The sequence below is a fragment of the Sorex araneus genome, chromosome 1 (genome assembly GCF_027595985.1).
Source record: "Sorex araneus isolate mSorAra2 chromosome 1, mSorAra2.pri, whole genome shotgun sequence".
In the NCBI taxonomy this organism is placed as follows: Eukaryota; Metazoa; Chordata; class Mammalia; order Eulipotyphla; family Soricidae; genus Sorex; species Sorex araneus.
The window spans coordinates 9,823,125-9,895,213 of NC_073302.1; the positions used below are offsets into that span (position 1 = coordinate 9,823,125).

The window sequence follows — 72,089 nt, forward strand, 5'->3', positions numbered from 1 at the left end:
TGTTGTTGCCTATAGGCTGCCTGGAGCTGATCTTCAAGCTCACTGATTCTGTCCTCTGCTGCAGTCATTGTATTGTTGAAGGACACCCACTGAGTTTTTTAATTCATCTACAGAATCCTTTACTTGTGGCATTTCCTTCTGTAGGTTTTTTCTTTCTGTTCTCATTTCTTCCTGTAATTTCTCAGCTGTCTGTTGTATCGTTTCTGTGAGGTCCTCCTTTAATGTGACGAATAGCTTGTCAAACTTTCGATTGAGTTGATTGAACATCTTGAGGATTTCACCTGTGAATTCTTTATAGGAGAGCTCCAGTTAGTAGGTAAGGTCTACTGATGCGTCAAGACTCTTTTCTTCGTCCTCCCCTTGTGGCGGGGATTTGTGCTGTTTCTTCATATTGCTGTGGTAGTATGGAAAAGGGGCCTTGAAGTTCTCCTCTGCTTGTGAAAAGTATTCTGAATGGGCTTGGTCAGTGGTGATCAATTTCTTCTGTACTCCCTCTAGAACATGTCCCTCTCTGAACTTCCTCTATTATTTATGTGAAAGTTCAAGCAATACTTTTTGAGAGTGAGGTCCGTTAGCTTTGGCTTGAATTGCTGCTTCTATTCATTGGAAGTTTTCAAAATTTGGAATTAGCTAGGAACTTATTTAGGAAGTATTTTAAGGCCCTCTAAGATGCTAATCAGGGATATAGGTGATGAATATTGAGAAGTACCAAATAATTGCTCGGTATTTGAAAAAAAATAACTGCTGGTCCGGAGAAGGCCACACCCACTTTGTTGAAGGCAAGCCCACTTTGTTGAGGCCACGCCCACTAACACAATGTGGCTGGGTGACGGGGGGTGGGGGGGGGCGGGAGGTGCAGGCACAGATGGGATGGCGCCCGTTCACTCCACTTACCTGAAAAAGGGAGCAGATCAGTGGGCCGGCCCTAGAATGTGATGAGGGTCTAGGTGGGCATTGCTCAGAAAGGGTGGAGCCAGGGTCAGAGGAAAACGGCCCAAGGGTGGGAGGTGCAGGCACAGATGGGATGGCGCCCGTTCACTCCACTAATCTGAAAAAGGGGAGCCAACATTACAACTTTAGTATGAACAACTTTGTAAACCATGGTGTTTACATAAAGCATCTTTTAAAAAATACTGAAAGCTGCATCCAACAACAGAACAAAACCAAAAGAAAAGATAAAATCATGCGGTTTGCTGAAACCTGGATGGAATTGGTGGGTATCATATTAAGCAAAGTAAATCTGGGGGAGAAGGGCAAATGCCAGATGAATTCAATCATTTTTGGCATCTAGAAAGAAAGATAAGGCTAGAGAAATAGTACAGTGGCAGGGCATTTGCCTTGCACACGACCAACCTGGGTTTAGTTCCTCCATCCCTCTCAGAGTGCCCAGCAAGCTACCGAGAGTATCCCGTCTGCATGGGAGAGCCTGGCAATCTCCCCGTGGCATATTCGATATGCCAAAAACAGTCACAAGTCTCACGATGGAGACATTACTGGTGCCCACTCGAGCAAATGGATGAGCAGTGGGATGACAGTGATACAGTGACAGAAATATAAAAAGGAAATTGATAGCATTGAACAATGACTGACTTTCAGTCTTAAAGGTGAACCTTGAGTACCCAGCCGAAATTGATAGCATTGAACAATGACTGACTTTCAATCTTGAAGGTGAACCTTGAGTACCCAGCCGTGAGGAGGAGAGATGCAGACTAAGATCAGTCCAAGTCCACGCTTACCTTCCACTCTTTGGTGGTAGTGAAAGCATAGTGTCATGTACATCAAAATTATAAACTTAGTTATAGTGATGTTACTTTATAACAAAAAATGAAACACCAACCAGAAAAGATCTGTTAGATAGAAATAATAGATTAGTAGAGACTGGATAGGGGAAAAGCTAGGAATCTGTGAAATGGGCCAAGAAGTTCCAGCGTCTGGTGATGAATGGGAACTACTCAGAGGAGTGATCATGACCATAAGGTAGTTCATACAACTGTAGCTTCACAATATTGCACACCAGACTTGAGTCTATTATACAATAATATTACCTCAAGAAAAAAAGTAATGTTTTTACTTTTTAAAAAATTTTTTTACTCAGCTGAGACACCAACACAGGAGAACTGCTCACACACAGTACACTTCATCAGATTCCCATCTGAAGGCTATTCTTTGTCCTTGCCCCAAGACAAGACATCAGAGGTCTTCCCCAGTAGGGCTAGATCCTTCTTACACGTGTACTCAAATGCACCTACCTCCCTAGTTCCCTCACTCTGATCCTGTCACACTTGGCTCCCAGTTCTCTAAGCTGTGTCTGTAGCTGGTGGTGTCGCCCTCCAGATCTGAGTGGACAGGATGAGATTCCCATAGGCCACCAGCATCTTTTGGTCTTTGCTTAGGGCTGATAGTAATCCTTTACAGTACTTATCAGTCTAGGTGCTGAAGAAAAGAACATGACCTTTGGGAATGATGGATGGACCACAGTATCAAAGTTTTGGCCTCTGTTTCCACATCACTCTCCAATAGCTTACCCCTGTACTTGTGGGCTCCAGTGCTATGTCTTGGCCACAGAGAGATCAGAACCATGCTTCAGCTCCCATTCTCGCTGTTCTGAAAGTTGTAGGACTAGTCACTGATGGTGACTAGTTGTAGGACTAGTCACCCATTCAAATAGATCCACCTTGAAAGGCCTAAAAAACATTCCCTTGTTCAGAAAGGCTGGCAGATTTCCCTGCCAATATTTCTGCGTGCCTATCCTACGGCAATGTCAACTCTAAGGAGAACACAGAACCGGAAGTTCTGTTCACTCCTCTGTGCTCATGTACAGCATGTGCCCAGGAATATCTGATAAAGGAGGAGCAATCTGTTTCCCTGTCCACGTTTACAAGGACTTAATCAAACTATGGGAATTCATTCCCCTAACAAAAACCCCCAAGGATGGGAGAGACCCCTGTTAGACAAGATCCTTTAGCTATTAGAATGCAAATAGGTTACAAAATACACCCAGGAAAGAATAATGTAAGAATAAAGAATAGAATAAAGGAAAATCCACATGAAATGTACCAGGAAAGTATAGAATAAGACTATTTAGTGTCCTTGAGATGGAGTGACATCATGGACAAAAATGGAATAGGAAGCTGCTAGGACTTCATATTGTAAGGATGCCTTCTATCGCTAAGTAAAATACCCCGGCCTCTGATCTTCATGTACTTGTACTTATTGATAATGATATGCATAGCAAGTGTCATTTTTTGTCTCTTTCAACAACAGCTTTGCCCAGGGGATGGAAAAGTGAGAGATATTATACTGAATAAAGGAAATGAGAGCACTCTGGGCTGCCCAGGAGACCTAAGGCATGGACAGTCCCTGTGTGTTTGTCTGTCTCATTCCCTGCAAATGACCCCACTGGACAGGGATTGAGTGTGTCACATTGATTTGCTTCAGACATGAAACCATGAAAGATGAAACATAAAACCTTAAGGAAAAACCCTTAAGGAGTGTTTCCACCACATATGATGCTAAAGACACAGGCCTCTCAGAGAGAATAGATCAATGATAATAGCTCTCACACCCTGTTTTAATAGAAACTGCATTGCTGAAGCAGTAAATGGGCTAAATGTTTTGTATGCAGGAATAACTAAAATGTTTCTTAGCTCTCTACTTTCCTTTTTTTTAATTCACTTTTTTTTGTTTGATCACCATGAGGTACAGTTACAAAGATTTCATGTTCGAGTTTCAGTCATACAATGATTGCACACCCATCCCTGCACAGTGCACATCTTCCACCACAAATGTCCCCAGTATATCCCCATCTCGACTGTCTCCCTGCCTCTATGGAAGACATTTTCCCCCAGACTCTCTCTCTACTTTGTGGCATTATGGTTTGCAACACAGATTCTGAGAGCTCTGTACTTTTTTTCTGTTTGCCGCTTTTCTTCAAAAGAACCCCCACACCTAAGACCTGTTAAATATGATATCTGTCTTAAGAAGAAATAGAAAAAATGAATAATGATCAACAGGTAGATAGCTAGGTGATGTAATGGCCTTAAGGTTCCCAGCTTGTTTATCCCAGATCCACCTTCCATGGTTCTTTAGGAAATAGGCAAGACAGAAATTTTCAGTTCTTCCTTCTGCCCATATACATGATACCTAGATTGAGCATTGTTCCTACTTCCTTGCACTCTGGGGTGCAATAAAGTCTTTCACTTAAGAAACAAAGTCAAAAGAACTAAAGAGTAGAGCTAGATGGGAAGTGTTAGGGTTCTGGATCAGAGAGACCACACAAAACAATAAGCTTTGCGGTATAAAGTTTATTCGTCACACGTCGAAGAAGCATTGAGTTCAGAAGCAGAAACAGCTGAGAAGGCTGAGAAAGCTGACCCATGTGGGCCACGCCCTCCAGTAGGAGGGACACCCTTCCCCTGTTTCCAGGGTCCTTTTATGCTCTAAGAAGACAGGGGCGTTTCCAGATCATCTCATACAACATCCTGGTGACACTTTTCCTTACTCAGTTCTGTAGTTATCTCCACTGACTTCATGCAGGGTAATTCTGCCTTTTCAGCTGATTCCCATAAAGAGTGTCTGGTCCAACTGATGGTTTGGCAGAGTGAGGCAGGTTCATCTGAGCGCCGGTTAGAGCTGCTTCTTTCCAAAATGGCTGTGCTGATGCTAGGAAAAGCTAAGTATTGCAAGAGGGGAGTGTGTCTCCACGGGAAGCAATAGGAATCAGCAAAGGGCCAAGGGTCCTCTCTTCAATGAAAATGGTATAACCAAATGTCTGTATCATATACCTACAACTCTGAAAATAAGAGATCCAAACTACAACTAAATTCTCGAGAATGTGTCTGTCTAGGTGGCAGGATTGAGGTGGGGGAAGGAAATGGAGGGAAACCTGGGGAAGGGAATAGACACTGGTGATAGGGTTAGGTCTGGAACATAACATGTCTAAAACTCAACTACAAATAATTATAAGTCATGGTGCTTTAACAAAAAAAAATAAGAAATAAAATGTTTTTTCCATTAGTGCCCTGGACAGCAAGCCCACATTTGTCTTCTTTAGTGGTATCTCAATTGCAGGAGTTGATGGGAAAGTATTTTACTATTTGTGCCTCCAAATAACATCCTCCAAATAACATCCTCAAGTTCTTCGAGTCACTCACTTTGCTTGGAAAGTCTACTCTGTTTCTTAGTTATCTGGGCGTCAAAGGAGCCCAAAGGACCCAGCTCAGCAGCTCACGGCTGCTCTTCACACGCTCAGGTGGAGCCTCACCCATGATTGAATCTACTCCTGGACCTCTCAACTTTACACCACTAATATTCCAAAAATAGCACACCACATTTTATGAAGCTTAAAGTAATTACTTTTTCATTCCAGCCAGTTATCATCTTTAATTCTTTCCCATTCCTAAACTCAACAAGCTGAAATACAGCACCATGAGCTCTATATTGTATGAAAAAAACCCAGTCAGTGAAATATAACAGAGAAATGAAATCTGTCTGAGGAATGTCAGAAGAATGTGAACTGAGAATTCCAACCACTCTGTTATGTGGTTGAAGACAGTTTCATCACGCAGAATGCCAGAGCTGAGAAAATAGCTTCCATTTTCATCTGACTCTATATTTGAAAATGAATTCATATGAAGTTATTGGAGCTACAAGACTTCATTCTGTTAGCAAATAATTTTAGGGCCTGTTTTATATCTCTGTTTCTCAGGCTGTAGATAAAAGGGTTCAGCATGGGGGTGACTATCATGTACATCACAGAAGCAGCTATGTATTTATTACTGGATATGGATGGCGAGGAGAAAAAATATACTTCTGCAATGGATCCATAGAATAAAGACACAACGAGGAGATGGGAACCACAGGTAGAAAGGACTTTGAAGAATCTCTTAGCAGAAGGATCCTTCAGCACAGTGGCCCATATACGAATATAAGAGCCCACAATAGTGAAAAATGGCAGGAAAACAGCTATTCCAACCTCAATGAAGAGAACCCATTCATTGAGTGAGACGTCTGAACAGCTCATCTTCAAGAGAACTGGGAGTTCACAGAAGAAGTGTGGGATGGTAATGTCCTCACAAAAGGACACTCGAACCAAGAGGAGGGTGTGCAACAGAGAACGGAGAGAACAGTAGATCCAGGATGCAGAAACTAATGAGACACATTTTTCTTGCCTCATGATAGTGACATAGTGGAGTGGGTGACAGATGGCCACATACCTGTCATAGGCCATCAATGCAAGAAGAAAGTTGTCAACACAACCAAACCAGATGAAAAAATATATCTGTGACATGCACCCTGCATAGGGGATGGACTTGTGAATGCTCTGCATGTCCATCAACATTTTGGGCACAGTGACAGATGAGAAGGACACGTCAGTGAGAGCCAAGTGGCTGAGGAAGAAGTACATTGGGGTGTGGAGACGAGAGTCCATCCGGATGAGCAGGATGATGAGCAGGTTCCCCACCACCGTGGCCAGGTACATGACCAGGAATAGGGTGAAAAACAAACCCTGATGTTCTGGAGGTATTGGGAGTCCCATAAGCAGAAATTCAGACACAGCGGTCTTATTATCCCTTTGTACGCTGTTCATGTTTCTGCTCGGAGTGAAATAAAAAGAGAAAAGTCTGGAACTTTTATAGCCATAGTGTTATAATAATGCCACTTTTTATATGAAAGTCTTACATTTAAACAAGTCTCCTGCCTATATCTCAAACCAGATGACGCATAAACCAGAGTTTGTACCATTAAGATGCCAATGATATATCACTTCACTATGACTAACAGACTTCCTTCTTGAACAGGAGGATAATTTTCATTTTCTCAGAAAAAAAAAGGATCAAAAATATATTTTGTCCCAGGTACTACCAAAAGCTCTCTGAGCACAACACAGTCTCAGTGTTTTATGAGCTATACCTTGTGTCATGCCTGGTCAGTCTTAATAATTTACTATGATAACATAAAGATGGGTTGGAGCGATAGCACAGTGGGTAGGGCATTTGCGTTGCACGCGGCCGACCTAGGTTAGATTCCTCCATTCCCCTTGGAGAGCCCGACAAGCTACTGAGAGTAACTCGCCTGCACATATTTGATATTCCAAAAACAGTAACAACATTTCTCACAACGGAGTAGTTACTGGTGCCTGCTCGAGCATATCCATGACATGACAGTGACAACATAAAGAAATGGACATCCACAGAGGTAGCACGTGTGTCATGCTGATGTTCAATCCCCAGGCCCTCAGATGGCTCTCTGAATACTGCCCGAAGTAAGCCCGGGCACAGCCGGACGTGCCAAAAAACAAAACAAAGCAAAATACCTGAACAACAATAGATAACTTTCATCATTTACGTTTAAAATGTGAAACTACATGGGGATAGAATAACTACCATGAAAATTGTTGGATCCTCACTGGTCAGAGATATCTAGGTAGCATTTTCTTTACCAAAAGTGACTATCAACATTAATAATAGTGTCAGACATTGATCCTTTTTAGACACTATGCACACATCATTCCAAGAGATTTATATCACTGTGTCGCTGTCATCCCATTGCTCACTGATTTGCTTGAGCGGGCACCAGAAATGTCTCTATTGTGAGACTTGTTGTTACTGTTTTGTGCATATTTTATGTACAATTTTATTTATAAAGCCTCAGCAGAGCACAAAGAAGCAGCATTTAATCCATTTTAATAACTGAGGACAATAGATATGTTATCTAAATGTGCAAAGTTACATCATTCATAAGTAAAATAGGTGAAAATATATCTTTTAGAGATAATCCATCTCCTAACCACTGTAGATAATTCTCATAATTCTTTCTGTTATAATAACCAGATATGCTTTGTAATATCACTTCACATCAAAACTAATCATATTAATAGATCATATATCCCCAGTGTTTTGAATATTTTAATTTCAAATAAATATGTATTTGGTGCTGTATAATATATATGGCAACTTAAATGGTATATATTGCAGTATCACTTCAAAGATATGAACAACCTGATAATTTAGACATAAATAAAAAAACCTTTGACCCACAGGTCTCCGATGGTAGGCTCTAAACTTAATATTCTCTTAGAAGCTCTAAGTTAGAAATTAGAATTGACAAACACATAGTGCCAAGAATTAACCATACAGACCTTTTGTATTCCTGTTTAGGAGAAGATGGATAAGTCCACTAGGAACCATTATGTTACTTAGGGAAACTGGATATCTTGGTTCATGTCCACCTGGGATGACAATGACTTGAGCCTTCCACCAAGGCCAGGATGCTCATGGACATGTTCTGTGAATGTCCTCCCTGGAAGAAACTAGAAGAAAATTAGCAGACCGTTGTGGGAGATTTGATGTAGGCAACACCTCAGAAGACAGCTCAGCATAAGCTGGAAATGTCAGGCCATGTCCAAAATTGTGAGAAGGGCCTGTATAGGAGTTTTCTTAAATTCCTTAGATTTTTAACCTACGTTTACTCAGACATTGGAGAAATAAGAATCTTGATGACAATAACACTTCAACAATTGGGGAGAGATAAAGGTTATACTTCATCTTCTTTGAGAACTTATTGTATGTCAGGCATGATACTAAATAATTTCTGTACATTTTTCATCTGTAGTTTTGATATTGTATTGTGATCAAATATTTACCCTATATAAGTGGAAACTATTTCAGATACAGATATGTAAGAATCAGTCTTCAGATAATATCCTAATATTACCTATTGAGGCACTAATACATTAGGTATTATGTGATACCTTCCTAGAGGTGGAAACCAACATGATCATATTTAATCAGAGCAGTAATGCAGATCTGCATTGGTATGATCGGTGCTTCCTAGTCATTTACTTTCACCACCACTACTTTTTCAAAAACATGAGCAAATACAAACAGTATAATAAAGCATGAAAACTCAATAAGTCAATATTCAAAATATCACATCACTAAGTATTTGAGCCTATTTTCCCCATGCTGGTTATTGGCAAAATTAGAAAACTGCCCTCTGTAGTTGGACACAAATTTGTCTGATCAGACACTTCAGTCTCATATTTAAATATTAGATCTGCAATACCTAATGTTGGAGAATATGTAAGTCAGTGAAGATGAACAGAGCAGATTTTGACCACACATCCCAAATCACTCAGTACTGCTCTTCGTGTACTTAATAGAAATTTATTTGGCTCCCTGTTTTCTGACCAATGACAGGAAAGAATCCAATCATGTATATCATGCATCTTCCACAGTCCCAACATCCATATCTCTTCTTATCTCCTTCTGTTTTTCTCTATTTTCCTTTCTATATAAGGAGATATATCACACACATCCAACACAATTTTTGAAGAAATATACAAATATTCACATCACACCAACAGGAATCAGCACACAGACTCACATGAAAATCACACATTTTTCTAAACACACAGAGACACATCTTGCTCTCCTAGAATTCACACTTCACTCCTCACTCTGGCCTCAGCACTCATGGGTAGCTCAGGCACCTTCCCATCTAGTTTCTGAGTCACCACATTCTATCATAGACATCAGAATAAAAAGAGTAGAAAGAAGCACCCATGCGCCCAGCACCTACTGAACTTTCTGTTCTGATACCCTGAACAATTAAGAAGAGCATCAGTCTGTAGATCTTATACAGAAGAGCAAGCAAATTTCCCTAAGCTCCTGGTTAAGAAAAGAAACTAGAGTAATTGCCTCCAGTCCAATCAGACCTTGGGGAATAGCCCGTGCAGGGACTGGAGGGACTTAGCTGCTTGGGCCACCTGAGAGAAAGTCCCAGGTATCAGGGAAATCTGGCTGTTCCCTGCCTGTTTAATTCTTGCTGAAGCAGAAATGGCTGAGCTGCTCCAACACCAGCCAATGTTCAGGTCAGCCAGGGCTGGATGCAGGATCCAACACTCATTCACTGTTAATGCTACATAAGTAAAGTAAATTCCCTCAACCTTTGTTCCAGCATTTATAAAATTCAAAGTGTAAAAAGTAAATCATCATTGAGCTTTCATTAAGTATCAATGAGGTCAATCATGCTTAGGGACTCAGATGCATAACACATGTTCACAGTTGCTATCACTTTGTATATTCCAAAAAAAGAATAATGCATATAGAATCCTTGATATTGCTACACATTTGGAGTGACTTAATCGCTCAGACAACTGGTTACTCTCGCCCTCAGTTACAAACTCCTAATTCCTTAATAAAGATCTAAGTGTCTGTACAAATACACATAGTTATGTGATACAAATATTCAGAAAATCAGCCATCTGTATCCAACAGAGTTCATCTATATCTAACATATAGTGACACATACCCCACATGTTGGAAATGGGATATTCCAACTTTCAGACTTGCTACAGAGAGAACATTTGCATATGATTCTTGGACCCTCTCCCTCCAAAAAAAAAGCATTTCCCAGTAGCACAAGGATATACAACTTATTCTTTCCTCTCATACCCCTATCAGAGCTTAGTACAGTCCTAAAAAGTCAGTAGAGTTCAGATGAAGTTAGGTTCTTTTAGTCTATACAAGCTTCTTTTTGTGTATACAAGCATCCTTGTCCTCTCAATATTGATACCTGTCAAAGGTGTCACTTCTTTCACCATCTTTTAACTTTTTGTCCTGGAAAAGAGAGAACCTATAACTACTAAGGCTTTTTCTTAGTTCAGGCCTTTGACCTCATTTTTTTTATGTAGACACAGGCTGATTTGTTAAAGATGGCTTATTCAAATAACCCAGTCTAGAAATGATAATCTAAAAATGATTTTAAAAGACAAGTGAAAAAGAAATAGGAAAATTGGAACTCAAAAATAATTGTTCAATGGGGCTGGAGAGATTGCACAGCGGGTATGGTATTTGCCTTGGACGAGGCCGACCCGGGTTCGATTCCCAGCATCCCATATGGTCCCCTGAGCACCACCAGGGGTAATTCCTGAGTGCAGAGACAGGAATGACCCCTGTGCATCACCAGGTGTGACCCAAAAAAGAAAAGAAACAAAACAAAATGAAAACTTATTCAAGAAATTTCTAGTCAGGGTTAATTTGTACTATTTCTTCCTTTAGGATTATGAAAAAATTCATCCATGAAACCATCTGTGTCTAAAATCCTCTTTATAAAAAATTAATTAAAGTTATTTTATTGGTTTAGGATTATTCCAGTCTACTATCTCATCCCTTTCCTCTTTCTAGCTTTATCTGACATAGTTGACACAATAGGCTGCAGATATTTAAAATGTTCAGTTCAAACTGGGCATCGAAGAAACTTTCCTCAGTATAGTCAAAGTCATCTATCACAAGCCCATGGCAAGTATCATTCTCAATGGGTAAAAACTAAAAACCTTCCCTCTAAGATCGGGCACAAGACAAGGCCCACTTTCGCCACTCCTATTCAATATAGTACTGGAAGTCCTGGCCATAGCAGTTAGAAAAGAAAAAGATATCAAGGGCATACAGATAGGAACGGAAGAGGTCAAATTATCACTATTTTCAGATGATACGATAATATATTTAGAAAACCTTAAAGACCCTACAGAAAAACTCCTAGAAACAATAAGTTGATATAGTAAAGTGGTAGGCTACAAAATCAACACCCATAAATTTTGGCTTTCTTATATACAAATAATGAAAGAGAAGAGACAGTTTAAAGAGATTGTCAAGTGGCCCAAAATACCAGTTTTGTAAGTGCTCCCGGGGTATCAACACAAAGAACATATAAACATTAAATGGTTGCACAACATCCTGTGAGGCATCATGATAAACCAATCCATGGAAGTTCTCCTTATTAAATGAATGAGAAGATTTTCCATTATCTCAACTCTAAAGAAATCAGAATTGTGGACATTTGAGCTAAGAAACATTTCTATTACATCAGGAGAGGGGAGAATCAGAGATCATAAAGTGCAAGTAGTCAGCAATCTGATGAGCTGATACTGGACAGAAACCTGTGACCAAAGGCATAATGGAATTGAGCTAAAAGGACTTAGAGGACATCAATTTTCATACTGCCAGTGGCTAATCTACTATTATTTATTTTAGGGGATAGATGCACATTAGTGATACCTAGAAAATACTCCTGGGTCAATAGTTGGGATTCACTCCAGTAAGTTCCTGGAGGATTGTGCAGTGCTAGAAAGTTTACAGAAACCTTCTGCGTAGGAAATGTGTGCTCCAGACCCTCAAGTCATCTCCTAGACAACTTTTGGATGGAGGTGCTCTTCTTTCTTGACTATTGCTAAAGACTTGTCAATGTACTTGTCATTTCAAAGAACCATCTCTTAATAAACTTCCTGTATTGAGTTGTTAAAAAATCTTTGTTTCATAATGTTGATTTTTGCTTTTATTTAAGGAAGTTTTTAAAGTAAAAAGCTAGATCATTTATTTAAGCTTTTAATTTTCTTCTGAGGATGGACCTCATACTTTCACATTTACTCCATCCCAAAATTTTAGGAATGTCATTATGTTCAATTTCCTTTGCCTCCAGGTTTTTCTCATTTCTGCGTTTTTTTTTAATGATCCAGTTATTATTCAGAACCATGTTGCTTAATCTCCACATATTTCTGATTTCGTTAAGCATTTTTCTGATTAATTTTTAGTTTTCTACAATTTTTCTTAAATATTGATATGATTTTACTTTTCTTAAAATTATTCAAATTTTTTCCTGTCTCAACATAAAATTTTTTCTTCAAAATTTTTCATGTTTACTCGAGAAGAATGTGTATTCTGTTGCTTTAAAAACTTATTAATGTGGATGTCTGCATTGTCCAGCTCTGGGAACTTTTCAGCAATGATTTTTTTGACTGTGGCTTTTTCATTGGGCTTGGTTCCCTGTCCTTCTGGTAGTCCAATGATTCTAATGTTGTTCCTCTTGAATTCATCCCCTAGGACTCTAATTCTCCCTAGAGCTATTTTGAGGTCTCTCCTCATTGATTGCTGTTGCCTGTAGGCTGCCTGGAGCTGATCTTCAAGCTCACTGATTCTGTCCTCTGCTGAAGTCATTCTATTGTTGAGGGCACCCACTGAGTTTTTTAATTCATCTACCAAATCCTTTATTTGTGACATTTCCTTCTGTAGGTTTTTTCCTTCTGTTCTCATTTCTTCCCGTAATTTCTCAGCTGTCTGTTGTATCGTTTCTGTGAGGTCCTCCTTTAATGTGACGAATAGCTTGTCAAACTTTTGATTGAGTTAATTGAACATCTTGAGGATTTCACCTGTGAATTCTTTATAGGAGAGCTCCAGTTAGTAGGTAAGGTCTACTGATGCATCAAGACTCTTTTCTTCGTCCTCCCCTTGTGGCGGGGATTTGCGCTGTTTCTTCATATTGCTGTGGTAGTATGGATAAGGGGCCTTGAAGTTCACTTCTGGTTGTGAAAAAGGATTTTGAAATAAACTTAGGCAACACTATTTCAGAAGAGTATACATGTTTCCCTTTTCATTTATATTTCCGTTTCTTGTGGTATACATAATAAAGGAATGGTTTATATTGTTTTTCTGTAAGATATGCATCCTATTATAAGTAGTACTGTCATTGTCACTGACACTGTCATCCTATTGCTCATCAGTTTATGAGAGCGGGCACCAGTAGCCTCTCCACTGTGATATTGGATGTTACTAATTTTGGCATATCGACAATGCCATGGGTAGCTTGCCAGGCTCTGCAATGCGGGCGAGATATTCTCTGTAGCTTGCCAGGCTCTCCAAGAGGGGCAGAGGAATCAAACCCTGTCCTGCCCCGTGCAAGGCAAACACCCTATCATCTGTGCTGTCTCTCCAACCTATTACTAGTACTGAGAATCCAAAATATTTACTAAGTATTCAAAATTATTTTTAAAAGGTAGAAACTAATATTCCCAATGAACATAGATGAAAAATTCTATTAAATAAAAATATTGTCATTCACAAAAATTGAATAAATCAGAATCTTTATAAATTATGAAGCTAATGTTAATTCCCCTATTGACAAAATCATACAATGATACTACTAAGATAGATAATTATAGACCAACATCTCCAAAGACCATATGTGAAAAATTCCTCAACAAAATCTTAACAAACAGAATAGAGCAGTGAAATTCATATGAAACTATCATTTTTAAGGGACCATTCCCAGATGTACTTTGAGGCCTGGGCATTTCCAAAATTCTTGATTTTTGATAGGTTAAGTCCTGGATCTACCAATACGCGTTCCACCAGACTATCATGACCACATACATGTAAGGAAATGAAGCTAGTAATAATTGAAATATAGTAGCAGGAATGCCATAATTTTTAAAATGGGAAATCTGGTTAACATGTCCAATTTTAAACTATAAAACTCATTTTAGCTGTCTCATTCCTTTAAGGAGAGGAATCTGAAAAAATAATGGAGGTCTACAGAGACTGTACATTGGGTAGGGTACTGGCCTTGCATGTGGCCAATCCAAGTTCAATCCCTGGTACCTGATATGGTCCCCTGAACACTGCCAGGAGTAAGCCATGACCATAATCAGATGTGGCCTAAAAATCAATGAACCAAAGCAGAAAATATATAAAATTAAATAAAAAGGAATGGATTTACTTAGAGCTATTGGGAATGAAGGAGCTGATGTCAGTTTTATAGTACCATGAAGACACAATTATTCATTAACAGGCAACAGTAATGTTTCCCTTAAAATGATATGAAACTCTCTACCAAGAACTAGAGGAACAGTAAAACTACGTGCATCCTAACTGATCAGAGATATTTAATATTCTCCGTCACCAAAGTGTCCATCAATAATAATGATGATGTAAAGTACTTATCATTAACATTAACTGTTCTAGGCATATTCCAATATTTTGTAGATAAGTTTATTTAAATCATCATGGCAGAACAACAAAATTAGTATTATATCCATTATAATTATGTATCACTTGTATCACTTGTTGTCCCGTTGAGCTTCGATTTGCTCCAGCGAGTGCCAGTAACATCTCCATTTTTCCTTGTCCTGTGCCAGTACAGCTCAATGATATCTGCTTGCTCCAGGAACAGGACGAGCCTCAAATCGTTTATTCAGGGATTGGACGAAGAAATCTGACCATCTAGTTAGTGGGCGGCCATGAGGTCTTCTGACGTCCCGTGGAATCCAGTCGGTAACAGCTCTAGTCCAGCTGTCATCTCTGATTCGCACTACATGACTGACCCATCTGATTTTTGATGCCTTGGCAAACGAGAAAGCGTCCCTGATTTTTGACCATCAACGGAGGTCAGAACACCGGATTCCTTCTCTCACTTGAGTGAGATGTGACACTCCTAGAATAGCTCTTTCAATTCCTCTTTGGGATACACTAATAGAGTTCTCATCTTGTTTGTGTAGGGCCCAGGTCTCTGGGGCATATGTTAGTGCAGGAAGAATGGTGGAATCGAAAAAATGTGCCCGGAGTTGGAGGTTCTTCATTCTCTTAACCACTTCTTCGACACTCTTGAAGACATTCCACGCTGCTCTTCCTCCTGTGTAGTTCTGGAACCAAGTCATTCCTCATGTTAATTTCTCAACCCAGGTACACATATCTGCTGCATTCAGAGATGTTCATTACATTGAGAGCAAATGGAGATTCAGGGACTAGTTCATTTTCCATGAGCATCTTCTTGTTGAGATTCAGCTGCAATCCGACCTTTCCACACTCGTGGTCGAAGTCGGACAGCATTTGTGCCACTTGGCTAATGTTTGGTGTTATGAGAACGATGTCATCAGCGAAGCGGAGGTGGTGTAATTTTCAACCGTCTAACTTCACTCCCATTCCTTCCCATTCTAGTCATTGCATGATGTTCTCCAGGGTGGCACTGAAGAGTTTCGGTGAAATGGTATCACCCTGCCCCACCCCTCTTTTTACATCATTGATCACTTCCTTGTAGAATGGTGAGATCCTGGTGGTGAATCCACAAGCCAGCTCGAGGAGGATTTTGGTATACCGAGTTTAAACGCCCTGTTTGACTAGGGCTTCGATGACCGCTTCAGTCTCAACAGAATCGAAGGCCTTCTTTAAGTCAATGAATGTTAGACAGTGGTATCTTGAACTCTGGCGAAACTTCAATGTGTTTGGTCACTGTGTGGATATGTTCTATCCTGATTCCCCTTTGGAACCCGGCCTGCTCACATGGTTTTCCTTCATCTAGTGTTCTGCCTAATCTATTCAGGATGACACGAGTGAACAACTTGTAGATGACAGACAGCAGGCAGATTGGGCGATAGTTGCCGATGTCATGGATGTCTCCCTTCTTGTACAACAGAACGGTCCTACTGGTTTTCCACTGAGATGGAACCTTGCATTCAGACAGGTAGCATGTGAAGAGTCAAGCCAGTGTATTGATGAGTACTGGCAGCAAATTCTTCAGGTATTCAGGTCTGACCTTGTCTGGACCTGGTGCTGTATGCATCTTTACCAGTGAAATGGCATGTCGGATTTCAGAAGGGAGGACGTTGGGAACCATATATCCATCCTGCAGAATTTGCTATGTGGGCAGGTGAACATGGCTGTCAAAGAGATCCGAGTAGAAGTCATGAATAATCCTCTCCATTGCCTTTCTGGAAGATGTGATAGATCCATCTATCCACTACCATCTAACCACTACTAAGTCATCACCAGGGTCCAGGCCGCTGTCCGGACACTTGGGCCGAACCTCATGCACTAGTGAAGCCCCACAAAATCAGGTAAGCAGAACTTTGCGACCTTCAACTCTAGGTTCAACGAGACCTGGAAACAAGATCCTCTGTCTGCCTCCTCCAAATTCCGGCATCTGAGGGAGGGGTCAAACCAGACACCCCACCAGACTCAATTATAATTATGAGGAGCAATAAGCACAATATTCATATAAGCAAAATATCACTCATTCATAAATTTAAAAAGTGGAAGGACAATATATACCTGACAAGAATCAGTCACCTAAACACCATGTGTAGCTTTCATACTCCTCACTAGCTAACATGACCAGACATGCAATAAAATATTGCTTCACACCTCCAAGAGTGACCAGATTTAATACCACAGAATTTACTATGTGTTTTCAACCATTTTTAATTTCAAGTAAATAAATACGGCAGAGCCTGGCAAGTTACCTATGTGTTTTCAATATGCCAAAAACAGTAACAAGTCTCTCAATGAAGATGTTACTAGTGCCAGCTCATGCAAATCAATGAACAATAATTCATTGTGCTGTGACACTGTGACAGTGCTTCAGTGCTAAATATCTGACACCACGTGGTTACATCTCAACTTACATGTCTCTCTTCTTAGTTGTGAAAAAACTTAGGCCTAAGAATATAATGACAGACCGCCGAGATGTGATCCCGGGGGCCGCACGCATGTGCGGCCTCTCCGCAGCTGCACAAGCGTGAATCCAGACCCAGAAAAACCTCTTTCGGCATGGGCAACTCCTCGCAAAATGTCTCCAGCCTGAGAACTAAGCCTTGGCCCCGTGCCCACCCAGGAGGGGAAAGGTATTTCTCTCTCTCTCTCGCCTCTTTCTCTCCGGGGATGAAGGGCGCGCTGTCCGCCATATTAAGACGACCACAGATGGGGTTTTCAAGCCTGCAATGATCCAATATCTAGAAGAAATCTCCCTGGACTTAGTGTTAAAGTACAGAAATTCAAAACCGCGCGGCCTCTACTGCGGCCGCGCGACCTTATTTGTCTTCACAGTAGGTCTGAATCTAGTGGGGTACTCCTAACAACAATAGTGAGGTTTTTGTTGAAATATTGAATGTAACCAAAATAAACAGAATGTAAAATGAAAATCAGTCACAAGGTAGGGGGTGGGGGGGCGGGATGGGAGGTGTACTGTGTGGGTTGTTTTTTTTTTTTTGGTGGTGGTATATGGGCACTGGTGAAGGGATGGTTGTTTCAGCATTTTATAACTGAGACCTAAGCCTGAAAGCATTGTAATCTTCTGCACGGTGATTTAATAAAATAAAATTTTTATTTAAAAAAAAAGAATATAATGACAGAACTGAGATCCAGCGCGGTGCTAGGTCGACTCTAGAGTCAATATTTCTTTGGAAGTTAGATTAGAGGTTAGGATTCTTAACATACTGGTGAGGAGGCAATCTTGATCAACATTCACATTCAAAACCAAAAGTACAGCAAGTCCTCCTCAGGGACCATGAACTTGAAGCATGAACTTGCTCAGGGGTACTGATTCTCTCAATTCATGACTGAAAAGGAGAACAGTGACCTGACCCACCTCTGAAGGCCTTGTTACTCACTGACATATGCTGACTTTTCATTTAGTGTGAAACCAAAATGAAAGAAACAGGTGATGACCAACCTAAGAACCTTGATTCAAACAGGAACTTGTGTGCGAGACAGCGAGGCGTGAACTTTGGAAAAGAGATAAGGCGGTGTCCACAAAGTGTGGGAAGGCCAGTGCAGACAGATCCTTTTAGGCCTCTACCTGTAATACTCCAGACAGTGAATAAATAACAATCTCCAGTAAAAAAATATAAATACCCTTTCCTGGGAAAAGATAATAATGCTTCCTGTTTACTTGCCGGGACCCAATGCCTGGGAACCACCAGGAATCAATGCATGGGAACCAATATGTCAGTACAAACTGCCCTGTAACTAAGGAACAACTGCTTCTTGGAAAAATATCAAATTACCTTTTGAAGAGTTTGATTCTCAGTATCCCATATAGTCTCCTGAGCACTGCCAGGAGTAATTCCTGAGCACAGAGCCAGGAGAGTATCCCCTGTGTATGGCCACACATGACTTAAAGAGCAAAAAAATAAAAAAGAAAGAAAAAGAAGAACAAGAATTCCACTTTATACATCTCAGAGTCTATCAAAGAAAAAAAAAGTCCCTAAGTTCCTGGTTAAGGAAAGTAATAAAGGTAATTTTTTCTAGTCTAATCAGACCCTGGAGAACAGGGGCTGAAAGCACTGAGATGCTGCAGCCACCCGAGAAGTGTCCCATGTATCGGTGCCACCGTGGAATACTCTACATGCTGAGTTCAGCTGGAAGTAGGAATGGCTGAGTTATGCTCCAATATCTAATGTACCAATGCATTAGTTAGACGGGACTTGATGTAAGGCTTTTCCCAATGCTTTTGTTAATTGTTGACCCTAAAAATGTAAACTGACTTTTCTTAGTAGTTATAAAATGCCATTAATAGGAGTGGGAGTAATAGTACAGTGTTTGCCTCACACACAGTTGACCTGTGTTTAATCGCTCGAAGTTTGTATAGTCCCTTGAGCTTTACAGGAGCAATCCATAAGCACATAACCAGAAGTAAATCCTGGGCATCTCCAGCTGTGACCCAAAACCAAAATATTGCAATGAATGATGGCATTGAGAAAAAGGAATTTTTTTTTCAGGAGAGACTAAATGAGAATTTATCAGGAAGATCAAAACCTTGTACTGCATTGATGATATAATACTTTACTTGGAAAACCCTAAAGACTCTACAAAAGAGCTCATAGAAACAATAAGTCGATATAGTAGAGTGGCAGGCTACAAAATCAACGCCCAAAAGTCCATGGCTTTCTTCATGTCACTGTCATCCCGTTGCTCATCGATTTGTTCGAGCGGGCACCAGTAACGTCTCTCATTGAGAGACTTATTGTTACTGTTTTTGGCATATCCAATATGCACGGGTAGCTTGCCAGGCTCTGCTGTGGGGGCTCCATACTCTCAGTAGCTTGCCAGGCTCTCTGAGCGGAGCGAAGGAATCGAACACGAGTCGGCCACCTGAAAGGCGAAAGCCCAACCGCTGTGCTATCGCTCCAGCCCATGGCTTTCTTATATACAAATAATGAGAGAGAAGAAAGAGACATTAAAAAAAAAAACAATCCCGTTCACAATAGTGTTTCAGAAAATCAAGTACCTTGGAATCAGCTTAACCAAAGACGTGAAGGACCTATACAAGGAAAATTATAAAACACTACAATTACAATTACAAAACACTACAAGGAAAATTACAAAAAACACTATAAAAATTTAATGCAGTCCCTATCAGGATACCCATGACATTTTTCAAAGAAATAGACAAAACACTCCTGAAGTTTATATAGAACAATAAATCCCCACGAAGAGCTAAAGTAATCCTTGGAAAAAAAGAAGATGGGTAGCGTCACCTTCCCCAACTTCAAACTCTACTACAAAGCAGTAGTAATTAAAACAGCATGGTATTGGGATAAAAACAGACCTGCAGACCAATGGAACAGAGCTGAATATCCTGTCACAGACCTCCAACTATATGGCCACTTAATCTTTGACAAAGGAGCAAGAAATGTGGATTGGAACAAGGAAAGCCTCTTCAACAAGTGGTGCTGGGAAAACTGGATAGCTACCTGCAAAAAAATGAACTCTGATCTCTGTCTAATGCCAGGCACAAAAGTCAGATCAAAGTGGATTAAAGACCTCAATATCAGACATGAATCTATAAGGTTCATAGAAGAAAATGTAGGCAGAACTCTCTATGACATTGAAGCTAAAAGCATCTTTAGGACGAAACAGCACTGACCGTGCAAGTGGAAGCAAACATAAACAAATGGGACTATACCAAACTAAGAAGCTTCTGCACTTCAAAAGAAACAGTGACCAAAATACAGAAAGAGCCCACAGAATTGAAAAGAATATTTACCCAATACCCATCCAATAAGGGATTAATATCCAGGATATACAAGACACTAGTATAATTGTATAAGAAAAAAACCACCAACCCCATCAAAAATGGGGAGAAGAAATAAACAGAAGTTTCCTCAAAAAAGAAATACAAATGGCCAAAAGGCACATAAAAAGATGCTCCACATTGCTAGTCATCAGGGAGATGCAAATCAAAACAACACTGAGATATCATCTCACACCACAGAGACTGGCACACATTCAAAAGAACAAAAGCAATCAGTGCTGGTGTGGATGTGGGGAAAAAGGGACGCTCCTTCACTATTGGTGGGAATGACTTCAAAAACTAGAAATTGAGCTTCCATATGACCCCGAAATACCAATTCTGGGAATATATCCCGATGATGCAAAAGAGCACAGTAGAAATGACATCTGTACCAAAATAGTCATTGCAGCACTGTTCACAATAGCCAAAATATGGAAACAACCCGAGTGCCCTAAAACAGATGACTGGTTAATGAAACTTTGGCACATCTACACAATGGATTACTATGCAGCTTTTAGGAGAGATGAAGTCATGAAATTTGCTTATAAAAGCAGGAGAGTATCATGCTAAGTGAAATGAGTCAGAAAGAGAGGGACAGACATAGAGAGACTGCACTCATGTGTGGAGTGTAGGGTAGCGTCACATGAGGCTGATACCCAAGGACGGTAGATACAAGGGCAGGGGGATTGCCCCATAGCTGGAAGACTGCTTCATGAGCAGAGGGCAGAAGGCAGATGGAATAGAGAAGGGATCATGAAGAAAATGATGGCTGGAGGAACCAGTTGGGATGGGAGATGCATGCCTAAAGTAGATAATGGAACAAACTTGATGACCTCTCGGTGTGTGTGTGTATGTGTGTGTGTGTGTGTGTGTGTGTGTGTGTGTTGCAAGTTATAATGCCCAAAAGTAGAGAGAGAGTATGGGAAATATTGTCTGCCTTAGAGTCAGGGGGAGGGTGGGAAAGGGGTAGTATACCTGGGATATTGGTGGTGGGGAATGTGCACAGGTGAGGGATGGGTGTTTTATCATTGTAAGATTGTAACCCAAACATGAAAACTTGTAACTATCTCACGGTGATTCAATAAATTTAAAAAATTAAAAAAAAACTTGTACTGCACTTATGTTTTAAAGTTCTATAAGAAATTTGTGACTTCACTAGAAAAACAAGTAGTTTGAAATTCTTTGTTTTGAAAACTATGAACTAAATCTTCCTTTTTCTTGGTGACACAGTTATTCATGCAGAAATCTGCACCTATCAGAAAATTCTTTTTTCTATAATATTGTTTCAGAATTTCTGGGAATAATGTGTATATTTGGGTTACAAAAAAATGTATTTAAAGTCTTTAAGAAAATAATCCAGAACAGAGAAACAACAGAAATTTCCCTATTTCAGAATAACCCAAAAGGTACCATTCTAGTGCATTATAGAGTCATATCCTTCCTATTGAGGTGAAGTAAATCCAAAGAATGAGTAGGAATTGGTCAATACTCTCTTCATGGATCAATATAAGCCTCTGGAATAAAAAAACTACAGGTCTAAACCGGAAGTGTATTACCCAGAGCAAAGGTCACACTGCTCTGTGTAGGAAAGGGTGTCTGGAACCCAGCATGGCCCTGATCTGCTCCAGTCCTTCCAACTCACCATCCATGTGAAACTTGCCAGAAATCTGATTCAAGACTCATCTTTTTTTTGTTATTATTTTTAATTTTTTTAATCTTTCCATTTTCATTTCCCCCATCTCAGTTTCGGTGAAAGATTCAGAGAGTTGACTGACACAGAGCAGACACTGTCTGGCGCCACAGACAGAATGTATACACGGTCTCTACTTACTTTCACTGAACAAGCTGGTAACCCCTTTGTCCAAACCAAGGTACTGAAGAAAAGATAGAAGTGGGGGTTGGGGGACGGTGGGGGTGGAGAGAGGGAGGGTAGGGGTCTTATTCTCGGACAGTAACTGCAAACGAGCCTCGAGCACACACCCGCACCCTCACCTTCAGCTCTCAGTGCCGCTGGAGCACTGGCACAAACAGGTCTGGAACCTTCTGAGCCTTCACTGTGGAAGAAGCCCCGCGTCTTCCTCTTCTCCGCCCTCCCGCGCTGGGCAGGAGCTGAAGTCCTCTTGGCCAATATGAAAAAACGATCAAAGTTCTGTTGTTATGCAATCTTTTGCTAAAATAGACCCTATTTTAGCGTATGTGCTACAAAAGTACACTAAAAAGGTCCATCTTGAGTCCTGTTAAAATGAAGAATTTGGGTTTTTACATACAGATTCATGTACACCCAACTTCATCTAAAAGTTCGAGGAAAACTATTGCTGTGACCGCCGCCCCCTCCCTCCCCCCGCCCCAAATTTCTCTTGGCTTCACATTCTGTCATCATAAGTGACTGTAAAATAGCTGTACTGAGGAGTGCTCTTTTTAAGTCTGGAACTGCCATGCCGCATCCGTCACTTGAGAGAAAAAGCGCGGAGGGGTCGCTACTGCCACCGGGTTCTTGCGCGGACCCCTTCAGCTCCAGCCAGGTTCCAGTCACAAGACTTGCAGTTCATTTTTCCCCACTTGGGCGCGCTAGGGGTTTTCTTTTTTTTTTTTTTTTTTTTTTTTTTTTTATAAAAATGACATTTATTTATAAAAATGACACTAACAGAAATTTGGCAAAACGCTGGGCAATGAAAATCAATATTAGAAATGAGAACAAAATAGTCTCACATATCTTACAGTGTCCATAGCTTTTTATCTAAGAAACTAAATAAATATATTCAACTCGAATTAATCACAGAAATAAAATAATGACAGAAATCAATAAAATAGAAGATTGTAAAAACAACAGAAAAAAATCAATGTAAGCAACAGTGGTTTTATAAAACAACTAATACAATTGATATACATCTATCCAGGAAAATCAAAGAAAACAGCACATATTGCTAGTATCAGGGATTAGAGGGGTATTATGAATATGAATACAGCAAACAATTTAAGGAATAATAAGATTTTCTGAGCAACTTTTTGGTAATAAATTTAACAAGCAGATGAAGGGTCCAGATTCCTTGAAAGACAATCTCCTACACTTCAGTCAATAAATAAGATTTCCTCTTAGTTAATAGATCATCCTAAAGGCATTACTCCATTATTTCAAGCCCAGAGAATGTAATTGAGAAATTCTTGTAAATGTCTCAAGAAAAGAAGGAAATTTAAGGAGCCTGAAAGCAGTTGTCTTGTATGTGGTGGAATAATCCCTGAGCACCTCTGGGTATGGTATCTATCAAAAGAAACAAAACATATATATATATATATTTTTTTTTAAGAGAAAAAATACTCCTAACTTTGTGATGTGAGGGTGCATGGGTCACTCTTAAAGGTGCTGGAGGATGTAGCCCAGGGCTCCTGCATGCAGAGCATGTGCTCAGCTGTTGAGTTATCCTTCTCTCCCAATACATGTTTTTAGAAAATTGAGGACACAAGCATGCTTTATAGCATACTCTATCAATTTAATATTTGTGCAATTCCTTAACTAGAGCCAAAAAAGAGACTTCGGATGAATATCCCTCCACTCGGGGCTCTTACTGAGGCAAACATCCGCGGGAAACGCTGGAGACGAACGGCCTGAGGTTCCCAGTGACGGCTCCGTCAGACGGTAGCACCGCGGGCGCCCCCGGGAGGTGACTCGTGTGTAACCACAGTGCTGACAGGACGCAGCCGGGGGCCAGGAGGAGACGCGCGCGTGTGCCGAGTCGAGACACTCGGCCCCTCTGGAGACCGGGTCCTGGAGTCTCCCCCGCGCGGGCGGCCCGGGAGCTCCGAGCGCGGCCGCCGCCGGGGACCTGCTTCTCGTTGACACGCGACATTCGCTTCTCGCTGACAAGACGTTCTTTCGGACAGACCTGCCTGTGTCTCTGGACTCTGGACAGTCCCCTCCGGCCGGGCAGGGGCTGGAGACGCTGCGGTGCTGCTTCCGGGAGGCTCGGCCCCGCGCACACCCGGCTCCCCGCTTCCTCGCCCCTGCGAGTCCATCCCACCTGAGGGAAGGGCTGGCGAGTGTGTGATTTGGTTCTTGGTGGAAATCACTTCGGCTTGATTTTCCTTCTTGGGAGCAAAAAAAAAAAAAATCCAATTTCCCCTCCCCCCCTCCAAATCCAGCTGACGGCCTCAGATTCTGTGACATGATGTGATCGTTCCAGGACAAAGACTCATCTGGGTCGTCGCTACTCCCAGGTGAGTCTGGGGTCTGGCTCTCCCTTCTTCCCGGTAGTGTCCGCTGGGTACACGCGTGCCAGCAGGGGGCGCCCGCTCTCTCCTGGGCAAACTCCCCGGGCTCACTCCTCTCTGTCTACCCCGCATGCTTGAGGCTCTGCAACTCAAGGAAAGCAGTTCCCAGGAAATCTCAAAAAAAAACAGAGACCGGACCGAGTCGTGGCCTGAGCCCCAGGTCCCGTCAGAGGCCGTGGCCTGAGCTGCTGCTCTCTGTTGAGAGCTTTGGTAGGGGCGGGGAAGGGGCTGGAGACATAGGACAGTGGGGAGGGTGCGGGTCTTGCACACAGCCGACCCAGGTTGGGTCCCCGGCACCACACATGGTCCCCTGAGCCCTGCCGGGAGTAACGTCTAAGGGCAGAGCCAGGAGAACCCCTGAGCATAGCTGGGTATGGCCCCCAAGCGAAAACAAACCCCAACCCCGAAACACACTGTATTCTGCATAGCAGAACGCTAGTCTGTCTCTCTTGAAAAGTGTTTCTGCAAGGTCGTACTTTTTCCAAATAATCTAAATAAGTTTGTTGTCTGCTCTTTGCCCCTCTTGCTTGAATTTTGATCCAACCAGAAGATGGAAAATATTCTCCTGGCAAATGACTGCTTTTTTTTTATTTTTTAAAATTAGACAAATCTTTTCTTTTTAAAATCCAACTCAGTCCTTCAGCAAGTACTTCAGACCAAAAGAAGAGGAAGTACGGGAGAGCACTACTTCCTATTGTGCCTTACATAAAATATTTAGCTAAAAATAACAGCAGCTCCAAGTGCAAAAGTAAATATTTGTGCAATGGACACACTGCCAGGTGCAATCCTAAGACATCCTCGCTTCACTTATTCTATCATGTTTGACTCTTTAAACACAAGTCTTGCATAGTTATGAAAGCTAGCGTGTAGGGGGAAGGAAGTCCACGCCAGAGAACACATTTTAGAAAAAGTACAGAATATTTTGCCGGCCATTTGCTACTTATTTCATAACTTAGCTCAAGTAAGCGTGTGTTAAATATTCACAGTAATTTCAGAGAGGAAGCATTCATGCATGTAAAACTCCAATTATTGCCTTTCCAACCATTCTTTTCTGTACAATTATAAAATCTCAGTGCTCTTCTGTAGAATTCATTATTGTCAGCCCTTCCCCTCCCTGGGTGCAGCTACATCTTCAAGGTGGGCCTGCAGGATCCCCTTCTTGATGAGGTTCGTCTTCAGGGTCTTGTAGATGTTTAGCTGCTGCTCGGGGCTGGAGCACCAGCAGCTGCTGGAGCACTTTGCTGGGGTTGGGGCCTCTTATAAAACTTGTGATGTATACATGCACAAATGTTGCCATCAAATACTGACAATTAAATCTGTCCATTATTCCGCCATAAAACTCATCTTTTTTTAAAAAAAATCATTGATTCACTGTGAGATATGGAAAGTCTTGGTCAACATAATGAATTCAGACAGTCACCCTGATTGTTCCATTCTAGGCCATGGGTCCCAATGTGGAGTTCTTCGGGTGACCTTCAGAGAACTATCTTGGCATTAAAATCACCAACAATGATATTGTAGAAGGTGTGGTCTTCTTTATAAAACTTCTCCAGATCCATGTAGAACCTCTCAATTTCTTCTTCATCGTAGTTGAATATTGGTGCGTAGATGATTAAGATAGAAACTGCATCAGTGAACCACATCTATTCAAACATAATCATTCAATTCGGGTTGTTAGGCATTCAAATGAATCAGTGCTCATGGCCAAGTTCGTGTTGACAAGGACACTGACACTACCAACACCTCTGTTGTCGAAAGTTCCGAGGAACAATTCTTCTCCAGTGTCGAAAGTGGCGTGATGTTATTGATGTCTTCTCAGTCTTCACAGTTCCAGAAGGCCAAATCTAAAGGCTGGACATGGGAGTCTCCTGGTGTACAGTTCCACAATGAAATTGACCACATCATATTGAATCAAAAGTTTTGCCTGACCGATGTTGCTGCTGTCCTAAAATTCCAAACGGGATCAGACCACCATCTCCTTCTTGCAAAATTCTACTTTACAGAGCGGTGAGAAAGGTCTGCAAAATTTAAGTCTAAGAAGGCAACTCCCAGAATGACCACCAACTGGGAGCTCTTTGGCACTATTGCAGTAACCTGGGAAGATGCCGTCCTTGACAACATCAACGAGGAATACGATTGACTGGTTCAGTACCTCCATGACTGTGTGAAGAATGCTGAGAGTGAGAAAACCACAAACAGATGCCTGTCTTTGGAAACTCTCAAGTTCATTCATCAACGTGGTTTGGCTCGAGCCTCAGGCAACCACAAGCTAACGTCCAAGTTTGAAAAGCTATGTAGAGATGCGATAAAGGAAGACCTCAAAGAGAGAAGAGCAGCAGTGTTGGCCAATGCCGCAGAATCTGGGAAAAGTATTCGCAATGCTCGCCTGTCCTTCGCCAACTACAAGACCAAGATGACTGCCCTCCGACAACCTGATGGATCTATCACATCCTCCAGAAAGGCAATGGAGAGTATTATTCACGACTTCTACTCGGATCTCTTTGATAGCCATGCCCACCTGCCCACATACCAAATTCTGCAGGATGGATATGTCATTCCGAACATCCTCCCTTCCGAAATTCAACACGCCATTTCACTGGTAAAGTTGTGTACAGCACCTGGTCCGGACAAGGTCAGACCCGAACACCTGAAGAATCTGCCACCCATACTCATCAATACACTGGCTCAAATCTTTACATGCTACCTGTCTGAATGCAAGGCTCTGTCTCAGTGGAAAACCAGTAGGACCATTCTGTTGTACAAGAAGGGAGACATTCACAACATCGGCAACTATTGCCCAATCTGCCTGCTGTCTGTCACCTACAAGTTGTTCACTCATGTTATCCTGAATAGAATAGGCAGAACACTAGACGATGGACAACCATGCAAGCAAGCCGGGTTCTGAGGGGATTCAGCAAGACAGACCATATCCACACAGTGACCAAACTCACTGAAGTTTTTTGAGAGTTCAAGATGCCGCTTTGTCTAACGTTCATTGACTTAAAGAAGGCCTTTGATTCTGTTGAGACTGAAGCGGTCATCGAAGCCCTAGCCAAACAGGGTGTTTAAACTCGGTATATCGAAATCCTCCTCGAGCTGTCTTATGGATTCACCACCAGGATCTCACCATTCTACAAGGAAGTGATCATTGATGTAAAGAGAGGGGTGCGGCATGGGGATACCATTTCACCAAAACTCTTCAGTGCCACCCTCGAGAACATCATGTGACTACTGGAATGGGAAGGAATGGGAGTAAAGATACACGCTTGGCAATTACACTACCTCCGCTTTGCTGATGACATCGTTCTCATAATACCAAACATTAGCCAAGTGGCACAAATGCTGGCTGACTTCGACCACGAGTTTGGAAAAGTCGGATTGCAGCTGAATCTCAACAAGACGATATTCATGAAAAATGAACTAGTCCCTGAATCTCCATTTGCTCTAAATGGTACAAACATCTCTGAATACAGCAGCTATGTGTACCTGGGTCGAGAACTCAACATGAGGAATAACTTGGCGCCAGAACTGCACAGGGGGAAGAGAGCAGCATGGAATGCCTTCAATAGCATAGAAGAAGTGGTTTAGAGGATGAAGAACCTCCGACTCCGGGTACATCTTTTTGATTCCACTGTTCTTCCTGCACTAACATACGCCTCAGAGACCTGGGCCCTATGCAAACAGGATGAGAATGCTATTCGGATATCCCAAAGAGGAATTGAAAGAGCTATGCTAGGAGTATCACATATCACTCAAGTGAGAGAAGGAATCCAGAGTTCTGACCTCCGTTGACAGTCAAGAATCAGAGATGCTGTCTCATTTGCCAAGGCATCAAAAATCAGATGGGCCGGTCATGTAATGCAATTCAGAGATGACTGCTGGACTAGAGCTGTTACCGACTAGATTCCACCGGATGTCAGAAGACTGCATGGCCGCCCACCAACTAGATGATCAGATTTCTTTGTCAAATCCCTGAAAGACACAATGTTTCTTCAAAAGTTGTGTCTCCATATGTGTGACTTCTAAATTATGAAATAGATTTTTAAAAGAGAGAAGAGAGAGGGAGAGAGAACGAGACTTAGAAGACAGAGATGTACGAATGGCTTATAATGATTGTCCCTCCAATCAGACCACAGGCACCAAATAAACTACCATTAAGCACATGCAGAGCAGTTATGAGTGTGGTTTGGTTTCTCATCATCAACTATCAAAAGCTTCACTCTCCTTTAATCATTTCCAGATTCTGATCTTTGTACACAAACATCAAAGTTAAGTAAAGACATTTCAGCGTCTGCACAGACAGAGATGACTGCTCACTATGGAGTCGGAGTTCCTTTAATACACCCCTATGACCAGCATAGGGGAAGAAGCTTGAAATTAAGCTTGAGGACATTTGTAATCCTTTGAGTATTCTCAGGGATGCTGGAATATGTGATATCACATTGTGTTTCTGGGTTATCTTCATGTGTCACACAAAAGCTGAAGTGTTTGTGAATAATTGATGAAGTCTTGTTGGCAGGTAGTATTTTAGTTGTGGTATCTGTGAATTAATGCAGACTGTGCCTCTCTTACAACTTCCTAGGTGTCTGTCCGTAGTGGCTATTATATTGCACTGAGCATGTAAATTCATATGCTTTTTCACCTCTAATAGGGTATCACACACTAATTCCCAGGACACCAATGGATCAGTTGGTTAGGATGGATCTAACCATCAGACTGTACTTGTTTGAATTTCCTAAGGTTCAGTTTCCAACTGGTAAAGAAAGAGGAACTAATTCTTGATCGCAATGCTATTTTGAGAATTACATTGGACTATGTACAACATTAATAAGCACCATACTTGTCATGTAATCTATGCTCAGTAAACAAGAGGTATTTTATTGTGTTTCTCAAAACTATGTATTTTTATTATAGATGTTATTTCTCCACTATTAAGTGCAGTCCAGGTAGAAGTCTAGAGAGTGCTAATGACCATGAACCGCCTAACATACTTTGCTAATACAGCTTTAACTCCTGCTCCTGGTCATGGACCAATCATCTTCTAAATTATTTGTGAATGAAGTTCCATGGTGTGATTTTCTAGTCTTCTTCTAAGTGCTTTCTTGTTTCTCAGCCTCTGCACAGTGATACTATTATCACTATTCATAAATCAATGATAAGACAGTGTCTACCTTAGAGGACATTAATGGAAAAGATCAGTGCCTATAAGCAGTCAATAGTTCTATGGACTAGAATACTTGTTATATTTCTCCAATACGTGAATACAAAAGCCAGCCAAGGTTCTCTCCACAAAGTTGCCACAAGAAGGGGGCATCAGTGGGGGAATGGGGTGGTGGAGGGGTTGAAGGGAAGTTAGGATAGAGAAAGGACAAATATGACAATAAACGTTGGGAATGATCATTTTGGAAATTGACTGAATGTTAAATGTTGGTAAAGGGATAATCTTTACCAACTTTGATAATCTTTCATTATCTTTATTGCAGAACATAAGACCCAAAAGGAAATGACCCCTGGTAGACAAGATCCTTTAGCTATAAGAATGCAAGTGGGTTGCAAAAATGCACCCAGAAAAGAATAACATAACTGAATATTAATTAAATATGTTCAGGAAAAAATAGAATAGAGGAACAGCTTCATGAAAAGTACCAGGAAAGTATAGAATGAGACTCTTTAGTCTCTTTGAGATGGAGTGACATCATGGACAAAAATGGAATAGGAAGCTGTTGGGACTTTATATGGTAAGGATGCCTTCCATCACTAAGTAAAATACCCTGGCCTCTGATCTTCATGTACTTATTGAATGTTGATATGTGTAGCAACTGTCCTTCCTTATCTCTTTCAACAACAGCCCAGGGGATGGAAAAGCGAGAGATATTGTACTGAATAAAGGACAGCCTATGAGAGCACTATGTGCTGCCCAGGAGACCTAAGCCTTGGAGAGTCCCTGTGTGTTTGTCTGTCTCATTCTCTGCAAATGATCCCACTGGACATGGATTGAAAGGATTTGCTTTAGACATAGAAACATGACTTAAGGCATATTACCACCACATATGATCTTAAAGAAATAGGCCTCTCAGAGAGCATAGATCAATGGTTATAGCTCTCACACACCTTGTTTTTATAGAAACTGCATTGCTGACACAGTAAATAGGCTAAAATGTTTTGTATGTAGGAATGATTAAATGGTTAAAATGTTTCTTAGCACTCTACTTTTCTTTAGTTCATTTTTTTTATTGGATCATGGTAAGATATAGTTACAAAGCTTTCATGTTTGAGTTCCAGTCATATAATGATCACACATTCATCCCTGCACCAGTGCACATCTTCCACCACCAGTGTCCCCAGTATACCCCCATCCCGACTCTCCCCCTGTCTCTATGTCAGACAACTTCCTCCAGAGTCTCTCTCTACATTTGGGAATTATGGTTTGCAACACTCATACTGAGAGCTCTGTACTTTTTTTCATATTTGACTTTTTTCTTCCAAAGAACCCCAAAATCTAAGACCTGTTAAATATGATATCTGTTTTAGAAAGAAATGGAAAAAATAAATAGTTATCACCTGCTAAAAAAGCCAACAGATGTAATGTAATCTCAAGGCCCCCAGATTCTTTATCCCAGATCCACCTTCCATGGTTTTATTTCCATGGAAATCTATTTCCATGAAATAGGCAAGACAGAAATTTTAAGTTATTCCTTCCTGTATATTAATATGTATATTATATAGGTTAATATACATATTAACTTGATTGACCATTGTTCCTACTCTCCTTGCACTCTGGAGTGCAATAAATTCTTTCACTTAAGAAAAAAAGTAGAAAGAACCAAAGAGAAGAGCTAGATGGGAAGTGTTAGGATTCTGGATCTGAGAGACCACACAAAACAATAAGCTTTGCAATATAAAGTTTGTTTGGCACAAGTCAAAGTCACACAAATAAAGATATCAGTAGATGAATTAAAAATCTTAGTAGGAACCCTCAAGAGTAGAATGGCTACAGCCGAAAACAGAATCAGCGAGCTCGAAGATTAGTTGCACAAAGCTTACAGACAACAACAAATAACGACAAAAGACCTCAAAATGGCAATAGAGAGAATCAGAGTCATAGGGGATGACCTCAAGAGGAAGAACATAAGAAGCATTGGAGTACCAGAAGCACAGGGAAGTAACCCCAATTAAAAAAAAAAACACAGTGAAAGACATCATTGCTAAGAAATTCCCAGAGCTGGAGAAGGCAGGCATCCAGATCCAAGGATCCCGAAGTGTGCCAGCAAAAAGAGACCTGAATAAGAAGACTCTAAGGCACATCATAGTCAGAATGATGGATGCTGTGGATAGAGATACAATACTGCAAGCAGCAAGGTCAAAGAAGGAAATCACATACAAAGGAGCACCCCTTCGATTTACAGCAGACCTATCAGAGGAAATTCTCCAAGCCCGAAGACAATTGTGGGACATAGTGAAAAAGCTCAATGAAATGAATGCATCACCAAGATTACTTTACCCGGCTAAAACTCTCACTCAAACTCGAAGAAACAATACACTATTTCTCGGATAAACAATAGCTCAGGAACTTCATAGACTTGAAACCAAACTTAAAAGAGGACTAAAGGGGCTATTGTAAGATAAGAAACCCATAAGAACAGAAAAACCCATAGGAATATGACACAAAACCCCATGACAATAATCTCTCTCAATTTCAATGACCTAAATGCACCAATTAAGAGACACAGTGTGGCAAAATGGATCCGGAAACTAAACCCAACATTCTGCTGCCTGCAAGAAACACACCTGAATAGTCAGAACAAACACAGACTCAGAGTCAAAGGATGAAAAACAATCTTGCAGGCAAACAACTTCCTCAAAAAAGCTGGGGTACCATACTACTATCCAATAACATAGATTTCAGGTTGAAAAAGATTCAAAGGGACAGGGAAGGTCATTTTCTATTTATCAAGGGATACGAAAAACAGGAAGAAATCACACTCTTAAATATATGCACCTAATGAACGACCGCTAAATACTTAAAACAACTCCTAACAGACTTTACAGAGGACATCACTAGCAGCACAATAATAGTTGGAGACTTCAACACCACCTTATCACCTCTGGATAGGTCGACAAGAACAAAACTCAGCAAGGAAACACTGACTCTGAAAGAAGAAATGGAAGAGAGAGGCCTAACAGAACTATACAGGGCTTTACACCCCCAAAAGAAAAAAATACACATTCTTTTCCAGTGCACACAAAACATTTCCCAAAATAGACCATATACTGGGCCACAAAACATACCTAAATAGAATCAGAAAAATAGAAATTGTATAAACTATCTTTTCAGACCATGATGTGCTGAAGATAGAAGCTAATCACACAGAGACACAGAGAACCAAAGCAAACAACTGGAAATTAAACAGCTCGGTGTTGAACAATGAGTGGGTCAGGAAGGAAATCAAGGAAGAAATCAAGAGATACCTCAAAACAAATGAGAATGAAAACATGAGCTATCAAAACCTATGGGATGCAGTTAAGGGGAAAATTTATAGCTCCGCAACCATTCCTCAGGAAGGAAGAAAGGGCCTATATAGATAGCTTGACTTCAAAGCTCAAGATCTTAGAAAAGGACCAGAAAAAGGAACCCAAACCTGACCGAAGGAAAGAAATAATAAAAATTAGAGCAGAAATTAACTACATGGAAACCCAGAAAACAATCTTAAAAGGTCAATAAAACCAAGAGCTGGTTCTTTGCGAAAATAAACAAGATTTATAAACCGCTAGCAAGACACACAAAGAAAGAGAGAGAGAACCCTAATAAACTGAATCAGAAATGAAAAGGAGGACATCACAAAAGAAACCAAGGAGATTCAAAATATCATCAGCGACTACTTTGAAAGTCTGTATGCCACAAAACAAGAGAACCTAAAAGAAATGGATAAATTCCTTGATTCCTACAATCTTCCAAGACTGAACCAAGAAGCCTGGAATACTTGAATAGACCCATTAATATCAAGGAAATCAAAACTGTAACCAAAAGTCTCCCCAAAAACAAAAGCCCAGGTCCAGACGGATTCACTGGCGAATTCTTCCAAACATTTAAAGAGGACCTGTTGCCAGTTCTCCTTATGCTTTTCCAGGAAATTAAAATAACTGGAACCCTCCCAAACAGTTTCTATGAGGCGCATATCTCCCTAGTACCAAAAGCAAACAAAGACACCACAAAAAAAGAAAACTGTAGACCCATATCCCTGATGAATACCTATGCGAAGATCCTCAACAAAATATTAGCAAATAGAATCCAACAACTCATCGGAAAGATCATGCACCATGACCAAATGGGATTCATCCCGGGAATTCAAGGATGGTTTAACATTTGGAAACCAATCAACATAATCCATCATATTAACAAAAGTAAAGATAAAAACCATATGATCATATCAATAGTTGCAGAGAAAGCATTTGACAAGATCCAACATCCGTTCATGATGAAAACTCACACCAAAATGGGTTTTGAAGGAACTTTCCTCAAGATAGTCAAAGCCATCTACCACAAACCTATGGCAAGTATTATCCTCAAGGGGGAAAAGCTAAGGGCCTTTCCTCTAAGATCAGGGACAAGACAAGGATGCCCACTCTCACCATTGCTGTTCAACATAATTGGAAGTACTTGCAATAGCTGTTAGGCAAGAAAGAGATATTAAGGGCATCCATGTAGGAAAAGATGAAATCAGTCTCACTATTCGCAGATAATATGATACTATATCTCGAGAAGCTTTGAACCTCTGCTAAGAAACTCTTAGAAACAATAGACTTGTACAGTAAAGTCGCAGGCTATAAAATCAATACCCAAAAATCCATGGGTTTTCTATTTGCACACAATGATTCAGAGGAAAGGAACATGAAAAAAGCAATCCCATTGACTATAGTGCCCCAGAAAAACAAGTACCTTGGAATCAGCTTAACTAAAGAAGTAAAGGACCTTTACAAAGAAAACTATAAAACGCTACTCCATGAAATAAAAGAGGACATGAGGAAATATAAACATATCCCCTGCTCATGGATAGGGAGAATCAACATTATCAAAATGGCAATACTCCCCAAAATATTATACAGATTCAACGCGATCCCTATAAAAATACCTATGAAATTCTTTAAAGAAATGGATCAAGCAATCCTGAAATTCATATGGAACAACAAATGCTCAAGGATAGCTAAAGCAATTCTCGGGAAAAAGATGATGGGAGGCATCACACTCCCCAACCTTAAACTTAAACTTAAACATAAGTTACGTCGAAGACAAGGTCTGCAAAACCCTCCAAGATATTGAAGCTACAGGTATCTTCAAAGATGGCAGGCAACTGACCAACCAAGTGAAAACAAAGATAAACAAATGGGACTATATTAAACTAAGAAGCTTCTGCACCGCAAAAGATACAGTGACCAAAATACAAAGACAATCTACAGAATGGGAAAGTATATTCACCCAATACCCATCTGATAAGGGGTTGATATCAAGGGTATATAAATCACTGGTTGAACTCAACAAGAAGAAAACATCAAACCGCACCAGAAAATGGGCCAAAGAAATGAACAGAAACTTTTCTAAGGAAGAGATACTAATGGCCGAAAGGCACATGAAAAAATTCTCTGCATCGCTAATCTTCAGGGAGATGCAGATAAAAACAACCATGAGATACCACCTCATGTCTCCACAGAGACTGGCACACATCCAAAAGAACAAAAGCAACTGCTGCTGGAGAAGATGTGGGGAGAAAGGGACCCTTCTACAGTGCTGGTGGGAATGCCGACTGGTTCAGCCCTTTTGGAAAACAATATGGACGATTCTCAAAAAATTAGAAATAGAGCTTCCATTTGATCCAGCAATACCACTTCTGGGAATATATCCCAGAGAAACAAAAAAATATAGTCGAAATGACATCTGCACTTATATGTTCATCGCGGCACCTTTTACAATAGCCAAAATCTGGAAAAAACCCGAGTGCCAGAGAACAGATGACTGGTTAAAGAAACTTTGGTACATCTATACAATGGGATACTATGCAGCTTGTTAGAAAAGATGAAGTCATGAACTTCGCATATAAGTGGATCAACATGATAAGTTGATTCATGCTAAGTGAAATGAGTCAGAAAGAGAGGGACAGACATAGAAAGATTGCACTCATCTCTGGAATATAAAAATAACAGAGTAGGAGACTAACACCCAAGAATAGTAGTATATAATACAAGGAGGTCGGCTCTATGGCTTGGAAGCTGGCCTCACATGCTGGGGCAAAGGCAGCCCGGATAGAGAAGGGAACACCTAGTAAAATGTGGTTGGAGATCCCGCGCGGGAAAGGAGATGTGTGCTGAAAGTAGACTAGAGACTGAACATGATGGCCACTCAATACCCCTATCGAAAACCACAACACCCAAAAGGAGAGAGAGAACAAAATGGAATACCCTGCCACAGAGGCGGGGCGGGGTGGGGGGGATAGGATTGGAGGGTGGGAGGGATACTGGGTTGATTGGTGGTAGAGAATGGACACAGGTGGAGGGATGGGATCTCGAACATTGTATGAGGGAAACACAAGCATGAAGATGGGTAAATTTGTAACTGTACCTCACGGTGATTCCCTTAATTAAAAAAAATAAATTTTTTTAAAAAAGAGATCCAAACAACAACTTACACACTCGAAAATGTGCTTGTCAAGGAGGCAGGCTGGAGGTGGGGAGGGAAATGGAGGTAAACCTGGGGAAGGGCACAGACACTGGTGATTCGGTTAGGGTTGGAACATAATATGTCTAAAACTCAACTACGAATAATTGTAAGTCATGGTGCTTTAACAAAAAAAATAAAAAATAAAATGTTTTTTCCCATCTAGTGCCATGGATAGCAAGGACGCCTTTGTCTTCTTTAGTGGTATCTCAATTGTAGAAGTTGATGGGACTATATTTTAATACTTGTAACTCTAAATAACATCCTCAAGTTCCTCTAGTCAGTCACTTTGCTTGGAAAGTCTACTCTGTTTCTTAATTACCCAGGCGTCAAAGGAGCCCAAAGGACCCAGCCCCAGCAGTTCACGGCTGCTCTCCACACTCTCAGGTGGAACCTCACCCATGTGTGAATCTAATCCTTGACACCTCATTCTTTATACCATTAATATTCCAAGACTATCACACCACATTTAATGAAGTTTAAAGTAACTACTTTTTCATTCTTTCCAGTTATCATCTTTACCACTTTCCCATTCCGAAACTCAACAAGCTGAAATATGGCACTATGATATATATCAATTGGTATGAAAATCCCGCCATCAGTGAAATATGACTGAGTAATGAAATTTGTCTGAGGAATGTCAGAACAATGTGACGTGAGAATCCCAACCACTCTGATATTTGGGTGAAGACAGTTTCATCAGAACATGCAGAATGTCAGAGCTGAGATAGAGACTTCCATGTTCATCTGACTGTATATTTGAAAACGCATTCATATTAAGTTATTGGAGCTACAATATTTCATTCTGGTAACAAACAATTTTAGGGCCTGTTTTATATCTCTGTTTCTCAGGCTATAGATAAAAGGGTTCAGCATGGGGGTGACTATCATATACATCACAGAAGCAGCTATGTCTTTATTACTGGAGATGGATGGTGAGGAGAAAAAGTATACTTCTGCAATGGTTCCATAGAATAAACACACAACAAGGAGATGAGAACCGCAGGTAGAAAGGACTTTGAAGAATCTCTTAGCTGAAGGATCCTTCAGCACAGTGGCCCATATGCAAATATAAGAGCACACAATAGTGAGAAAAGGCAGGAAAACAAATGATCCAACCTCAATGAAGAGAAACCATTCATTGAGTGAAACATCTGAACAGCTCATCTTCAAGAGAACCGGGAGTTCACAGAAGAAGTGCCGGATGGTAATGTCATCACAAAAGGACACTCGAACCAAGAGGAGGGTGTGCAACAGAGAGCGGAGAGAACAGAAGACCCAGGATACAGAAACTAATGAGACACATTTCTCTTGCCTCATGACAGTGGCATAGTGGAGTGGCTGACAGATGGCCACATACCTGTCATAGGCCATCAATGTAAGAAGTAAGATGTCGACACTACCAAACCATATGAAAAAATATGCTTGTGACATGCACCCTGCATAGGGGATGGACTTGTGAATGCTCTGCATGTCCATCAACATTTTGGGCACAGTGACAGATGAGAAGGATATGTCAGTGAGAGCCAAGTGGCTGAGAAAGAAGTACATGGGGGTGTGGAGACGAGAGTCCATCCGGATGAGCAGGATGATGAGCAGGTTCCCCACCACAGTGGCTAGGTACATGACCAGGAATAAGGTGAAGAACAAAGCCTGATGTTCTGGAGGTATAGGGAGTCCCAGAAGCAGAAATTCAGACACAGTGGTCTTATTATCTCTTTTCATGCTGCTCATGGTTTCGCTGGGAATGAAATAAAGAGAGAAAGTCTGGAACTTTTATAACCATAACCTTATAATGCCATTTTTATATGAAAGTCTTACACTGAAACATGTATCCTGTCTATTTCTCAAACCAGAGGACACATAAACCAGAGTCTGTACCATTCAGATGCCAGTGACATATCACTTCACTATGACTAACAATTTTCCTTCTTGAACAGGAGGACAATTTTCTTTTTCTCAGAAAATAAAGGCATCAAACTATATGTTTGTGTCCCAGGTACTATATAAAGCTCTCTGAGCATAACACGGTCTTTGTGTTGAATAAGCGTATACCTTAAGTGATGCCTGGTCAATTTTAGTTATTTACTATGATAACATAAAGATGGAATGGAGCGGTAGCACACTGGGTAGTGCCTTGCACTCAGCCGACCAGGGTAAGATTCCTCCATACCTCTTGGAGAGCTCAGCATGCTACTGAGAGTATCTCCCCCCGCAGAATGTTTGATATGCCTAAAACAGTAACAACATTTCTCACAGCGGAGACGTTACTGCTGCCCACTCGAGCAAAACCATGAGCAACAAGATGGCAGTGACATGACAGTGACAACATAAAGATATGGACATCCGTAGAGGTAGCACGTGTAGCATAATGATGTTCAATATCCAGGACCTCAGATGGCTCTCTGAATGGTGCCAGGAGAAAGCTTGGGCACAGCAGGATGTGCCAAAAAGGAAAACTAAGCAAAATACCTGAAATCAGAAGGTAACTTTCATCACTTACCTTTAAAATAATGTGAAACTACATTGGGATCGAATTACTGCCATTGTGTCCTCACTGGTCAGAGATACCTTGATAGAATTTTTTTTTTACCAAAATTGATTATTAACATTAACAATAGTGTCAGATATTGATCCTTTATAGCCACTATGCACACATTATTCCAAGGGATTTATAGCACTGTATCACTGTCATCCCATTGCTCATCATTTGCTCGAGGAGGCACCAGTAACGTCTCCATTGTGAGACTTGTTTTTACTGTTTTGCGCATATTTTATTTTCAATTTTATTTATAAAACCTCAACAGAGCACGAAGAAGCAGCATTTAATCCATTTTAATAACTTGGGCCAAGAGATATGTTCTCTACATGTGCAAAGTTACATTATTCATAAGTAAAATAGGTGAAAATACATCTTTTAGGGAAAATCCATCTCCTAACCATGTATATAATTCTCATGATTCTTTTTATTATGATAACCAGATATGCTTTGTAATATCACTTCACTTCTAAAGTTATGATATTTATAGATCATATAATCCCCAGTGTTTTGAACATTTCAATTTCAAATAAATATGTATTTGGTGCTGTATTATATATATGGAAACTTAAATGGTATATATGGCAGCATCATTTCAAAGATATGAACAACCTGATAATATAGACCTAAGTGGAAAAACATTTGACCCACAGCTCTCTTATGGTAGACTCTAAAATCAGTATTCCTTAGAAGCTAAAAGTTAGAGATTAGAATTGCCAAGCACATAGTGCCAAGAATGAACCATACTGACCTTTGTATTCAGGTATAGGAGAAGACGGTTCCACTAAGAACCATTACATTACTTAGAGACACTGACTATTTTGATTCGTGTCCACCTGGGTGACAATGACTTGAGCCTTTCATCCTGGCCAGGATGCTCATGGACATGTTCTGTGTATGTCCTCCCTGGAAGAAACTAGAAGAAAATTAGCAGACTGTTGTGGGAGATTATATGCAGGCAAGATCTCAGAAGACAGCTCAGCATAAGCGGGAAAAGTCTGGCCACATCCAAGACTGTGAGAAGGGCCTGTGTAGGAGTTTTCTTAAATTCCTGAGTTTTTTAACCTATGTTTACTCAGACATTGAAGAAATAAGAATCTTTATGACAATAACACTTCAATTGGGGAGTGATAATGGTTATACTTCATCTTCTTTGAGAACTTACTATATGCCAGATATGATACTAAGTAACTTGTGTACGTTTTTTATTTGAAGTTTGATATTGTATTGTGATCAAATATTTACCCTTTATAAGTGGAAATTATTTCAGATACAGATATGTAAGAATTAGAATTCAGATAATATTCTAATATTACCTATTTGTAGCACTGGCACAGTAGTTATTATGTGATGCATTTCTAGATGTGGAAACACACATGAACATGTTTAATCATTGCAGTAATTTAATCACTACTGACAGTCCACTAGATATGCATTGGTGAGATCGGTGCTTCCTAGTCATTCCACATTCACCACCTCTACATTTACAAAGACATGAGCAAATACAAACAGTATAATAAATGAAATACTCAATAAATCAATATTCAACATCTCAAATCACTAAATATTTTGAGCCTTTTTTCCCATGTTTATTTTTGGCAAATTTAGAAAACCACCCTCGGTAGCTGGGAACAAATTTGTCTGATCAGACACTTCAGTCTCATATTTAAATATTAGATCTGCACACAGAGGACAATATGTAAGTTATTGAAGGAGAAAAGAGCAAGTTTTGACCACACATCCCAAATCACACTCAGAACTGCTCTTCATGTACTTAATGGAAATTTATTTGGCTCCGTGTTTTCTGACCAATGACAGGAAAGAATCCAATCATGTATAGCATGCATCTTCCACAGTCCCTACATCCATATCTCTTCTTATCTCCTTCTGTTTTTCTCCATCTTCCTTTCAATATGAGGAGATATATCACACACACATCCAACACAATTTTTGGAGAAATATACAAATATTCACATCACATCAACAGGAATCAGCACACAGACTCACATGCAAATCATACAATTTCTAAACACACAGAGACACATCTTGCTCTCCTGGAATTCACACCTCACGCCTCACTCTGGCCTCAGCACTCGTGGGTAGGTCAGGCACCTTCCCATCCAGTTTCTGAGTCACCACCTTCTATCATAGACATCAGAATAAAAGGAGTAGAGAGAAGTATCAATAACCCACTCACCTCCTGAACTTTCTGTTCTGATACCCAGAACCATAAGAGGAGCATCACTTTATGGATCATATAGAGAAAAGCAAGCCAATTTCCCCAAGCTCCTGGTTAATAAAAGAAACTAGAGTAATTGCCTCCAGTCCAATCAGACCTTGGGGAATAGCCCGTGCAGGGACTGGAGGGACTTAGCTGCTTGGGCCACCTGAGAGAAGGTTCCAGGTATCAGGGGCATCTGGGCTGTTCCTTGCCTGCTCAATTCTGGCTGAAGCAGAAATCACTGGGCTGCTCCAACACCAGCCAATGGGTAGGTAGCCAGGGCAGGATGCAGGATCCAACACTCATTCACTGTTGATGCTAAATAACTAAAGTAATTTCCCTCATTCTTTGTTCAAGCACTTATAAAATTCAAAGAGTGAAAAGTAAATCATCATGAAGTTTTTAGTAAGTATGAATGAGGTCAATCATGCTTAAGGACTCAGATGCATAACACATGTTCACTGTTTCTATCACTTTGCATATTCCAACAAAAGAATAATGCCTATGGAATTTCTTGATATTGCTACACAATTGGAGTGACTGAATCACTTAGACAACTTTTTACTCTCGCCCTCAGTTACAAACTCCTTCTTCTTTAATAAAGGCCTAAGTGTCCCGACAAATAGACATATTTATGTGATACAAATATTCAGAAAGTCTGCCATCTGTATCTTACAGGGTTCATCTATACCTTACATATATTGACACATATTCCATATGTTGGAGTGGGATTGGATCACTTTCAGACTCACTGCAGAGAGACCATTTGCATATGATTCTTGTACCCTCCCCATCCAAAAAAAAACATTTCCCAATAGCACAGAGGATATGCAACTTATTTTTCCCTCTCATACCTTATCCCAGCTTAGTACAATCCTAAAAATATCAGTAGGATTCAGATGAAGTCAGGTTCTTTTAGTCTATACAAGCTTCTTTTAGTGTATGCAAGCATCACTGTCGTCCAATATTGATACTTGCTAAAGGTGTCACTTTCACCATCTTTTGATTGTTCAGCCAGAGAGAGAGAACTTATAAATACTAAAACTTTTTCTTAGTTCAAGCCTTTGATCCACTTTATTTATGTAAACACAGGTAGCTTATTCAAATAACCAAGTCTAGAAATTATAATCTAAAAACAATTTTAAAAGACAAGTGAAAAAGAAATAGAAAAATGGGAACTCAAAAAAATTGTTAAAGACAAAAAAAAATATATCAAGGACATACAGATAGGAAAGGAAGAGGTCAATTTATCACTATTTGCAGGGAATATGATACTATACTTAGAAAACCCTAAAGACTCAACAGAAAAGCTCCTAGAAACAATAGGTCGATATAGTAAAGAGACAGGCTACAATATCAACACCCAAAATCCATGGCTTTCTTATATACAAGTAATGATAGAGAAGCTACAGTTTAAAAAGATTGTCAAGATGGCCCAAAATACCAGTTTTGTAAGTGCTCCCGGGGTATCAACACAAAGAACAGATAAACATTAAATGGTTGCACAACCTCCTGTGAGGCATCATGATGAGCAAATTCATCGAAGTTATCCATATTCAATGAATGAGAAGATTTTCCATTATCTCAACTCTACAGAAACCAGAATTGTGGATATTTGAAGCTAAGGACATATTTATTACGTCAGGAAAGGGGAGAATTGAAGTTAATTAAATGCAATTGATCAGCAATCTGATGAGCTGGTATTGGATAGAAATGTATGACCAAAGGCATAAGGGAACTGAGCTCAAAGGACTTACAGGACAGCAATTTTTATACTGCCAGTGGCTAATCTACTATTTTTTATTTGTGGGGATAGATGCACAAGTAGTGATACCTAGAAAATTCTCCCGGGATTAACTCCTGTTAGTTCCTGGAGGACTGTGCTATGCTAGAAAGTGTACAAAAACCTCCTGCGTAGGAAACGTGTCCTAGACTCTCATGTCCTCTCCTAGACAACTTTTGGATGGAAGTGCTCCTCTTTCTTGACTATTGCTCAAGACATCAATTTACTTGTCATTTCAAAGAACTATCTCTTAATAAACTTCCTTGATTGGGTTTCTAAAAAATCTTTATAATGTTGAGTTCTGCTTTTATTTAAAGAAAATTTTAAAATAAAAAGCTAGGTCATTTATTTAAACTTTTAGTTTTCTTCTGAGGAAGGACCTCATACTTTCACAATTACTGCATCCCAAAAGTTTAGGAAGGTCATTATGCTCATTTCCTTTGTCTCCAGGTTTTTCCTCATTTCTCCTTTTTTTTTATTAATCCAGTTATGGTTCAGGATCATGTTGCTTAATCTCCATATATTTCTGATTTCCTTAAGCGTTTCTCTAATTAATTTCCAGTTTTGTACAATTTTTCTTAAATATTGCTATGATTTTATTTTTCTACATTTATTGAAAGTTTTTTTCTGTCTCAACATGACATTTATTCTTCAGAATTTTCCAGGTTTACTAGAGAAGAATGTGTATTCTGTTGCTTTAAAACCTTATGCAACACTATTCCAGAAGAGTATACATGTTTCCCTCATCCATTTATATTTCAGTTTCTACTGGTAACATAATAGCAGAATGGTTTATACTGTTTTCCTCTAAGATATGCATCCTGTTAACAGTAGTACTGTCACTGTCACTGTCATCCTGTTGCTCATCAGTTTATGCGAGTGCGCACCAGTAACGTCTCCAGTGTGAGACTGGTTATTACTGATTTTGGCATATTAAATTTGCCACTGGTAGCTTGCTAGGCTCTGCCATGCGGGCAAGATACTCCTGGTAGCTTTCCAGCCTTCGAGAAGGGCAGAGGAATTGAACCCGGGTCCGCTGTGTGCAAGGTAAACACCCTACCAGCTGTGCTATAGCTCCAACCCATCTAAGAATTCAAAATTTTATCACTAAAAAGTATAAAACTTATAGTGTTTGTGCTGTAAAAAAATTAATTAGTTTTTTTGTTTCAACTTCTAAATATGGATAGGGTTTCCAAATTTGTACTTGGGGAAGCAGCCAAGGGTGCCTCCTGGCAAATCATAGCTAACCAGGGCTGTCAGTTCAACTCAACGACCCAAAGATGCTGGCCCTGTGGTGTTGGAGATTAGCCAGGACACTCCACTTGTGCTTAGATGCCTTCATACCCACACTGGCAGTGTTCTGTGGCAGCATTGAAGCTGTAGGGATGCTCAGGGAGCCACATGGCCTTAGCATTGAACTGGAGGCAGCAATCTATAAGGCATAACCTTAAACCCATGGTCGTTAAACTTTTTCCACCACAATCTCTTTTTGCCCAAGATGTCAACATTTACAGAAGTGCCAGGAACAACTTGGAATCCCTGTGCAATTGATTTTGAATTCAGTTTTTTTGACAGTATGCACTCAGAAATCTTTTACTATTGCTTCTCCAAACATGTACATTCTGTATGGTACTCACAGCTCAAGGAACAAGGGCTAATCATTTGTAACATATCGTTTTTCATTGTTTACTGTAACGTGTTTACAATAGTGGCACATTTTGGGGTTTTGGGTTGCTGAGCCTTCAATAAGACTAATTACATTAATAAGCAGGCTTTTCCAGAATTTGATGAAATAGGATTCTTACCTAATTTTTCTATAAGGTCTGAATTACCCCAATACAAAAGCAGACATATGATTTTTGTGAGAATATGAGAAATATTATTTTTAAAATATAGAAATCAATATTCCTAATAAACATAGACAAAAATACTAAACATTAAATAAAAATATTTTCATTCACAAAACATTGAATAAATCAGAATCTTTATAAATTCTATAAAGCTAATTTTAATTCCCCTAATGACAAAATCATACAATGATACTACTAAGATAGAAAATTATTGGCCAATAGCCCCAAAGACTATATATGCAAAATTCCTCAACAAAATCTTAACAAACTGAATAGAGCAGCGAAATTCATATGAAACTATTGTTTTTTTTAAGGGACCAACCCCACATGTATTTTGAGACCTTGGCATTGCCTAAATTCTTGATTTTGGTGGGTTAAGTGCTTGGATCTAGCAATATACGCTCCACCGAGCTACCATGACCGCTTACATGTAAGTAAATAAAGCTAGGATTAATTTAAATGTTGTAACAGGAATGCTAGATTTTTTAGAACTGGAAATCTGATTAACATGACCAATTTTAAACTATAAAACTTATTTGAGTCATCTCATTCCTTTAAGGAGGATAATCTGAAAAAAATATGGAGGTCTACAGAGATTGTACATTGGGTAGGGTACTGACCTGCATGTGGCCAATCCAACTTCAATCCCTGGTACCTGATATGGTCCCCTCAGCACTGCCAGGAGTGACCCCTGAGCTCAGAGCCAGGAGTAAGCCATGACCACCATTGGATATGGTCTAAAAATTCTTACACCAACACAGAAAATATATAAAATTAAATAAAGAGGAATGGATTTACTTAGAGCTATTGGGACTGGAGGAGCTGACATATTCACTGCTGCCAGTTGAAATCTTAGCCACTTCATGCAGAACCCAAAGTTCTAGGCTTGCTGAAATAAGGCATCATGGATGATAACCACTGGTAAGAAATAAATATCTGTCACTGAACATCAGTCTGTGAAATGAAAGCTGACAATATCACAGGAGAATTCCAACCTCATGAGATGGGTGAAGACATTTTCAATGCCCCTGGTACCTCGGTCACTCTCAGGTGGCTTCACAGGCTCAGTTCCTCCAGTCCACACACAAGCTCCCTCACCAAGATGTCACTGGACTGAGGCAATTATCCTCTTTCTTTCCATAAAGGAGCTTAGGGACTTTTCACTTAGCCTTTTCTATGTTTATAAAGCTCTATTCTTATTTCTTTGGAGTCATGGATGAGCAAAGGAAACCCAGGTGTTTATGGGTTCACAGATGATTTCCTCTTGTCTTTTTTTCCTGGTATCTAGGACAGATACCAGGAGCTTGAGCATAACTAAGATCAATGGGATGCCAAGTGATACATGTGATAACTAATGGATATAATGGACATTTAAAGCATAGAGCACATAATTTTGGCAGGAGCAATAGCACAGTGGGTAGGGCGTTTTCCTTGCAAGAGACTGACCTGAGTTCAATTCCTCCATCCCTCTAGGAGAGCCTGGTAAGCTATCAAGAGTAAGCCATCCCGAATGGCAGAGCCTGGCAAGCTCCCTGTAGCATATTTTATATCCCAAAAACAGTAACAACAAGTCTCACAATGGAGACGTTACTGGTGCCTACTCGAGCAAGTGGATGAGCAATGGCATGACAGAGATAAGTAATCTAGGATAGAAGCTGATGCGAATTTTAATCGCACAAGATCAGAATTTGCAGAGCTACAAGATTTGCTGAGGTTGGAATGAGCTGTTTTCTAGGTGAGCAACGTGTGTCTCATGTGCTTAGAGGTCTGTACATGCTTTTAATGTTCAGCACTATATGTGAATCCATTAGTGGGTAATGTGGATACACAATGTTTCTTCAAAAATTATATCTCCATATGTGTGACACCTGAATTACAGAATATATTTGTAAAAGAGAGAAGAGAGAGGGAGAGAGAACGAGACTTAGAAGACAGAGATGTGCAAATGACTTATAATGATTGTCCCTCCAATCAGACCACAGGCACTAAGTAAACTACCATTAAGCACATGCAGAGCAGTTCTGAGTGAGTTTGGGATTTAATCATCAATTATCAAAAGCCTCACTCGCCTTTAATCATTTCCAGATTCTGATCTTTGTACACAAACATCAAAGTTAAGTAAAGACATTGAAGCGTCTACACAGACAGAGATGTCTGCTCACTATGGAGAAGTTCCTTTAATACACCCAAGACCAGCATAGGAAAAGAAGCTTGAAATCAAGTTTAAGGAAGTTTGTAATCCTTTGAGTAATCTCAAGGATGCTGGAACGTGATAACACATTATGCTTCTGGGTTATCTTCATGTGTCACACAAAAGTTGAAGTGTTTGTGAGTAATTGATGATGTCTTATTGGCAGATAGTATTTTAGTTGTGGTATCTGTGAAATAATGAAGACTGTGCCTTTCTCACAACCACCTTAGGAGTCTGTCCTTAGTGGCTATTATATTGCACTGAACATGTAAATTTATATGCTTTTTCACCTATAATAGGGTATCACACAATAATTCCCAGGACACCAATGGCTCAGTAGGTCATTCTAATTATCATCCTGCACTTGTTTGAATTTCTTAAGGTTCAGTTTCCAACTGGTAAAGAAAGAGGAGCTAATCCTTCATCACACTGCTATTTTGAGAATTAAATTGGACTATGTACAACATTATTAAGCATCATACTTGTCCTGTAATCAGTGCCCGGTAAACAAGTGGTATTTTATTGTGTTTCTCAAAAACATGTGTGTTTTATTGTAGACATTCTTATTTCTCCACTACTGAGTGCAGTCCAGGTAGAAGTCTAGAGAGTACTAAGGACCATGAGCTGCCTCTCACACTTTGCTAATACAGCTTGAACTCCTACTCCTGGTCATGGAGTAATCATCTTCTTAATTATGCGTGAACAAATTTCCCTGGTGTGATTTTCTAGTCTTCTTCTAAGTGCTTTCATGTTTCTCAGCCTCTGCACAATGATACTATTATCACTATTCATAAATCAATGATAAGACAGTGTCTGCCTTAGAGGACATTAATGGAGAGGATCAGTGCCCCTAGCAGTCCATAGTTCTGTGGACTAGAGTACTTGTTTTCTTTCTCCAATACATGAATACAAAGCAAGTCCAGTTTCCCTCCACAAAATTGTCACAAGAAGGGGGCATCAGTGGGGGGATGGGGTTGTGAGAGGTAGTTGAAGGAAAGTTAGGATAATAAAGGGACAAATATGACAATAATAATTGGGAATGATCATTTTGGAAAGGGACTGAGTGTTGAAAGTAGATAAAGGGATAATCTTTTCCTACGTTGATAATGTTTCATTATCTTTATTGCAGAACATAAGACCCAAAAGGAAATGAACCCTGGTAGACAACATACTTTAGCTATTAGAATTCAAGTGGGCTCCAAAAATGCACCCAGGAAAGAATAATATAACAGAATATTAATTAAATATATTCAGGAAAGAATAGAATAGAGGAAAATATTCATGAAATGTACCAGTAACTTCTTTTTCATTCTTGCCAGTTATCATCTTTAACTCTTTCCCATTCCTAAACTCAACAAGCTGAAATACAGCACCATGAACTCTATCCATTGGTAGGAAAATCCCCAGTCAGTGAAATCTGATGGAGAAAAGAAATCTGTCTGAGGAATGTCAGAACAATGTGACGTGAGAATCCCAACCACTCTGATATTGGGTGAAGATAGTTTCATCAGAACACTCAGATATCAGAGCTGAGATAGTAGCTTCCATGTTCATCTGACTGTACATTTGAAAACGCATTCATATTAAGTTATTGGAGCTACAATATTTCATTCTGGTAACAAACAATTTTAGGGCCTGTTTTATATCTCTGTTCCTCAGGCTGTAGATAAAAGGGTTCAGCATGGGGGTGACTATCATATACATCACAGAAGCAGCTATGTCTTTATTACTGGAGATGGATGGTGAGGAGAAAAAGTACACTTCTGCACCGGTTCCATAGAATAAAGACACAACGAGGAGATGGGAACCACAGGTAGAAAGAACTTTGAAGAATCTCTTAGCTGAAGGATTCTTCAGCACAGTGGCCCATATGCGAATATAAGAGCCCACAGTAGTGATAAAAGGCAGGAAAACAGCTACTCCAACCTCAATGAAGAGAACCCATTCATTGAGTGAGACATCTGAACAGCTCATCTTCAAGAGAACTGGGAGTTCACAGAAGAAGTGCCGGATGGTAATGTCATCACAAAAGGACACTCGAACCAAGAGGAGGGTGTGCAGCAGAGAGCGGAGAGAACCATAGACCCACGATGCAGAAACTAATGAGACACATTTCTCTTGCCCCATGATAGTGGCATAGTGGAGTGGCTGACAGATAGCCACATACCTGTCATAGGCCATCACTGTAAGAAGTAAGATGTCGACACTACCAAACCAGATGAAAAAATACACCTGTGACATGCACCCTGCATAGGGGATGGACTTGTGAATGCTCTGCATGTCCATCAACATTTTGGGCACAGTGACAGATGAGAAGGACACATCAGTGAGAGCCAAGTGACTGAGAAAGAAGTACATGGGGGTGTGGAGACGAGAGTCCTTCCGGATGAGCAGGATGATGAGCAGGTTCCCCAGCACCGTGGCCAGGTACATGACCAGGAATAAGGTGAAAAACAAAGCCTGATGTTCTGGAGGTATAGGGAGTCCCAGAAGCAGAAATTCAGACACAGTGGTCTTATTATCCCTTTGCATGCTGCTCATGTTTCTTCTGGGAATGAAATAAAGAGATAAAAGTCTGGAACTTTTATTGCCATAACATTATAATAATGCCTTTTTTGTTTTTTTGTGTCTTTCTTATTTTATTTTATTTTTTATTAATTCATTATTTTATTGAATCAGCATGTGGAAAGTTACAAAGCTTTCAGGTTTAATTCTCAGTTATACAATGCTTGAACTCTCATCCCTTCAGCAGTGCACATATTCCACCACCAAGAATCACAGTCTACCTCTCACCTTCTCCCACTTCCCCAGCCCCCCACCCCGCATGTGTAACTGGTAAATTTCACTTTACTTTCACTTTACTTTGAATAATACCATTTTTATATGAAAGTCTTACACTGAAACGAGTCTCCTATCTATTTCTCAAACCAGAGCACGCATAAACCACAGTCTGCACCATTCAGATGCCAATGACATATCACTTCACTATTAGTAGAAGATTTCCTTCTTGAACAGGGGGAACATTTTCTTTTTCTCAGAAAATAAAGCATCAAACTATCTTTGTGTCCGAGGTACTACATAAAGGAATCTGAGCACAACACAGTCTCAGTGTTAAATGAGCGTATACCTTAAGTCATGCCTGGTCAATTTTAGTAATTTACTATGATAACACAAAGATGGGCTGGAGTGATAGCACAGTGGGTGGGGCATTTACCTTGCACCTGCCTGACCAGGGTTCGATTTCTCCATTCCAATCGGAAAGCCCGGCAAGCTACCGAGAGTATCCCGCCTGCACAATATTTGATATGCCAAAAACAGTAACAAAATTTCTCACAATGGAGAGATTACTGGTGCCCTCTCGAGAATAATCATTAGCAACTGGATGACAGTGATATGACAGTGACAACATAAAGATATGGATATCTGGAGAGGTAGCATGTGTGGCAGACTGATGTTCAATTCCAGAACCACAGATGGCTCTCTGAACACAGCCAGGAATAAGTCCAGGCATAGCAGGATGTGCCAAAAAACAAAACAAAGCAAAATACCTGAACATCAGAGGATAAGTTTCATCGTTTACCTTTAAAATAATGTAAAACTACAATGGGATTGAATAACTTCCATGAAAATTATTGGATCTTCACTGGTCAGAGATATCTAGTTAGTATTTTCTTTACCAAAAGAGACTATTAACATTAATAATAGTGGTAGATATTGATCCTTTATAGCCACTATGCACACATCTTTCCAAGGGATTTATATCCCGTGTTACTGTCATTACTCATCAATTTGCTCTACTGGGCACTAGTACTGTCTCCATTTTGAGACTTGTTGTTACTGTTTTGGGCATATTTTATATCCAATTTTATTTATAAAACCTCAACAGAGCACAAAGGAGCAGCATTTAATCCATTTTAATAACTTGGGCCAAGAGATATGTTCTCTACATGTGCAAAGTTACATTATTCATAAGTAAAATAGGTGAAAATACATCTTTTAGGGAAAATCCATCTCCTAACCATGCATATAATTCTCATAATTCTTTTTATTATGATAACCAGATATGCTTTGTAATATCACTTCACTTCTAAAGTTATGATATTTATAGATCATATAATTCCCAGTGTTTTGAACATTTCAATAAGTGGAAAAAACCTTTGACCACAGGTCTCTGATGGTAGACTCTAAACTCAATATTCCCTTACAGGCTCTAAGTTAGAGGTTAGAATTGTCAGACACAAACTGCCAAGAATTAACCATACTGACCTTTGTATTCTGGTATAAGAGAAAATGGACAAGTCCACTAGGAACCATTATATTACTTAGAGACACTGGCTATCTTGGTTCATTTCCACTTGGGATGACAATGACTTGAGACTTCCATCAAGGCCAGGATGCTCATGGACATGTTCTGTGTATGTCCTCCCTGGAAGAAACTAGAAGAAAATTAGCAGACCGTTGTGGGAGATTCTATGTAGGCAAGACCTCAGAAGACAGCTCAGCATAAGAGGGAAAGGTCAGGCCATGTCCAAGATTGTGAGAAGGGCCTGTGTAGGAGTTTTCTTAAATTCCTTAGCTTTTTAACCTATATTTACTCAGACATTGGAGAAATAAGAATCTTGATGGCAATAACACTTCAATTGGAGAGAGATAATGGTTATACTTCATCTTCTTTGAGAACTTGTATGTCAGATGTGATACTAAATAACTTGTGTATATTTTTCATTTGAAGTTTGATATTGTATTATGATCAAATATTTACCCTTTATAAGTAGGAACTATTTCAGATACAGATATGTAATATATGAACTCCATGCCCAGCTGTTTCCACTGGGGTACCCCAGACCGTGGTGGGTGAGAACCTTTCCCACCCCAAGGAACCCAGCCCCAGCAGCCGACCTCCACTACATAACTGCTGCCTTGTTCCAAGAGCGGCCACTTCACAGCCATGTGGCACATTATAAGACATTTCTAACCCATTTTCCATAATTAACAGATTATATTTGATGGAGTTCAGACAGTAGGCAACAAAAACAGATATCTCAGAGAGCCTGGCAAACTACTGAGATTATCCTGGCCACAGGGGCAGAGCCTGGCAAGCTACCCGTAGCGCATCCGATATGCCAAAACCGATAAAGATCGGTTTCATCCCCCTCACCCTGAAAGTGCTTCCAATCATTTGGAAAGATGAGTAAGGAGAGGCTGCTAAAATATCATGGCTGGGAGGAATAGAGACTTTACTGGTACATGCTTCAGTGAATCGATGAACAACGGCATGACAGTGATATAGTGATATGAAAGAATCGATCTTCAGATAATATCGTAATATCTATTGAGGCACTGGCACAGTAGGTATTATGTGATACATTCCTAGAGGTGGAAACACACAGGAAAATATTTAACCAATGCAGTAATGTAATCACTATTGAGAGAACAGATGGTGCTTTCTAGTCATTCAGTTACACCACAACTACTTTTACAAAGACATGAGCAAATACAAACAGTATAACAAAGCATAAAATACTCAATAAGTCAATATTCAAGATCTCACATCACTAAGTATTTTGAGCCTCTTTTCCCCATGCTGGTTATAGGCAAATTTAGAAAACTGCCCTCGGTAGCTGGACACAAATTTGTCTGATCTGACACTTCAGTCTCAATTTAAATATTAGATTTCCAATATTTAATATTGAACAATATGTAAGTCAATGAAGGAGAACAGAGCAGGTTTTGACCAAACATCCCAAATCACACTCAGAACTGCTCTTCATGTACTTAATGGAAATTTATTTGGCTCAGTGTTTTCTGACCAATGAGAGGAAAGAATCCAATCATGTATATCATGCATCTTCCACAGTCTCTACATCCATGTCTCTTCTTATCCCTTCTGTATTTCTCCATTTTCCTTTCTATATAAGGAGATATATCACACACATCCAACACAATTTTTGAAGAAATGTACAAATATTCACACCACACCAACAGGAATCAGCACACAGACTCACATGAAAATCAAACAACTTTCTAAACACACAGAGACATATCTTTCTCTCCGAGAATTCACACCTCACTCCTCACTCTGGCCTCAGCACTCGTGGGTAGCTAAAGCAAGTTCCATCCAGTTTCTGAGTCAGCACTTTCTAACATACACATCAGAATAAAAAGAGTAGAAAGAAGCATTCATGAGTCCCTCACCCCCTGAAATTTCTGTTTTGACATCCAGAACAATAAGAAGAGCACCACTTTGTAGATCTTATAGAGAAGAGCAAGCAAATTTCCCTAAGCTCCTGGTTAAGACAAGAAAGTAGATTAATTGCCTCCAGTGCAATCAGACCTTGGGGAATAGCCCGTGCATGGGCTGGAGGGACTGAGTTGCTTGGGCCACCTGAGAGAAGGTCCCAGGTATCAGGGAAATCTGGGCTGTTCCCTGCATGCTCAATTCTGGCTGAAGCAGAAATCGCTGATCTGTTCCACACCAGCCAATGCATAGGTCAGCCAGTGCTAGATGCAGGATTCACCATTCATTCACTGTTGATGCTACATAAGTAAAGTAACTTCCCTCATCCTTTGTTCCAGCAGTTTTAAAATTCAGAGTGTAAAAGATAAATCATCCTGAAGCTTTCATTAAGTATGAATGAGGTCAATCACGCTTAAGGACTCAGATGCATAACAGATGTTCACTGTTGCTATCACTTTGTATAGTCCAACAAGAGAATAATGCATATAGAGTCCCTGATATGGCACAGAACTGGAGTGACTGAATCACTCAGATAACTGGTTACTATTGCCCTCAGTTACAAACTCCTTCTTACTTAATAAAGATCTAAGTAGCCCTGCAAACAGACATAGTTATGTGATACAAATATTCAGAAAATCAGCAATCTGTATCTAACAGGGTTCATCTATATCTAACATATAGTGACACATATCCCACATGTTAGAAGTGGGGCTGGGTCACATTCAGACTCACTGCAGAGAGACCATTTGCATATGATTCTTGTACCCTCCCCCTCCAAACAAAAAAACATTTCCCAATATCACAGAGGATATGCAAATTATTCTTCCTGTCATACTCCTATCAGAGCTTAGTACAGTCCCAAAAAGTCAGTAGAGTTCAAATGAGGTCAGGTTCTTTCAGTCTATACAAGCTTCTTTTAGTGTATACAAGCATCCCTGTCCTCTCAGTATTGATACCTGCCAAAGGTGTAACTTCTTTCACCATCTCGTAACTGTTCATCCAGGTAAAGACAGAAATTATAAATAAAAATGTTTTCTTAGTTCAGGGCTTTGACCCACTTTATTTATGTAGACACAGGCTAATTTGTTAAAGATGGCTTATTCAAATAACCAATTCTAGAAATAATACTCTAAAAATAATTTTAAAAGACAAGTGAAAAAGAAATAGGAAACTAGGAACTCAAAATTATTATTCAAGAAATTTCTAGTCTCAGTTATTGGTGCTATTTCTTCCTTTATGAATATGGACAAAATTCATACATGAGACCATCTGTGTCTAAAATGCACATTATAAAAAATCAATTAAATTTTTTTAATGCTTTAGGATTATTCCAGTCTACTATCTCATCCCTTTCCTCTTTCTAGCTTTATCTGAACATAGTTGACACAATAGGCTGTAAATATTAAAAATGTTCAGTTCAAACTGGGCATCAAAGGAACTTTCTTCAATATAGTCAAAGCCATCTAACACAAGCCCACAGCAAGTATCATTTTCTATGGGTAAAAAGTAAAAGCCTTCCCTCTAAGAACCGGCAAAAGACAAGGTAGCCCACTTGAGCCACTCCTATTCAATATAGTACTGAAAATCCTAGCCATAGCAGTTAGACAAGAAAAAGATATCAAGGGCATACATATAGGAAAAGAAGAGGTCAAATTATCACTATTTACAGGCGATATGATACTATACTTAGTAAAACCTAAAGACTCAACAGAAAAGCACCTAGAATCAACAGGTCGATATAGTAAAGTGGCAGGCTACAAAATCAGCACCCAAAAATCCATGACTTTCTTATACACAAATAATGAAAGAAAAGAGACAGTTTAAAGAGATTGTCAAGATGGCCAAAAATAGCAGTTTTGCAAGTGCTCCTGGGGTATCAACACAAACAACATGTAAACATTAAACAGTTACACAACATCCTGTGAGGCATCATGATGAGCAAATTCATGGAAGGTCTCCGTACTCAATGAATGAGAAGATTTTCCATTATCTCAACTCTACAGAAGTCAGAATTGTGGATATTTGTGCTAAGGAACATTTCTATTACATCAGGAAAGGTGAGAATCAAAGATAATAAAACGCAAGAGATCAGCAACCTGATGAGCTGGATAGAAATGTATGACCAAAGGCATAAGGGAACTGAGCTAAAAGGACTTACAGGACAGCAATTTTTATACTGCCAGTGGCTAATCTACTATTGTTTATTTTGGGGGATAGATGCACAAGTAGTGATACCTCAAAAATACTCCTGGGATTAACTCTTGTTAGCTCCTGGAGCACCGTGCAGTGCTAGAAAGTGTACAAGAGCCTCCTGAGTAGGAAACGTGTACCAGACTCTCAAGTCATCTCCTAGACAACTTATGGATGGAAGTGCTCTTCTTCTTGACTATTGCTCAAGACGTCAATTTACTTGTCATTTCAAAGAACCATCTCTTAATAAATGTCCTTTATTGGGTTTCTAAAAATTTTTTACTGTATAATGTTGAGTTTTGTTTTTATTTAAATAAATTTTTAAAATAAAAAACTAGGTCATTTATTTAAGCTTTTATTTATCTTCTGAGGAAGGACGTTATACTTTCACATTTACTGCATCCCAAAAGTTTCAGAAGGTCATTAAGTTTCATTTCCTTTGTTTCCAGGTTTTTCTCATTTCTCCGTTTTTTTTTTTAATGATACAGTTATTGTTCAGGACTATGTTGCTTAAATCCATATATTTGTGATTTTGTTAAGCATTTCTCTGATTAATTTCTAGTTTTGTACAATTTTTCTTAAATATTGATATGATTTTATTTTTCTTAAATTTATTGAAATATTTTTCTTGTCTCAACATAATATTTATTCTTCAGAATTTTCCAGGTTTACTAGAGAAAAATGTGTATTCTGTTGGTTTAAAAAATTAAAAAAAAAACAACTTACACAACACTACTTCTAAAGAGTATATGTGTTTCCCTTTTTCATTTATATTTCAGTTTCTTGTGGTATACATAATAGCGGAATGGTTTATACTGTTTTTCTGTAAGATATGCATCCAGTTATCAGTAGTTCTGTCACTGTCACTGTTAGTGTCATCCTGTTGCTCATCAGTGTATATGAGCAGGCACCAGTAACGTCTCCAGTGTGAGATTGGTTGTTACTGATTTTGTTACTGATATCGACTACGCCATGGGTAGCTTGCCAGGCTCTGCCATACGGGCAAGATACTCTCGGTAGCTTGCCAGGCTCTCCAGGAGGGAGAGAGGAATTGATCCCGGTCCGCCATGTGCAAGGCGAACACCCTACCAGTTGTGCTATTGCTCCAACCTATCAGTAGTACTAAGAATTCAAAATTTTATCACTAAAAAGTACAAAACTTATAGTGTTTGTGCAGTACAAAACTAATTAATTGTTTTTATTTATATATTTCAACTTCTAAATTTGGAAAGGGTTTCCAAATTTGTGCTTGGGGAGGGAGCCAAGGGTGCCTCCTGGCAAATCATAGCTAACCAGGGGCTGTCAGTTCAACTCAACCACCCAAAGATGCTGGCCCTGTGGTGTTGGAGATTGGTGAGGGGACTCCACTTGTGCTTAGATGCCTTTATACCTACACTAACAGTGTATGTGTCCTCAGGGCTGCTCCAGGGATGCCCAGGGAGCCTCATGGCGTTAGCATTGAAGTGGAGGCAGCAATCTACAAGGCATAACCTTAAACCCATGGTTGTTAGACTTTTTCCACCACAATCTCTTTTTTCCCAGGAAGTCAACAGGGACAGACGTGCCAGAAACAACTTGGAATCCCTGTGCTATTGATTTGGAATTCAGTTTTTTGACAATATGCACTCAGAAATCTTTTACTATTGCTTCTCCAAACATGTACACTCTGTATGGTACCCACAGATTAAGAAACAAGGGCTAATCATTTGTAACATATCGTTTTCCATTGTTTACTGTAACATGATTAAAATAGTGCTACTTTTTTGGGTTTTTGGGCTGCTGAGCCTTCAATACAGACTTACTACCTTAATAAGCAAGCTTTTCCAGAATTTGAAGAAACAGGAATCTTTCCTAATATTTTCTATAAGGTCTGAATTACCCCAATACAAAAGCAGACATATGATTTTTGTGAGAATATGAGACATATTATTTTTAAAAGATAGAAACTAATATTCCCAATGCACATAGATGAAAAATACTAAACATTAAATTAAAAAATTTATTCATAAAAATTGAATAAATATGAATCTTTATAAATTATATGATGTTAATGTTAATTCCCCTATTGACAAAATCATACAATGATACTACTAAGATAGAAAATTATAGGCCAATAGCCCCAAAGACCATATATGCAAAATTTCTCAACAAAATCTTAACAAACCGAATAGAGCAGTGAAACTCATATTAAACTATTGTTTTTTCTTTTTAAGGGACCAACACCAGATGTACTTTGGGGCCTTGGCATTGCCCAGATTCTTGATTTTTGGTAGGTTAAGTGCTTGGATCTAGCAATACGCAATCCACAGGGCTACCATAACCACACACATGTAAGGAAATGAATCTAGGATTAATTGAAATATTGTAACAGTAATGCCAGATTTTTTCAAACTGGAAATCTGGTTAGTTGTAGATTTGCTGAAACAAGGCATCATGGATGATAGTCACTGGTAATAAATGAATATCTGTCACTGAACATCAGTCTGTGAAATGAAAGATGATAGTGTCACAGGAGAATTCCAACCTCATGAGATGTGTGAAGACTTTTTCAATGGAATACTCAAAGTTCTGGAAAAATAGTTATCTTGTTCATTTACATATACATAGATATTAGCTAACACATTCACCTTAAGTTATTTGGCTTACAGAACTTCATCTTATTAACAAACAATTTTAGAGCCTGTTTTATATCTTTGTTTCTCAGACTGCAAATTAAAGGGTTCAGCATTGGGGTGACAATCATATACATGATGGAAGCAATTATATCTTTATTACTTAAAATATATGAAGAAGAGAAAAAATAAACCTCTACAATGGTCCCATAGTACAAAGATACAACAAGGAGATGGGAACCACAGGTAGAAAAAACTTTGAAGAATCTCTTAGCACAGGGATTTCTTAGGACATTGTCCCATATACAACACTTATGACAAGTAGGTAAACAAACACTATTCCCTCAGTGAAGATGTCCAGTTCATTGATTGAGACATCTGAACAGCTCATGTTCAGAAGGACCGTGAGCTCACAAGAGAAGTGGGGCACAGTAATGTTGGAACAAAATGACATCCTGGCCAAGAGGAGGGCATGTAACAGAGCCTGAAAAAAACTGAAGAAACAGGGCCAACTACTATTAAGGCACATGGCTCCTGCCTCATGATGGTTGTGTAATGGAATGGTTGACAAATGGCTACATATCTGTCATATGCCATTACTGTAAGAAGGAAATGGTCAATATATATACAAAGCATTATAATAAGTGCCTAATAAATGCACCCTACAGAGGGGATGGACTTGTGGTTAGTCTGCATGTCCATCAACATCTTGGACATAGTGACAGATGAGAAAGACACGTCATTGAAGGCCAAGTGGCTGAGGAAGAAGTCGATGAGGGTGTAGAGACGAGAGTCCATTCTGATTATCATTATGATGAGCAGGTTCCCCAGCACCATGGTCAGGTGTGACACTAGGAGGAGGGTGAAGAATAAACCCTCATGATCTGGTGGTACAGAGTCCTTGGAGGAAGAACTGGGACACGCTGGTCTCGTGATCTCTCTTCATGTTGCTCATGTGTTTGCTGGGAATAAAAGTTAGACGAGTTAGAGACTTGAATAGCCATAAAATGAAAACACTGCCATTTTAAAATTTTTAAATTTTAAATTCAAAAATATAAAAATATATATTTTTCAAATTTTTATTAGTGAATCACCATGAGGGACAGTTACAAACTTATGAACTTTTGTGTTTGCATTTCAGTCATAGAGTGATCATTTACATCTCACCACCAGTGCCCATTCTCCTCTCCCAATGTTCCCAGTATCCCTCCCACCAGCCCCACCCCAAGCCCCACCACCCCACCCCGCCTCTGTGGCAGGGCGTTCCCTTTTGTTCTCTCTCCTGTTGGATGTTGTAGTTTGCAATAGAGGTATTGAGTGGCCGTCATGTTGGGTCTCTAGTTTACTTCGGAATGCAGCTTTCATCACAAGTAGGTCCTCCCAACATTCTCTATTAGGTGTTCACTTCTCTATCTCAGCTACCTTTCCCCCTAGCATGTGATGACAGTTTCCAAGCTGTGGGGTGGGGCAGACCTCCTGGTTCTTATCTCTACTACTATTGGATGTTAGTCTCCCGTTCTGTTACTTTGTATTCCACACATGAGTACGCTCTATGTCCATCTCTCTCTTTCTGACTCACTTCACTCAACATGATACTTTCCATGTTGATCCACCTAAATACAAATTTCATGGCTTCATCTTTTCTGACACCTGCATAGTATTCCATTGTGTACATGTTCCTAAGTTTCTTTAACCAGTCATCTGTTTTTGGGCACTATTTTTTCCCCCAGATTTTGGCTATTGTGAGCAGTGCTGCAATGAACATACAAATGCAGATGTTATTTCTACTATACCTTTTTACCTCTCGGGAATATATTCCGGGAGTGGTATTGCTGTGTTAAATGGGAGCTCAAATTCTAATTTTTTGAGAATCATCCGACTGTTTTCCAAAAGGGCTGAATCAGTCTGCATTCCCACCAGCAGTGAAGGAGAGTCCCATTCTCCCCAAATCTGTGTGAATATCAGTTGCTTTTGTTCTTTTGGATGTGTGCCTGTCTCTGTGCTGTAAGATGTTATCTCATTATTGTTTTGATCTGCATCTCCCTGATGATTAGTGATGTAGAACATTTTCTTATGTGCCTCTTAGCGATATGTATTTCTTCTCTGAGAAAGTTTCTGTTCATTTTATCACCCATATTTTAATTGGCTTGGTAGTTTTCTTTTGGACTTCAACCAGTGCCTTGTATATTCTTGATATCAACCCCTTATCAGACGGGTATTTGGTGAATATCCTCAATATAGTCAAAGCCATTTGTCACAAGCCTACAACAAGCATCATCCTCAATGGAGAAAAACTAAGGGTCATCTGTCTAAGATTAGGAAAGAGACAAGGATGCCCACTCTCTCCACTTGTGTTCAATATGGTACTGGAAATACTTGCAGTATCAATTAGGCAAGAAAAAGATATTATGGGCATTCAGATAGGAAAGGAAGAAATCAAGCTCTCACTATTCGCAGATGATATGATACTATACTTAGAGAACCCTAAAACCTCTACCAAGAAACTCCTAAAAAATAGACTTTTACAGTAAAGATGCCATTTTTGTATAAGAGTGTTAGGTTTCACCTAGACTTCTGCTCATTTTATCATGTGAAACACAAGTTGTTCAGACATCTCATTTAATGAAATGGCCATCTTCACTGAGAAAATAGTGGCTGTTTTCCTACCTGTCTTCAGTGTTGTGGGCTCTTATATTCACTTATTTTGCAAATAACAGGTTTTTTTTCAGAATTCAATGATATGTCACATCTTCACAATTAGTTAGATTTTCTTTCCTCACTCTGAGGGTATTTTTCTGTTACTCCAGAAAAAATATTGAAAAATAGCTTTGCCTCAAGTACAACTGAAAGCCCTTAATACATAACAGGACACAAGGAATGCAAAGTCTTGATGTTTTAAAAGTACATACCTTTGTATCATGCCAGTGCACCCTGGTAAGTCTTATAGTACCATAAAGACACAGTTATTCATTAAGAGGCAACAGTCATGCTTCCCTTAAAATGATATGAAACTCTCTACCAAGAACTAGAGTAATAGTAAAACTGGCTGGATCCTAACTGATCAGAGATATTTAATATTCTCTGTCACCAAAGTGTCCATCAATAATAATGATGATGTAAAGTACTTATCATTAACAATCACTATGCTAGGCATATTCCAATATTTTGAAGATAAGTTTATTTAAATCATCATGACAGGACAACAAAATTAGTATTATATCCATTTTAATTATGAGGAGCAATAAGTACAATATTCATATAAGCAAATAGATCACTCATTCATAAATTTAAAAAGTGGAAGGACAATATATTCCTGACAAGAACCTGTCACCTTATCACCCTGTGTAGCTTTCATACTTCTCACTAGCTACATGATCAGACATGCAAAAAAAGCATTGCTTCACACCTCCAATAGCTACCAGATTTAATACCACGGAATTTACTATGTGTTTTCAATAATTTCAAGTATATAAATACAGCAGAGCATATTCAATATGCCAAAAACAGTAACAACAAGTCTCACAATGAAGATGTTACTGGTGCCCGCTCCAGCAAATCGATGAACAACAGGTGACCATGCTTCAGTGTTAAATATCTTACACTATGTGATTAAATCTCAACTTACATGGCTTCTCTTCTTAGTTGTGAAAAAACTTGGGCCTAAGAATAAAATGACCGAACTGAGATCCAGCACTGTGCTAGGTGGACTCTAGATTCAATATTCCTTTGGAAGTTAGGTTAGAGGTTAGGATTCTTAACATACTGGTGAGAAGGCAATCTTGATCAACATTCACATTCAAAGCCAAAAGTACAGCAAGTCCTCCTCAGGGACCATGAGCTTGAACCATGAACTTGCTCAGGGATACTGATTCTCTCAATTCATGACTGAAAAGGAGAACAGTGACCTGACCCACCTCTGAAGGCCTTGTTACTGACATATGCTGACTTGCCATTTACTGAGAAACTAAAATCAAAGAAACAGGTGATGATCAAACTGAGAACCTTGATTCAAACAGGAACTTGTGTGTGTGACAGCGTGCCATGAGATTTCGAAAAGAGATAAGGCGGTGTCCACAAAGTGTGAGAAGGGCCAGTGCAGACAGATCTTCTTAGTCCTGTACCTGCAAGATCCAGACAGTGAATAAATAACAATCTGTAGTTAAAAAAAATACCCTTCCCTGGGAAAAGATAATAATGCTTCCTGTTTACTTGCCGGGGACCAATGCCTGGGAACCATCAGGAACCAATGCATGGGAACCAATATGTCAGTACAAACTGACCTGTAACTAAGGAACAACAGCTTCTTGGAAAAATAGCAAAGTACCTTTTGAAGGTTGCAGAACAATGTCCAGAGTAACTGCCATCAGGGCCCACATCCAGTTTCGGTAAAGTTTGCATTCTTTGCTATCTCCCCTTGTGTCCACTTCCTCATATAATCAACTCTAAAAGACAAGCTTAGGAGAAATAAAGTCGGAGCTTGCTCCCATTCTTCTGTGTCTGTCTGTGTCTCTCATTCTTCTTGTGTCTGTCTCCTTTTCACTTGAGCACCCTCTCTCGGGTACCCACGTTGACCAAGTCCCGAAGGATGGGACGTTTACTGAATACTGGTTACATGTCAGACACAGTGCTGAATAATTTTTGTACATTGCCCAACTTAATTCAATACAGCACTATGATCAAAGATCAGATAATCATTAAATACCAGTGAGAAAACTGAATTTCAGAAAGAAATTCTTAGCTGAGGAATAGACTGTAATATAATGAATTGAGACATTAGTTAGAGGCATTGGTACACAAAACCTTCCTATTGGTGTAATTGCACACCAATCTGCTTGATCAATGCAGTAATGCAGCCACTCATGAAATACTATAGGTTGTTATGTAGGTACCATATGTAGGTACCACTCTCTCAGAGATAATCCCACAAAAATATCACCAACAAATAGAAATACTGTTTACAAAATCACAGATACTCACAGATACTCAAGAATATTTGCTTGAGCAAATATTCTAAACTTTCTATTCCCTTATAATCAAGGACAAATTCAAGACATGTCCACTCCACAGCAGGAAACTGTCTCTGTCGGTTCACACTCTGCAATTGCATTATTTAATTGTGATGTCCATGCAATGATAGGCATGTGGAAGTGATTAAAAAGAATGGGGCAGAAATTTGATTATGTGACTAAATCACACTCAGACCTGCTCTATATGTGCTAAATGGAGTCTATTTGCACTATGGTCTCTGGTCAAAGGGATGAAAATAAGCATTATAAGTCATTGACCTCTCTTTGTCTCTGTCTTATCTCTTTGCCTCATTGTACTTCTCTGTCTTTACAGATTGGGAGATATTTAAGGTACAAACAGACACAAATATTTTGGAAAGGGTGGTTGGGGCCACACCCAGTGGTACTCAGGCTTACTCCTGACTCTCTCCTAAGGAATTCCAGGCAGGCCTCAAGGTCCATATGCAATGGTGGAGATCAAATCATACATGAACACAAATCTAGAAACACATGTAAAACCCACATGTTCCAAGAAAGAAATGAGCACAGGCCCACATGGAATGCATGTACAGACCTATAGGCAAGAGGTACACTTGCCCTCATAGTTCATTTTGATCTCTTAAAGTCCTTTATAACTCATTTTATTTCAGTTTCTGGGACCTCAATTTCTATCATTATTGTAAGAGCAGGAAGAAAGAGTATGACTTGTCCTGAGCTTTCTGCGACTGTCCTTAAGTACCAATACTATACTTAAGAACAATGCCACTGGGGCTGGAGCAATAATACAGCAGTTAGGGCGTTTACCATGCAGGTGTTGACATGGATTTGATTCCCAGCATCCCATATGGTCCCCTGAGCACCGCCAGGAGTAATTCCTGAGCGCAGAGTCAGGAGTAACCCCTGTGAATGGCCAGGTGTGACCCAAAGAGGAGGAAGAAGAAGAAGAAGAAGAAGAAGAAGAAGAAGAAGAAGAAGAAGAAGAAGAAGAAGAAGAAGAAGAAGAAGAAGAAGAAGAAGAAGAAGAAGAAGAAGAAGAAGAAGAAGAAAGGAGGAGGAGGAGCAGTAGGAGGAAGAGGAGGAGAAGAAGAAGAAGGAGAAGGAGAAGAAGGAGGAGGAGAAGGAGAAGAAGGAGGAGGAGAAGGAGAAGAAGGAGAAGGAGGAGGAGAAGAATAAGAAGGGGAAGGAAAAGAAGAAGAAGAAGAAGAAGAAGAAGAAGAAGAAGAAGAAGAAGAAGAAGAAGAAAAAGAAGAAGAAAGAAGAAAAAGAATGAGAATGAGAAGAAGGAGAAGAAGGTGGAAAAGAAGGAGTAGAAGAATAAGACGGAGGAGGAGGAGGAGGAGGAGGAGGAGGAGGAGGAGGAGGAGAAGGAGAAGAAGGAGAATAAGAAGAGGGACACCACTTTATACATCTCATTGTCAACCAAAGGGGGAAAAATGTCCCTAAGCTCCTAGTTAAGGAAAGAAATAAAGGTAATTGTTTTGAATCCAATAATACCTTGGGGAACAGGGGCTGGAGGCACTGAGATGCTACAGCCACCTGAGACGTGTCCCATGTATCGGGGCCACAGTGGAATACTCTACATGCTGAGTTTCAGCTGGAAGTAGGAACGGCTGAGTTATTCTCCAATACCTAATGTAGCCAATGCATATGTTAGACATGACTTGATGTAAGCTCTTCCCAAAGTTTTTGTTAATTGTTGATCCTAAATATGTAAAGTGACTTTTCTTAGTAGTTATAAAATTCCATTAATAGGAGTGGGAGAGATAGTACAGTGTTTGCCTCACACACAGTTGACCTGTGTTTAATCCCTCCCAACCTATAGAATCCCCTGAGCTTTCCAGGAGTAATCCCTAAACACAGAGCCAGGAGTAAGTTCTGGGCACCTTCATCTGTGACCCAAAACCAAAAAAAATTGCAATGAATGATGGCATTGAGCAAAACAGAAATTTTTTTCAGGAGAGAGTAAATGACAGTTTATCAGGAAGATTAAAATCTTGTACTGCATTTATGTTTTAGAATTTTATAAGAAATTTTGACTTCACTAGAAAAACAAGTAGTTTGATATTCTTTGTTTTGAAAACTATAAACTAAATCTTCCCTTTTTTTGGTGACACAGTTATTCATGCAGAAATCTACATCTATGGTAGAAAATTCTTTTTTTTATAATATTGTTTCAGAATTTCTGGGAATAGTGCATATATTTGGGTTACAAAAAATCTATTTAAAGTCTTTGTTTAAGAAAAAATTTCAGAACAGAGAAATAACAGAAATTGTTCTATTTCAAAATAACCCAAAGGCACCATTCTAGTGCATTATAAAGTCGTATCCTTCCTATTGAGGTGAAGTAAATCCAAAGAATGCGTAGGAATTGGTCAAAAATCTCTTCATGTATCAATATAAGCCTCTGGAATTAAAAAAATACAGGTCTTACCTGGAAGGGGATTACCCAGAGCGAAGGTCCCACTGCTCTGTGTCAGGACTCCAGCAAAGGATGTCTGGAGCCCAGCATGGCCCCGATCTGCTCCAGTTCCTCTAACTCACCACCCATCTGAAACTTGCCAGAAATCTGACTCAAGACTCACATTTTTAAAAAAATGTATTGATTCACTGTGAGGTAAAGTTCAAAGATTTCATGTCTGAGTTACGAGGACACAATGATCCAACATCCATCCCTCCACCAGTGCACATTCCCCACCACCAATATGCCCAGTATACGCCCACCTTTCCCACTGTCCCACTGCTTCCATGGCAGACAATATTCCCCATACTCTCTCTACTTTTGCCATTGTGGTTTGCAATGCAGATACTGAGAGCTATCATGTATGGTCCTTTATCTACTTTGGGCACACATCTCCCATACCAACAATTCCTCCAACTCTCATTTTCTTAGTGATCCCTTCTCTATTTCAGATGTCCTCTCCACGCCTGCTCAAGAGGAAGCCTTCCAACTATGGAGCAATCTACTTGACCCTTCTATCTACTGCCCTTGGGTGTTGGTCTTGTGTCATGTTATTTTATACTCCACCAATGTGTACAGTCATTCTATATTTCTTTCTCTCTTTCTGACTCATTTCATATAGCAGGATACTCTCCATGTCTATCCACTTATAAACAAATTTCATGTCTTCATCTCTCTCGAGAGCTGCATAGTATTCCATTGTGTACATGTACCAATATTTCTTTAACCAGTCATCTACTCTAGCGTACTTGGGTTGTTTCCAGATTTTGGCTATTGTGAACAGTGCTGCAATGAACATACAGGTACAGATGTCATTTCTACAGTGTGTTTTTGCATCCTTGGGATATATTTCCTGATGTGGTATTGGGGGTCATATGGAAGCACAATTTTAGTTTTTGAAAGACTGTCCATATTATTTTCCAGAAAGGCTAGACCAGTTGGCATTCCCACCTACAGTGAAAGAGCATCCGTTTTCCCCCACATATACACCAGCACTGGTTGTTTTTGTTCTTTTGAATGTGTGCCAGTCTCTGTGGTGTGAGATGATATCACACTCTTGTTTTGATCTGCATCTCCCTAAGGACTAGTGATGTGAAGTATTTTTTCATGTGCCTGTTGACCATTTGTTTTTCTGTTTTAAAGAAGCTTCTGTTCCTTTCTTCTCCTCATTTTTTTTATGAAATTGGAGGTTTCTTTTCTTATATAATTCTACTAGTGTCTTGTATATTCTTGATATTAATATTAATATATTATCAGATGGTATTGGGTAAATATTCTTTCCCATTCTGTGGGTTCTCTCTGTATTTTGATCACTTTTCTTTTAAAGTGCAGAAGCTTCTTAGTTTGATGTAAAGCCACCACTTTTACCTCAGGCCAAGACCTCTTAGAAGCTCATAGCCCCATAGCCTCACATATTACAACAGGTTTCTGTGAATAGATTTTGCAGCTTGCTGCTAAGCTGTATTTCGTTGTTTCTAAGAGTTTTTTAATGGGATCCTTCAGGTCCTCTACATACAATATTATTTCATCTGAAAAATAGGAATAATTTATTTCTCTTACAAATTAGATTCTTTTGATTTATTTTGGTTTACTCATTGCTGCAACTAGTACTCACAAATTCATGGAGTATTGGAGATAATTATAGTTATGGAGTAGAAACAGTGGGCATTCTTGCCTTCTGCTTGATTTCAGAGGGAGGTTTTTCACTATTGAGTATAATGCTAGCTGTGGATTCATGTATGTAAATAAAGGGGACAAAGGCTTGAAGTAAAGAAAATCTCTAGTCTCTATGAGCTTCCTCTTCTCCTTGGACCAATAATAAAGCAATGTAAAAGCAGTGACCTTGTAGGGCCAGTGGATAGTTAAAGCATTTGTCTTTCATGCAGTCGACCTAGGTTCAGTTCTTGGCACTAATTATGGTCCTCCAAACACCAGAAGTAATGACCCCTATCACAGAGTCAGGAGAAAGACCTGAACACCACTGGATGTGAAGGAAGAAGAGAGGAGAGAGGAGGGGAAGAAAGGAATGGTGGAGGGAAAGGGAGGTTAGGATCCTATATGAGACTCTGAATGGGGGAAGAAAGGAGAATTAACTGCACAAACTCTGCCTTAAGGTATGATTATGAAGAAGCCAGTGTCATACAAATGGCAGACTATATATGTGATATTAACTTAAGGGGAACATTGAGGGGTAAAGACATGTTGAAGAAAATCTTGAGAAAGATTGTGTGCATTTAAGCTCATCTCTGAAAAATCTTAATGGAGTCCATTTCCCTATAACTATAGATTCAAGTTAATATGTCATAGAAGGAATGTTATTCTGACTGATATGCTGAATATTGCATCACATTGTCATGATATCTTGTGGGGACAGCTTAGGTCACTTTCAGGGGGATTATATAATATTGCTATCACTATCACTATCATCCTGCTGATCCTTGATTTGCTCGAGCGGGCCCAGTAACGTATCCATTGGTCCTAGCTGTGAGATTTTAGCAGCCTCTCTTTATCCGTCCTTCCCAAGGGTGCAGCAATAGAGGCTTTTCAGGGTCAGGAGAATGAGACCCATCATTGTTACAGTATTTGGCATATGAGTATGCTATGGGGAGCTTGCAGGTTCTCCTATGGGGGCAGAAGCCAGGTTCTTCGAGAGGGAGAACTATGCTATTAGATGTCAAGATTCCAGTAGCTTTGTTTTATAGTCTCTGGATGTTGGCTGTTGATGGGATTCCATGGCGCTGGGGCAGTTTGTGGGTGTGACTGTCTAGCTACTGGAAAATGGGGGATCTGGGCGGAAGACACCCAGTACTGATCTGAGCAGGCTTGGGAAATTTCAGCCCTGGGTCCCCAGGCCGGGGAGGGTGGGTGAGGAATTAAAAATAAAATAAAATAAAATAAAATGTTCATTAAGAAAATAAAAAATAATAGTTTGGTCAGTTGGTGTTCCTCAAGGCATCCAGCTAGAGAAGAAGGGGTTGCTTTATGTAAAATGGCACCCTTAAAAGAAGGAATCAAGAGACTGAAGATATAGAAGTATTTTTGTTAAAAGGAAATCCTCTATGTGCTCAATTTTATTCAATAACCTTAGCTTCAAAACATACTTTGGATCTTTAGAAGTAGTAATTTCTTTTCAAGTTGTAGGAAATTATTCAATAAAGTACCAAAATTTTTTTTAAACACTAAAAATCTGGAACACAAATTTATTATTATTTTTTTTTTGGAGGGAAGTGTGGAATTGTCAGACAGGATGTGCTCAGGGGACCATACAGGTCAAATATCAAATACTGATAGATTGGCAGGTCCTGTTTCCATGACACATGGATTAAAAATTATTCTTTATCAATTAATGCTTATAAGTGTATTCATCTCTTGGTGTAATAAACAAAGTTAATGACACTCACAGTGGACACGCATTGTACACCTGTGTGCTTGAGCATTAATCATCTAAGTAAGTGCTATCAAAGATTCAATGGCATGCAAAAATAATTTGAATTTTATAGATTCAGAGACAAAGCTGAGAGAAGTCACTGACTTACTGAGAACTAACAGTGAATGGCCGACAGACTCTGGCATCCATTGGCTGTTTAGAAGTTGGAGCATATCCCAGTCATTCCTCCCTCCAGCTGGAACTCTGGACAGGCAAACAGCTGTCAGGATGCCCCTGATACCTCGGTCACTCTCAGCTGGTTTCAGAGGCTCAGTGCCTCCAGTCCACTCACAAGCTCCTCCCCAAGATCTCGCTGGACTGAGTCAATTATCCTACTTTCCTTCCTTAACCAGGAGCTTAGGGACCTTTCACTTTGCCTTCTCTATGTTTATGAAGCTCAATTCTTATTTCTTTGGAGTCATGGATGGGCACAGGAAGCCCAGTTGTTTGTGGGTTCACAGATGATTTCCTCTTGTTCTTTTTTTCCTGGTATCAAGGACAGATACCCGGAGCTACAGCAAATTGAAGATCAATGGGATGACAAGTGATACATGTGATAATTAATGGATATAATGGACATTTAAAGCATACAACACATAATTTGGGTAGGAGTCATAGAACAGTGGGTAGGACGTTTGGCTTCCACATGACAGACCTGAGTTGGTGTGTCTCTATATGCGTGACATCTGACTTACAAAATAGGTTTTAAAAAGAGAGAAGAGTATGAGACTTAGAGGACAGAGATGTGCGAATGACCTATAATGATTGCCCCTTTGATTAGACCACATCCACCAAATAAACTACCATTACGCGGATGCAGAGCAGTTCTGAGTGAGTTTGAGGTCTCATCATCAACTATCAAAAGCCTTACTCTCCTTTAATCATTTCCTGATCTTTGTACACAAATACCAAAGTTAAGTAAAGATATTGCAGCATCTGCACAGACGGAGATGCCTGCTCACTATGGAGTCGGAGTTCCTTTAATACACCCAAGACCAACATAGGGGAAGAAGCTTGAAATCAAGCTTGAGGGAGTCTGTAATCCTTTGAGTAATCTCAGGGATGCTGGAATATGTGAATTATGTTTCTGGGTTATCTTCATGTTATCTTCATGTGTCACACTAAAGTTGAAGTGTTTGTGAGTAATTGATGATGTCTTACTGGCAGGTTGTATTTCAGTTATGGTATCTGTGAACCAATGCAGACTGTGCCTCTTTAACAATGACCTTAGGAGTCTGTCCGTAGTGGCTATTATAATGCTATGAACATGTAAATTTATACGCTTTTTCACCTCTAATAGGGTATCACACACTAAATCCCAGGACACGAATGGCTCAGTTGGTAAGGAGGGATCTAACCATCATCCTGTACTTGTTTGAATTTCCTAAGTTTCAATTTCCAACTGGTAAAGAAAGAGTAACTAATTCTTGATCACATTGCTATTTTTAGAATTAAATTGGACTATGTACAACATTATTAAGCATCATACTTGTCATGTAATCAATGTCCGGCAAACAAGAGGTATTTTATTGTGTCAAAACCATGTGTTTTTGTTATAGGTATTCTTATTTCTCCACTACCAAGTGCAGTCCATGTAGAAGCCTAGAGAGTACTAATGACCGTGAACCACCTCTCATACTTTGCTAATACAGCTTGAACTCCTGCGGCTGGTCATGGACCAATCTTCTATATTATGTGATATAGAGATATTGTACTGAATAAAGGACAGCCTATGAGAGCACTATGGGCTGCCCAGGCGACCTAAGCCTTGGACAGTCCCTGTGTGTTTCTCTGTCTCGTTCCCTGCAAATGACCCCACTGGACAGGGATTGAAAGTGTCAGTTTGATTTTCTTTAGACATGAAACCATGACCTTAAGGGGTATTACCACCGCATATGATCCTAAAGAAACAGGCCTCTCAGAGAGAATAGATTAATGGCAATAGCTTTCGCACACCCTGTTTTTATAGAAACTGCATTGCTGAAGCAGTATATGGGCTAAAATGTTTTGTATGCAAGAATAATTAAAATGTTTCATAGCTCTCTACTTTTCTTCTTTTTTGTTAATTTTTTTATTGGAGCACAGTGACATACAGTTACAAAGATTTCATGTCCGAGTTTCACTCACATAATGATTGGACGCTCATCCCTGCACCAGTGAACATCTTCCATCACCAGTGTCCCCAGTATGCCCCCAGTGATATCCACCTCCTGCTCCGTTCTCACCTGGGAAATATTATGGCATTTTGTTTGTAAAGAGGACACATAGAAGTGACATCAGTAATATTTGTGTTTTTTGTGCTTGGCATATCTGACATGTTGTGTTACTTTCAAGGTTTATCGACATTTTACACAGAAATAATTTGTGGGTAAAATGGTTATTCTCTTTAAATGTGAGGGATTCGTGTATATATATATATATATATATATATATATATATATATAATAGCACCGCGCACTGTCTTCCTGTTGTATATGGATTTGCTCGAGAGGGCACCAGTAACGACTCCATTGTGAGACTTGTTGCTACTGTTTTGGGCATATCACATACACCACGGTTAGCTTGCCAGACTCTGCCATGCGGGCAGATACTCTGGGTACCTTGCCGGCTCCCAAGAGGGGCAGAGAAATCGAACCTGGGTTGGCCACGTGCAAGGTAAATGCCCTACCTGCTGTGCTAAGAAAAAGGAATGGTAAATATGTGCCCACTGAAAATGAACAAATTGGCAATTGCCCTATATATATGATAAAATAAAGAAGAGCAATAAAATCAGTTAGGGGGCCCAGAGAGACGACTATGGCTAGGGCACTTATTTTTCAGGCAGCTGACCCAGGTTCCATCCCTGGGACCTCATCTGGTTCTCCAGGTTTACTAGGATTCATCCCTTAGTGCAGAGCCAGGAGTAAGCCCTGGACAACCCTGGGTGTATCCCCCCAAGAGACACATAAAAAACAAAAGAATAAGATAAACTATGAATAA

The 72,089-nt window shown here is 39.7% G+C and overlaps 2 protein-coding genes across 2 annotated transcripts; both read right to left on the reverse strand.

Annotated features, from left to right (window-relative positions):
* Positions 1-5,626: 5,626 nt before the first annotated feature.
* Positions 5,627-38,320, reverse strand: LOC105943184 (olfactory receptor 1J4-like). Its single transcript, XM_055124726.1, has 2 exons — positions 37,824-38,320; positions 5,627-6,581 (listed from the first exon to the last, which is right to left on the reverse strand). The coding sequence occupies exons 1-2, from the start codon at positions 38,318-38,320 to the stop codon at positions 5,627-5,629; spliced, it is 1,452 nt and encodes a 483-aa protein (XP_054980701.1).
* A 10,437-nt stretch (positions 38,321-48,757) lies between these two features.
* Positions 48,758-49,723, reverse strand: LOC101539784 (olfactory receptor 1J4-like). Its single transcript, XM_012933799.2, has one exon. It carries the CDS (start codon positions 49,718-49,720, stop codon positions 48,758-48,760), a length of 963 nt encoding a protein of 320 aa, XP_012789253.2. The 5' UTR covers positions 49,721-49,723.
* Between the last annotated feature and the right edge of the window lie 22,366 nt (positions 49,724-72,089).

What these genes read in the sequence shown, in the direction of transcription:
- LOC105943184 (XM_055124726.1), bottom strand. Translation starts at nt 38,320, where the DNA reads ATGAAAAGAGATAATAAGACCACTGTGTCTGAATTTCTGCTTCTGGGA. An exon ending in ACCCTCCTCTTGGTTCGAGT is followed by an intron (nt 6,582 to 37,823) that starts GTCCTTTTGTGA and finishes AAACATGAACAG; the next exon opens with CGTACAAAGGGATAATAAGA.
- LOC101539784 (XM_012933799.2), bottom strand. Translation starts at nt 49,720, where the DNA reads ATGAGCAGCATGCAAAGGGATAATAAGACCACTGTGTCTGAATTTCTG.